The following is a 72089-nucleotide window of genomic DNA, read 5'->3' on the forward strand; positions in this document are numbered from 1 at the left end:
TGAGTGATGGGAGGCAGAGGAAGGTAGAAAAAAATTGAGTCACTTGTCTAAAATTGAAAACAAAAACCAGTAACCAAAACAGTTTGACTTACAAATGTATTGCAGAGTATCCCAGTGACAGAGTCATGTACAAAATGTGAGAGTTAGGCACAAACAGTAACCAAAACAGTTTGACTTACAAATGTATTGCAGAGTATCCCAGTGACAGAGTCATGTACAAAATGTGAGAGTTAGGCACAAACAGTAACCAAAACAGTTTGACTTACAAATGTATTGCAGAGTATCCCAGTGACAGAGTCATGTACAAAATGTGAGAGTTAGGCACAAACAGTAACCAAAACAGTTTGACTTACAAATGTATTGCAGAGTATCCCAGTGACAGAGTCATGTACAAAATGTGAGAGTTAGGCACAAACAGTAACCAAAACAGTTTGACTTACAAATGTATTGCAGACTATCCCAGTGACAGAGTCATGTACAAAATGTGAGAGTTAGGCAGGATCTAGAATGAAGAAAATGGTTGGACTGGACTGGAGCAGAGTGTTATGTGGACGTGTATTATCAAAATCTGAAGACACTGGGTAGGTTTTTACTGTTCTCCCTGCATCCTTATGAGTTTCCTTAAGGTATTCTGATTCTCTACTTCCTGCTAAAACATGATGCTTAGTGACAGCAGGAAACTATCCCTCCATGTAACCCTTTCTGTAGCCCTTGTGACTCATGATATGGCTTGAAAAGGCCTGCATGTATTAGTTCACTTACCCAAATAATTAAATAAACTTTCAGAGACACTTACAAGGGCTGTGGTGTGTGAGCACAGCCATTTCTACAGACAGGCCTAAGATTATTACTGTTAGTAGTACTAAGCATTGTGGGGAACATCAGCAGATTGCTGTGGTTTTATGGAAGTACATTGACTGTAACAAGGTAGGAGAGTTAACCAGGTAAGGAACTCCACCCATTCAGAGCAAGTGCAGGAGATGACTGGAAGCCCATCCAAAAAGAAAGGAAATGAAATGAGATGATATATATAGTGGAAATTAAAACTGTTTCATGCTCTTTTTGGCCTCAGTTCTTTCCCAAACCATTAAGCACAGCTCCATTAACTCATCTGCCCAGTATTTCCTGGCATCTGAGGACAATGGGCATAGGAGATGACAGCTGAGGACTTAACTGAGTCTCAAGATTTTTATCAGGTTTCATGTTTCGGAATAAGCCTTCATCTTGGTAGCATGGTCTGCCTGGTGTTGTCTTTAGCACCTCACAAAGACACTGGGGTATGTACAGGACTTAACTTACAAAGGCAATTTTTTAATGTATTTTATTTGTTTATTTAAAGTTTGTCAACCAACATAGAACACTGGTCCACCTAGACCATATCAGGCTCAGCATGACAGAAATACAACCAAAGAAACAATAAACTTGAATCAATATCAGTGCAACAGTGGTAATGCATGAGTAAACATACAGAGATGTATAAATCAGGATAACATGTAACATAAATGAACATGATTATAAGTAGATATGATACAAGAATTTAGTCAGTAAAATCAGTAAGAAGAGTCTTGCACACTGTCATAACATCACGTAGTATAATGTTATTTATGAAGAAAACAATACAGAAAAACAAAGTATTTATAGTATGTATTATTGCTGGGCATGGGATGTGAAGAGTAAAGCTTGATTCAAATGAGGCGAGCAAGAGAAAGGTGAAAGATAGAGGGGGAGACAGAAAAGAGAGAGAGAGAAAATGCAGTGTGAGTGTGTGTGTGTGTGTGTGTGTGTGTGTGTGTGTGTGTGTGTGTGTGTGTGTGCGTGTGCGTGTGCGTGTGCGTGTGTGTGTGTGTGTGTGTGTGTGTGTGTGTGTGTGTGTGCAGCAACCTCCTAGCCAAGGTCAGGAAATCTGCAGAGAAACAAACAATACTCACACTTTGCATTAATCTTTCTGAGTTGAAAACATGTTTACTGGTAGGCCAGGGTGCAGCCACATGATGAAGCACCAAGCTGATACAAGGACTCAGCAGCCCATCAAACAGGCCACTTATAATATGTATAAGCAAGTTAAGCAGAGCTTGAGAAAGGAAATACGGGAGATGTTGGATCTGGTGGTAACTTAGGAGTCAGCTTACTTCTGTTTTAACATGCCTTATGACAAAATGCAAGCTACTATATAAACATATTGCTTTATTTTCAGTACACAGCAATAGCATATATACCTGATATGTAATCTGAAATAGTCTTATTTCTAGGAAGCCAGGATGGAAAGATGTTTGGGATGGTTGGTAAGGAGCATCACCTAATGAGCCACCACCAAAATGGTCCAAATTGGGCCCCACAATTTGTAAGGCTGACCCTGGCTACAGTGTTCTCCTGTGTGGAATTCTGGAAAAATCGCATGATGTGTATGTGCAGTGTTACAGTGTTTCCCAGTGTGAAACCCTGGAAACAATATATGGGTGCAGCACTGTACTCTGGTGTGGAGGCCAGAAAACAAAGCACATTGTGTGTGTGTGTGTGTGTGTGTGTGTGTGTGTGTGTGTGTGTGTGTGTGTCTAGTCACTGCTGCAGTACTTCCCCTTCTGAAGTCCAGGAAAGACAACACAATATCTGCATTCTGTTGCAGTGTTCCTCTTGAAAAATCCTTGAAACATTCTACAGTGTATATGTTTAACTCATGAAATTCTGGAAAATCTACAAAATACATCTATACTGCAATAATACACCAAGTACTGTATGTGAAATTCTGCAACAAATTGTACCCCATGCCTATACTGCTGTAGGACTCCAAGTGTGAAATTTTGAAGCCAGCAGAAAATCATGTCAGTGTTGTGGAGTAAGCAAAATGAGTAAACCTTGCTTCATTGAATGCACCACAGGACCTTATTGATTTGGCTGTACCACAGAAGCTTGTTGCAGTGAGTACACTGCAGGACCTTGTCACACAGAGTGGACCATAGAATCTTGTTTCAATGAGTACACTATTTGTCACACTAAGATGACCCTAGGATCTTGATGCACTGAGTGCACCTTAGAATCTTGTTGCAGTGAGTACACTGTAGCATTTTGTCACACTGAGTGGACCTAGGATCTTGTTATACAGAGAGGACCATATAACCTTGTTGCAATCTTTACACCACAGAAACTTGTCCCACTGAGTGGAGCCTAGAACATCATTATAACAAGTTGACCAGAGAACCTTGTTGCACTGAATAGGACCTTGTTGCAATTACACTGCAGACTCTTGTTGAAATGCATATGCCAAAGAAATGTATCATTCTTAGTGCACCATAGAGTCTTGTTGCACTGAATGCACCATAGAACCTTGTTGCAATGAATGCAACACAGAAACTTATTGGAATGAATATACAACAGAATCTTTTTGCAATGCATTTGCCAAAGAACTTTGTCATTCTTAGTACACCATAGAACCTTGTTGCACTGAATGCACCTAGAACCTTGTTGCAATGGGTACACTACAGAATCTTGTTGAAATGCTTACATCATAGGTTCATAGGCATGTACTAGGCTAATAGCCCTGGAGCCTTTACAAGCCTAGCCCATAGGATTACCCTGGCATCGTGCCACCCAACCTTAGCTCCTAGTGCATCTGTCGAGTGGAGCCACTGGAGTGATCCCGGGGTGAACTTTCTATTTCCCATCCACTCATCAAGACTTCTCTTGAAGAGGTCCAGTGAGGTGCTCTGCTTGACATGTATGGGAAGTCTGTTCCATAGCAAGGGCAGTCTCTGGGTTATGAACTTGTCCCTCCAGCATGTTCTGTTGATTGTGGTAATGAGGTTGAGGTCTCTGGACCATGTGGTGCGGATGGATTGGGATTTCTTTAAATGTAGCATTTCTAACAGAGCTGGTCACCATAGAACATTGTCACTCTTAGTGCACCATAGAACCTTGTTGCAATGAATGCAACACAGAACCTTGTTGCAATGAATACACTAAAGAATCTTTTTGTAGTGCATAGACCATAGAGCTTTGTCTCTCTCTCTTAGATACCACATAACCTTGTTGTACTGAATGCACCAGCCACATCATGAAGCTGCAGTTTATAAGCATAAGTGATCTATGTAGTGTATGCTGCAAATGAAGAAATGTAGCAAGCAGAGCATTGTATTAACGTTATGTGCCTAATTCAGAGGTATCTGAAATTCATTAAAGAGAGAGTAAAGTTTTATGGCAAATTATGCAGTAGCAAGCTACAGCTTGGAGTATGGATGGCTACAGTTTAGCAGAAGGCAAAACAAGTAAAGGTCTGGAATCCTGCAATATTGTCCTCTTATGGACAAAGGTCATACCCCTCAACTGTGCAGATATTTGCAGAATGTCCAAATTTATACCTTATATTGTTGGTGTGTTCCTCATAAAATCTGCGGTTTTCTGCAAATCACTGAGAACTGAAGTCACTAAATAATGACAGTCATTTGGGTTTCAGACTTTACAGTCTTCAGAAAATGCATATTAAAGCAAGAGATTTTATTGTAGCAATTTTCTAAGTTTATAATAGCAATATTTAAAACTTTTCTCTATTTTTATGCCCTTTTTTTCCACCATTATTTTTGGCATTGTCCAGATTTCTTGTGCTGAGAGGTTGTGAAGTATGAAGGTGGTGTATATACTGGCACTGTTTAAATGCTGGTGACTGAGTACCAGCAAGCTGTTTTTCTCAATGAGAAGTAAGACTACCCTGGACCACATGTATGATATGAACCATAGGAACCTGACTCAAAGAGATCAGACAGGAGGAACCATTCTATTGTAAATGAAAATGTTCACAGCCACTGCGTTCTGACTATCAGAGCATCCCCACATAATATGCAGGGGAACAGTTAAGTAGTATAAGAAAATCTCATGATGACTGCATGGATAACAACTATACCAGCACTGTGTCTTTCCAACTTAAGGAACAAATTATCAGTGACTGGTGAGGTATTTAACACATACAGGGAACCCCACATCCAAAAAGTACCATCACTTGAATTATCAAGTGATGTGCACATCAGATAATGTCACCCTGGAAGTGTACACCATGCTTATACCTGGAAATATTAAATACTTGTGCTAGATGTTTACCCAGAGAAGGGTCCATCACAGACATGTGTTTGGTAAGTATGTCATCTTTCCAGCTATGCACGGCACAGCTGTAGGATAACACATGTATAAGGAACAAAAGCAGGTGACAAAAAAGGGTAAAGATCAATATTGCTGGCAATACGAAGCAAGATGTACTGTATGAGAGAAAGAAAGATGCATATCAGGGTGGATAAAGTTGAAGAACCAACACATATTTGTATTTTGCTTCTAGGTGGCAATGAGTATTTCTTACAGCAATAGCTCATTACACCAGCACAGTACATTTGTAAAGTAGCTGAGAACTACTATGGCTAAGCATATAGCCAGACATGTGCAGCCATGGAGGGGTTTTTGCCTCTTGTAAACTATCTTAGGTATCTAGAGACATAAAGAGAAGATGTGCACTATGATCTGCATAAAGATGGGTTGATGTTTCTTGCCATGCTTCTCTTTATAGTATAGTAATGCATAACAAAATAGCTGAAGCTTAATAACTAGGTAATGTACCACATGGACAGAGAGAGAGAGAGAGAGAGAGAGAGAGAGAGAGAGAGAGAGAGAGAGAGAGAGATGAACAATTATGATACTGCTGAAGGCATGGAACACGATTTTATTCCCATACAAAATGGCTGCCATTTGTGCCACAGCCATAGTAAATATGGCACAGCTAGAGCAGTACCTAAATCTGAACTGACTTTCTTGGAATGATTGTTTTGCTGCACACAGTCCTATCTAACAGCTATAGAGCACTATTTTAGAAACATGTCTGAATTGTAGTAGTAGAGCTAATGGAACCATTTTAATGAGCAGCAAAATTGGGCATTAGAACTAATTTCTGTAATATTTTGCTGTCTCTGCTCTCAGTCTGTTATTGATAGTGCAGTACAATGTAAGCATGCTGTCATTCACAGTTGTATAGTTATTTGTATTTCATGTCTGTATTTACCTGTGGCCTGGATTGTGACTGGGGTCCTTGAAACAGTTCACTTACCTGGTTAACAAACTCAAATAACTATATAACTTGCTCTGCATCTAAATGTACCAAATACATATAAAAAATATCTTACAAACAGAACCATATTATTCCCAGATATTTGGGTATACAGAATATCCATGCACAATTTCATATATAGATAAGTGCCTCAACTCCCGAAGGTGAAATTTAAGTAACTTAATTCTCAATCAACTCTATAAACATATGTAAATTTTGACATTCAAAAAAATATGAATTATTGTCTCTTCTCCCACCTATTTAGGAAGGTAACATTGTCTTTTTATAGCTTTACATATTATTTTGGACTTCACTGGCAACTTCCCTTGAGATAATCTTATAAAAAATTACTAACCACAGAATAATGTACTATTTATGAAAACCAATGAAGTGTGTATGATGTCCATCCAAAGATAAACCTTCCAAAGTACAAGTCTCATAAAATCTAACATAGTTTTTTTTTTTCAATTTCCATTGATATTATTTCATTCCCACACTTCTATACATTTTTAAACCTTGTGTTAATAAACACCATGTCAGCTTACAATAGAATGTTGTTTTATGTTCTTGACCAACAGCCAATGCAGAGAGTAAATACATTAACAACAATCTTTGTCTTAATCGGAATTAGTCAACAGCATCATAATAACTGCAATAAATATTCCTAAAATACCTTTTTTTTTCATATTTCTCCAAAAGGAATATACTCTTCCAAAACAGGTTATTTTACTGAATAAAACTCTTTTCATAAAGTATACCTTTTCGCTAAATGAGAGCTTAAGAGTTCTCCAAAAATTTCTGATTTCTTTTTGTTTAACTAACAACCTACTTTGTTCCTTTACTACTTGTGTGAAAAGGTGCCCAAGTAAAATATTGATATGCCAATAAAATAATCAGAAATGGTTATATTACCTATCAATCCTTTGTGCATATATCACTTATACTTTTGGGCATTTAATTCCAATCCAGTAGGGGGTGAGGATCTGTGCATATATCACTTACACTTTTGGGGATTTAATTCCAATCCAGTAGGGGTTGAGGATGGATGTTTGAATGGATTCAGAAGGACAGTATGAAGTTGCTTAATACCATAGAAGTTTCATTCTTTTCGAACAACCAAAACTGAGTTGGCAGCACAGTCAGTTAAAAGCAGAATACAAATATCAGCCCCAGTCATACAGTTCACCCTGTTAACCTCCCTCCTCATGTAAGCTATCGCTGAACTAGTATGAAGACCATACAACAGAAGAAGTGACATTCCTGGTTCATGCCATTAAGTATCTGTATTGTCTTTCCTAAACATCTATTTATGAAAGGTCTTGGATAAAATTTTCTATAGATATTTCCAGCAAATTTCCAAACCTTAGGGTCAAAATAACATTGTTCAACCACAGCAAACATGTAAAAGTGGATAACATTGTGGACTTTCTTACTGATATCCCAAGAACCCAGATATACAGAAAGATCTGCATTAATTATATCCACAATTTTTCAAAACAAAAACAATAAATCACTAATCCACTTCCCTTTACCAAAACCAATAGTTTCTGGTTCAACTGTGTATTATAAAATCTTATCATATCTGGTCTGTTGAATTCTTACCACTATCTTATATTCAGTATTTGAAAGGGTAAAATGCCGTCAGTTCCACAAATATCAGTTATGCTCTTACTTCCATACAAATCTGATAGGTCCTACTAAATCTTTACCAAAAGTATTTTATAAAATCACTCAGTGAACACTTAAACCCAAAAGGACAACTATGAATTTTCAAAAAATATCATGCAATCTATATGTTAGATAATGCAGACTTGGAGAAGTAGCCAGTCCCTAGGTTGCAATGTATAACTTTGTGACAGCTCCTCTTTACTTCTTGGCCACTAATCAAGGAGCCTCAATCCTCACCACTGACACTGGTGAGAGACCATCATTAAAAACAGGAATAGATTTACACAGAATTTCACATGCAGCTCTCTACATCAAACACAATTTCCCCCAAGAGCACATGCTCCACTGGGACTGGACTCTCTGTCTCTTCAGATCCCAAACAAGACCCACCTGGGAACAGTGTGCCTCAGTTCCAAGTGTCTGACACACACACTTGAACATCTGATTTTTCACTCACATGCACATACACAACACACACACACACACACACACACACACACACACACACACACACACACACACACACACACACACACACACACACACACCTAGTTGGGAAAGGCTGACACAGATTTACCAGCTGTGTCCACTCTCTCCAGATTACAACATAGATTGCTGCTACCAGCCAGATACTCTAAGGGTTTTACAAAGGGTAACCAATTATACTAATATAAATAGTAGAGTGTGACTGATGTAGTAAGGCTTATTGGAGTGACCACAGTGTCACTAAAATAAGCACAAGTACTTTCAAGATGTTAAAAGTATACTCTAAAAGACCAGCCACAATGAAAATTTATAAAAATATTTAATAATGGATAAAAAAATAGAGAACAGGAGTATACTTAATATTTAGTTACAATAAACAACAGAGTTTCAGTCACAGGGAATATAAAAATAACACAGTTACACAGTTGAATAGAATCTCACAGATGCAGAAAAAAGAAAATAATACTAAACTGGAATTATAGATAAACTCACTAAACTAGGTATAAATCCCTATGTACCAAAAGACAGAAAGAAACTACTGACCAAACTGCAGAAGTGTGCAAACAAAATACTCCACAATAAAACCACTGGTATATCGATGCTGTAGAAAATGCTGGTAGTCCACAAAGTAAAGCAAAAAAGTTTATTGTAAGACAATAGAAAGCTGGTAAGCGCTTTCGTCTTCAACAAAAGAACTTCATCAGACAAATTAAAATCAAACACAGAACACATTTTAAAGACTCCCTTTGTGCTTCACATGATAGTAGCCACTCCCCCTAAGTAGCAAAAATTTAAAAGGGCAATACAAACTGTGATGTCAATGACAAAATGTAAAATAAATACATGTTAATAGATATAAAAAATATAGAAAATGTATAAAAAAGATCATCCACTTCACTTTTTTTAAAAGAGCAATGAATAAATATATAAATAAATATATGAATATATAAATAAATAATCATCTGTTTAAAGCTCTCAATTTTAAAAGGGAATTAATGGAGAGGGATTCATTTAAACCTGGCCAGTTGTTCGTATTTAATAACAACTGCCAATATAATTCTCTCTTTTCTAGTAGTGCAGACCATGCACCACCCTTGATATCCATCGTGACACCATCAATAACAAAAAAATTAAAAGTGTGGTCACTGTTCTCTGAGGTATGTTTATACAAAGCATTTGTCTCTTTGCCTGTTCTTATTTCATACAAATGTTCATATATTCTATTTTTAAATTTTCTATCAGTTTTTCCAATATAAAAACAATCACATAGGTTACAGAGGGCACAATAAATAATACGTTCAGAGTTACAGTTATACTTATTTTTGATATGAATCTTAGTGTTGTTGATCATAAATACTGTTCCTTCCTTTATTTGAAAAATGATTCACAGCATGTCCTTTCTCGAAAAAATTTGGGGGAGAATTATGTTGCCCATCCCCACAACAACAACCAATGGAACAGAGGGAGGGGGGGGGGTTGAACAACCACAAGGGTGGAGGGAACTTCCACAACAGGAAATGGTCAAACAGGAAATAAGTTTTATGCTGAACAATACAGTCATTGATAATGTATAAGTAGTTGATAGTGGAGACCATTTTTTACCCACTTGCTGTATTTTAACTAACAGCATGGGTGATTTTAAGGTTTATAATTTTTCAAATCTTGAATTTAATAAAGAACTGCAAACTAGGAGTCATAATTGAAACTCTTAACAATGTGGACATCTTACAAAAGGGCCTCACTGAGACAGATGCCTGGTGTCAAAGCTATGGCCTCAAGCTCAATGCCAAAAAGTGCATTGTCATCCCCTTTGGTAAAAACTCTGCACCCATGAGCTACCACATAGGCGGTAGTCTACTTAACACCAAAAGTGTGATAAAAGACCTTGGTACACAGGTGGACAGTAGTCTCTCCTTTGATAATCACATTGCCACAGAAGTCAGGAAATCCTTCTACATGGCACACCTCATCACAAATGGTTTCTCATCCAGGAAAAAAGAGGTCATTGTTCCCCTCTACTCATCACTTATTAGACATATTGATGAGTACAACGCCACTTTTGGTATGTACCTCACATCTACAACAACTGGAAAGGCTGCACAAATACCTCACAAAGAGGATTACCAGCCTCAAACAGATGACCTACCCAGACCATCTCAAAAATCTCCAGCTTTACTCCATTGCATATCGCCTACTCAGAGGTGATCTCTGCCTAACAGACAAAGCTATGTCATACCCAGAGCTGTTGGACATGCTCCACTTAAAGAAATCCCAATCCTTCCAAGCTACATGGTCTAGGGACCTAAACCTTGTCAACAATATAAACAGAACATGCTGGAGGGATGGATTCCTGTCCCAGAAACTTCCCATACTCTGGAACAAACTACCTATCTATATCAAACAAAGCTCCTCATTAGCACTCTTCAAGAAAAATCTTGATGATTGGATGGGAAATAGGAAATTCACCCTGGGGATCACCTCTGTGGCTCTGCATGACAGGGGCACAGGAAAATTATTTTCTTGGGTGGCAAAAGCCAGGGTACCTTTTTGGTTAGGCTTGTATAGGCCCTAAGGCCAATAGCCTAGTACCTACCTATGAACCTATGAACTAATCTCACTGTATTATTCCTAAATGAACTAAATAGAAACTGTCCCTAGTTAACTTACTTAGTATTGCAAGGCATGATGTATTGCTGAGATGCTCACTTCCACAAGGCATGATGAGATACTATACACTGCCAGAAATAACTAACAACTGACAACTGAACAACTGAACTGTGATAACCCACATAGACCTTTTATATCAGGTTCTAAAGAAAAAACAAAAACAAGCAACAACTGCTGCTACCAGAGTTCCATCCTTCAGCTGGTTATAGAATGACATTACATCTAGTCACCTGACTCTGGCACAGTTCACCTTCAGAACTCTGTTAAGATTCTGTTGCAGAATTTTTAACATAAGCAGCTTTTACAAATACGTTTTTTAATACAAACATCTGTACAAATCAATGTGACAGTCAAATGACATAAGATTATATACAAAGCTTCATCCAGTCACGCTTGCATATACCATACATGCTCTGTCCCACTTCTTCTGGTACAGCTGGCAATACCTCACAACATCACATCGCTGCCCCTTTGAAGACTCAAGCTAATTTTTCAAGTGACACTGGAAAAACATTGCTTAATATTAATGGGCCTGTTTGGGAACACATTAACCTATACCCTGCCTTGAGAATCCATCTGTATTGGCATTGCTGTAATCTGGACTGGCTAATACAGGGGTTCTCCCAAAGCCCTATTAAGCTTTTGGAATGCCTGCTTGCAGGCTGGGGTCCACAGTACCTTATCTGGCCTATTTTCTTTGTTAGGTCTGTGAGGGGAGTGGCTATTGTACTATAATTGGAAACAAACTTTCTATAGTACCCCGCTGTCCCCAAGAATGCCCTCACCTGCTTTTTGGTAACAGGGACAGGCCATGCCTGAATAGCTTCTACTTTGGCAGGTTCTGCCTAATATTACCACTGAATACCCACGCTATGTCATAGGTAAGAGACCTCTACTATACCCACCTGTCACTTACTAGGCTTAATGGTCAGCCCTGCCCTCTCTGCAGTCTTCCCAGGACCTCCCTAACATGCTGAGGCTTCATTATGTTCACATAGTACAATTTATGCTACTGTCTCCTGCCTAGCAGGTTTACCATGACTTTCTTTACCACTTTTAATGGTCTCCCCCAAGCTGCCTGCAGCTTATTGCATCTGACAGGAATGAGCACCATAACCTGCTGTCTCACTGCATACTCTCATGCTACAGCATTCCTGTCATACCAGACCTGTTTCTGCTGTTAGGCGTCTGCCAGGTTCTCCTGGGCCAAACCTATGAGCTCTCTAAGCCTTGTCCTGAGGTTTAGGACATATGCCACGACAGACTCCTTGTGGGATTCACACTCACCCTGCCACTCATCACTAATCAGATCTAAAGGTGCCCTCACTCTATGCCCATACAGCAACTCAAAGGGTGAAAAACCTGTGGATTCCTGGGGCACCTCTCTGTATAAAAACAGTAGATGGAACAAATATTTTGTCTCACTCTTTCCTAAAATGTTCTGGAAATGCCTGTAGCATGGTCTTTATTGTGGAGTTTAACCTCTCCCCAAGACCATTAATCTGGGGATGATAGGGAGTGGTCTTTAGGTGCTTCACCCCACAACCCATCCACAGGCAAGCCAGCAGGTCTGACATAAAATTGGTACCTCTGTCAGTTAATAGTTCTCTAGGGAAACCTACCCTGCTGAAAATATCGAACAAAGCATTCACTACCTTCTCTGCCTCGATGAAGGACAGAGCCCCTGCCTCAAGGTATTTAGTAGCATAATTTACTACCATCAGGTTAAACTCCTTCCCTGTATAACTTTGGGTACTTAGAGGCCCCACAATATCCATAGCTACCCCCTGAAATGGCTCCTCATTCACAGGTAATGGCATCAACGGAGCTTTGACTTTGTCCCCTGGCTTGCCTACCTTTTGGAACAGCTCACAGGTCCTGCAGTACCCTGTTACATCCCTTACAATTCCAGGCCAATAAAAATTCTGCATAATATTACTCTTAGTATGATTTATACCCATATGACCTGCAAAATGAATGTCATGAGCTATGGCTAGAAGTGCCAGACAGTAGGTTCTGGGCACTACAAACTGCTGTATTACCTCACCCTCTAGCCCTCGCTCAGGGGTCCACTCTCTGTACAGTAACCCTTTGTTCCAGAATACAGACTCCCCTTTTCCTTGAGCATCGAGTGCCTCCTTAACTACCTCCCTCAAGCCTCATAAGGTAGTGTTCAAAAGTTGTGCCTGTCTCAACTTTACTTTTGTGACCTTTCCTAGTTCCCCTTCCACAGGAAGCCTAGTATCTTCTGATAATGATGCCTCCCTTTCAGCCTGAGTACTACACTCACCTCTGTCCTTGCAGTCACATTTTCCATGGGAACATAAGTACCTACCAGCAGCTGTGTTTCATTTTCAGGCTCACTGGGTAGCTTCCTCCCTGAAATAACCACATCACCAGCCCCAGCTTCACCCATGGGTTCTGTCTGGGTCCCATGAGGCTACCAGACCTACCTGCCTGTCTCCACACCTGACTGCATGTAACTGCATGCACACACGGTACTACATTATCAAAATTATTCCCTGTTAAGACATCTGCAGAGATATCCTCAAACACGCCTACCTGCTTGTTCCCTTTTCCACCCTTCCGGTCACTTGAACCCAAGCCAAAGGTATTTGGAATGGGGTCCCTCCTAAAGCTTTAACTTGTTTGGACTGCCTAAGCAAGTACTGCTCTTTTTTAACCACTGCAGCCGTCACAGTGGTTATGTCAGAGGCTGTTTCTATCTTAGCAGTGGCCTGTCTTCCATCCACTAAGATGCATGCTGATATTCGCACTTGCTGGCTCCCTCACCTTGCTTCAGTGGATATTTTTATGCCACATGGCCCCTCTAGTTACATTTCAAACATCTAATCACTGATCCTGGCTGTGTACCTGAACTGTTGGCTTCTCCTGTTACTGGTAGACTCTGTTGGAGTGATGCAAGCTGCCTACCATGGGTTCTTGTATATCCATGTGCAGCACTGGGCATCCCCTTCCTATGCATTGATGCCCGGCTTGCCAAGTAATGATCTCCTTTCTCCCCCAGCTGATCTGTAGTTACATTCTCATTCTGCAAACCAGATTCTAATGTCATCAGATAAAGTGCTAAGGGCTTGTGCCCTCAGCAAAAGGTCTGCCAGCCTTTCAAAAGTGGTGACCTGACACCCACTCACCCATCTATGAAAGTAAGTGCTTAACTCAGCAATATACTCACATACACTTTCATCTGTCTTGCATCTATGCTCACAAAAGTTTTTTTCTGTAAGCTTCAGTTGTTAACTTATAACAGTTTAATAAACACTGTGTTACTTTTTCATAATTTAAACAGTCAGTATCAGACAATTTAGAAACAGTAGTTATAGCTTTACCATGGAGTATGGGCGTCAGGACCATACCCAGAGCTCTTGGACAACATCATACTGTTTACATAACATTTCAAATATATGTATAAAACTTTCAAAGTCATCTCCCTCTGCAAATTGCGGAAGAAATTTGCTGACCTTTATTGCTTCTGGAATCCTGTTATTCCCTACCCCGTTACCTCTATGACCCTGATGAAGAGTCAGCATCTCCTTCTCATGATGAAACTGCTTCTCCTTTTCTTCAGCTTCCAAATCCTACAGTCTCTCTTCAATCTCCTTTTCTTCAGCCGCCAAATGTTTGGCCTCCAGTTTAAGTTTCTTTAACTCCAGACATATTTGTAAGGCCTTTGAGGAAAAGGTAAACTATCCTGTTTTCAAAGGCTGCACATCCCCATCACTGGACTAGTTATCTCCCTGGTTGCTGGACTGTGCTGCAGCTGTAATCAAGGCTGAAATCATATCCTTCTTAGTCAGATTAGCATGCACCAGTTCTTTGGCTTTGCATATCTTGGCCAACTGTTTTTTTGCCAGCTTGCTATAATCTTCTGCTGACATCTTTGCCTGCTTTCCCTGACTAAACTGACTAGCAATAAATAAATAAATAACTAAAACCATTGTGAAACTGAAACTCTGATTGTTTAACTTGTGGCTGTTGAGAGTACACACACCTTCAGTGACAACTGCTTATAGGCTATTGAGCTTCAATTAATATCCTACCACTGTAACACCAATATGTGATGGCCCCTCTTTACCCAGGGGGCAGTAATCAAGTAGCCTCAATCCTCACCACTGACACTGGTGAGAGACTGTGACATTTTTAATACAAGGATCTGTACAAATCAATGTGACAGTCAAATAACATAAAATTATATACAAAACTTCAGCCAGCCATGCTGGCATATGCCACACATGCACTGTTCCACTTCTCCTGGTACAGTTGGCAATACCTCACAAAATCACAAACTTATTATAATTTAATGTAATTTTCAGACTTTGGAAGAGCAGCTTCCAGAAACTTCTTTGTGTATTAAGAAGTACCTGACCCCCAAAACATCAATACAGCTTCTTTAAGTAACATTTTATAATCTGTTGTATCTGATATTGGTCTTACACTAATATACCACAATCACCAAAAATATAATTCATATATCATGCAGCTTCTCAGCATGTTTTCCCAGCAAGCGGGAAAATTCCTCCTTCCAACAAGTTTTAGAAATATTTGTTTTCTCAACTAACCTGTAATTCTAAGAATAACTTTTTGGAATATCTCCTATTTGCTCAAAGGCCATAAAATCTTACCTCCATTAAGAATTTATCCTTAACAGACTTCTAACAATCAGAAGAAGACTACAAAGGTCTCATACTAGAAGGATCCTGACATGAGTTTTGCATATTTTCTTTGCCCAGTTCAGGTTTCATAAAACATATGTCAATTTAACCATTCTCTGCTGTGATATCGCCTATAGAGAAACTGCTGTACCACTGCAAAACAAACTCATGATCATAGAAAGCTTTATCAAATCCCAATTACAAAAGAATGTACTTTGCAAAATAATTATTATGCAGAAAATGATCTACAGCAGTCTGAGTACTCCCTTATTACAAGACTACAAGCTGTTCTCAGTTGGCTACATATATGTATATTTTAGTATGTTCATCAAAATTATTAGATCCACACAGAGATCACAGTCAGTCTAGGGATGGTTGCTCCCTTGCTCACCAGGTCCCCGATAAGACTCCCCACTGGTACAGTTATAGGGTCCAGGTCTCAACCTAGCTGGGCACACTAAAACCTCCAGTACCCCCTCTGTCCAGCCAGTGCTTCGTGTCCCTGCCCAAAAAGCTGACAAAACACAGACACACACACTTTGAGAAGAGGTTATGCAACCACACAGACCCTCCTGGGAAAAGGCTGGCACAGGTTCTCCAGCTGTGCTCCTATTACCCAGACCATATGGTTGTAATTCCTGCCACCACCCAGCTAATAATTATCAGCTACTAAAAGGCCCTTAAAAGGGTGTACAATTATTACTGTGCAATGTTATAATCCAATGGTAGTATGACTAGACAGTCAAGGCATAATTTGGAGTGACTTAGACAGTAAAATCTGTAAATATGTAATGTACTTTAGAGGTTAAATTATCTCTACATAAACCAGCCACAGGTAAAGGTTTTAAAATATTTAATAATAAATAATTAAAACACAAGACAAAACTACTACAGTACAATGCTACTCAAGTTCAGAGATCACATAGAAACTTTAAAACAATATTGTAGGAAAGATGTGATTTCAAAGAAAAATACTTAGTATAACTTTCTTCTAAGTTTAACTACTCCTAAGAGAAATCACAGTGCTATAATCCTACTTACATACATAAAGCATAAGCAGTGATGGGTTAGATATCCAAGATCAAAATGCTTCTTAGTCTCTCACTCAACAATAGTTTTTAAACACTAACAAACAGCTCTCTAAGGCCCTTCTAAATTACATCATTTCGACAATTAGTCTGGAGTTCCCAGGTCACAAACTGCATTATTTAGCAAACTAACACCTGCTCAGGAGACTACAACAATGAAAGACATTTCACATATCCACTCTAGCAGAAACCAGAGCAATAAAGCACCTTCCACATGTAAATTCTGGCCCTTAACTTTAACTTTAAAACAATGGGCCTGAAACCTTCATCCAGACTCACTGGAGCCGACTTGTAAAACATCAAAAAGATTCATAATATCTTTTCAATGTCAAAAGACACATTTGAAATGCTTGGCTTGGTTTTCCTTACAGCAGATGGCAATGTTGCAACAACCTTGAAGTTCGCATTTTACAGTGTTTTCTTTCATTTAAAACACAAGCCTATATTTTACATTTATTTATACAATAGATAGAATTATATATCAAATTCTATTTGACTAGTCTGGCAGCCTTCGCCCATCTTCCTCCAATCTTTACAATCTCTATAAGGTTTTAAAACAAGTTATCTCAGTTTCCATATCAGAAGAATCAGAAAGTAAAGAAAAACCTGAAACATTATTAGTAAACTTAGCAAGAAAGTTTAACTCATATAAGCCTCCTTTCAAAGACATATAATTCTATTTTTTCTGGGGGGGGGGCAATAATGTCTCATGGTATATAAAACTCTCTCCTCCATTCCTTATGATAAGCCTTCAGATATAAACCAAACACACTCAAATTATCCATGGACATTTAAATACTATATGTGTGTGTGTATATACACACACACACACACACACATATATATATATATATATATATGTGTGTATATATATATATATATATATATATATATATATATATATATATATATATATATATATATATATATAGAGAGAGAGAGAGAGAGATACACACACACACACACACACACACACACACACACACACACACACACACACACTCACACACACACACACACATATATATATATATATATATATATATATATTAGCTTCTTTAACAATCTCTTTTATCTTAGAAATAATATCAAATGAAGCCCAAACTTCATATTTTAACATACTAAACAAACATTGTAAAACATCATACAGATTAACCATATAAATCATATCACCCACTAAAGCATAAGCAGAACAATAGTATCCCAATTCAAATGTTCTTTAGAAGCATATGTGTGCAATGCTAACAAGAAAATGAATGCAACATGGGAATAATAAATTGCTTAGGGAGCAACCCTGTTTGATATCTTTATTCAGCTTATGCCATTTACCAAACCACCCACTCATAACTGATACTATATATGAATATTTATAAACTGCTTTAATAAAAGTAAGATTATCCAAAATATCTTTCAGAGAACTTAAGTCCTGTAACATACAAGAGTGACTAATACTGTCATTTGCTTTTCCAGTCAATATTAATAATATATCCAAACTCCTGTTTACTAATTAACCTCTGTGAAGTACAACAAAATATTGATCCCCTTTTTTACATTTCACTCCTCCATCATATAATTAACTGCTGTCATTTGATTGTTAAATATAACTATTTATTAAACATATGTAACAAAGTTTGTTTTGCTTTAGTTAACTAAAGAAAAGAAAAAGAAATCCATTCTATGCCATCTAAACCAAGAGAAAAATCATTATTGCATTGTTGCAATGTTTATTCAAATTCTGTTAAATAAATTACAAGAACATCTCTCCTTTGTATATCATGAAAACCTGTTTATAAGATAAACCAGACACAAACTCAAAATTTTACTTTAAATAAACATCTATATCCACTAATTTCCACTCAATCCAGGAACATTCTTCACCAAACTATACAGTAACATAGACATACATTGCCCATCTAAACAAGCCTTCTCACACAATAAAAGAATAACCAGTACATATTTCCGTTTGAAATTATATTTAACCTCAAAAATCTATTTCTAATCTTTGTCTTGGTAATGCAACACAATACTGAACTTCTCATTTAAGCTGTAATTTACATCCATTATCTAAAAGACAATGAATGTTCTGCAAAAATGCTGATTCGGGTACAGCACATTTATCTATGTCTACAAACAATGTGTATTTGAATGCCCTGTCCTCTGGTTACCTTTAAAAGCAGCCTGCTAGTCCAATAAGATGTTTTGATAAGGAAGATAAGATAACAATTGGCATACAGTTATTCATATCTCTAGATCTGCCACCTCTACATAAGGGATGAATAAATTATTTTTTCCAAAGTGTTGGTACATAGCTTTCTGTGATAGATCTACTCACTGCAATAAATATGGGATAAGCTAGGGCATCTGCTACCATTTTTATTTATGGGATAAGCTAAGTCATTTGCTTTCATTTTAGTTACTCAGAAGATAGATTATATGATGCTAATGTGGTGGGTTTTAATGTAAGTTTTCAAGATATGGGTTGGAGTAGGTTGAATGTTGAATGCATTAGGGAAATTATTTTTAGGGGGGGTGGAATTAGGTTAGTAGAGCTGTTGGTGTATTTTATTAGAGAGATTATGGATTGTATAAAGTGTTTGTTAAATTGATTAGCCAGACTTTCTGTTTGGTTCAGAATAAATCTTTTATTAGGGAGGTTACAGATTTTATTTATTTATTTTTATTTTACATTTGTTGACTGGGTTAGTCCAACTGGATATATGTCCATTTTCAGTGGAGGCCCGGGGAGAAAAGCTCCAACAAACAAAATAAACACACTATCATATATAATATGAGACATTTAGAAATATAGTCGAATGTGCAGATAATCATCCTGTACACTGCATTTTGTTACATTTCTGTAAACAGAATCATGATACATTTCAGCTATGGTTAGCCATGCAAATATTTTGCTAACAATATAGTATAAGAGAATACTTTTGTTTTATTTGACTTAAAAAAGTAACAGCTCTTCCAATTAATATTGAAGTCACCAAGCACTATGGTTTCCTGTGGGTAAGTATTAGATAGCCAACTGAGGATATCCTCTAGGGTGCTGGAGTTATTACCTGGGGGAAGATAAACACAGATGATGTAGATGGATTTATGTTTATTTAGTTGTAATTTGGAAGTAAGGATTTCAGCCTTATTTATAGGTGGAGGTTGAGAATCTATAGGTGTCACCTGTAATTCACTTTTGTATAAAATAGCTACTCCCCCACCCTTCTTAGCTTTATGGTCTAGTCTCAGGATATTATAGCCAGGTGGAATAATCTCATTATCTTGTGCTGAGTTCTTGAGCCATGTTTCAGTAAGACATAGGATGTCAAATGAATTTACATCCATGAGTGCATGTAGGTGGGCAGGTTTGTTGTTTATGCTTCCACGGTGGTGGTGCTGCGGTAGCGTTGTCGCCTTACAGTAAGACACTGTCCGGTTCAATTCTCAGCTAGAGCATCTTCTGCGTGGAGACATGTGTGAATGAGTATTCCTTCATTTTAGGTTGTGCATCAGGGCTGGTAACTCGGCATGTAAAAATCAACTACCAATCATTAGCGAACCGGAGTTCCGCTGTGGTGACCCCTAATTAGGAAAAGCCAAAAGACACAAATGTTAAGATGAACTATCAAGAGTGAATTAGAGGGTCTGTCTAGCAATTGTGAATTAACAGGAATTGGGGTGTGGGGCAGTGAAGTAGTGGGAGATGTTGGTCCAGGGCTTGGGTGGATATCACCATCTATTAAGGGGTGAAATTGTACTCTTATCAAAAGTTTTAAGAACCTACTTGTGTACTCCTGGAATTTCCTAGTTCTTGGACTATAGAATTTAATGTGGGTCAGTCTATGATACTTAGATGGTAGGTAGGTAGCTGTGCTGGGTGTAAATGTATTGCTGAGAGGGACTTCAAGTGTTGGTATAGAGGTTTGCCTTATGGAGTTATAAAATACTAGGCAGTAAAGGTATTCATAGAATGTAAGTAAGTAAGGTATAGAAAGGAAATGTAAGAGTAGTATTAAGAGAAGCACCTTTGGGAATGGTGAGCTTGATGAAGGTAGCATAATGAGGTAGTAGTTATAGCTTAGTGAACAGGGAAGGTACCTGTTTAGTTTTGTGTTTAACATAAATGGTAATGGGTTATATCACTTTAAGGAGGTGGGTCATATAAGGGAGTGTGTTAATGAGGGTTTGGTCTAGGGAAGATAAATGTAGAGGTACTGGGGGTGGGTGGGATTTGGGGGCAGGGTAGGGGAGCGGAGTGAGCCCGCAGGGTGAACAGAGCGGGTAGAGCAAGTGAGGGATTAAACCCTAGGAGAACAATCAGTAGAGTGATGACTGCTAAGGTAAGTTTGGAAGAGATGGTTGGGTGGGTTGGTAGCGAAATAAGCAGAGTAAAGTAAAAGGAATAGAGTGGGACAGTATGAGAGATATGTGTAGGGAAAGCTGGAATGCCTGGGAGTTATAAGTTAAGGTAGTAAGATATGTGTTCAAGGAGTCTAGTCAGGGTAGAGGGTGCCACCTACTGGTCAATAGGATATATTGCAATCCTGGCTACTCATAGGGGCTAACAGGGCAAGAAGTAATAGGAGGGAAAAATGGGAGAAAAATATACAGAGATAGTGAGAGGGAAGGGTATGGTAGGTAGGAGAAGAGATGGCATTTGGCTGCTGGCTGTCCTGCCTAGGGAGTGTACACTAACTTACAATTTACTTCCAGATATATGTTTAGGCAAGTCTAATTGAGTACACACAGTATTCTGGTAAACGTACTTTCTTGTTTCCTTGAGGGAAAGAAGCTCAGGGAGAGGTTTTGCACTATTCGTATCCCCCTAGTATTAGGTTAAATAGGATTCTTGATCTTCAGATGGGGCAAGTTCCCAAATTCCTTATACAGTCAACTAGGGTGCAGGTTGTGATTTAACCCTTTTATTCTTGCATGAGGCTTGTTCATTAAAAGTGGTCAGAAAAATATGGTTAAATGCAATGAGAGCATCATCTAGAGGAAGTGTTTTTAGTAAATCCCACTTAATCAATTGTAATGCATTGGAGTTCTCTTTCTGAAATGAGCTAAGATTTCTAATTTGGTTGCACTCATATTGCTTTGGAATATAAATACAGCATCTAACTACCAACATTATAATGTCATTTAAAGCATTAGAGAGAATACCTGAGGAGGTGATGTTATTAGGTGATATGAGGTAAGTATCCAGTGTAGAATAGATGCTCTTTTGGTGCTTTTGCTTTATCTGGTAGGTGTTATTAGTTGAGCAAAACTATATAGGTGTGCAGAGTTTATGGAGTTTGAAGAAGTTATAGATTGTCAATCTATGTTTGAGGCTCTACATATTTTAATTTTGTGAGGAATATTAACAGATATCTAATCTAAGATTTTTTTTCAGTACTGTGTATACTGTTTCCAGGGGGGCATACATGGCAACAATGGGAATGGTCTTGTAAGAGTTTGATTGAATGTAATATATGAGACTCTCAGCATTGTTAAAGTTTGGAGTAGAATGGAGAATGAGAAAAGAGTATTGTATGGTGTTTTTATATGTAATAGTAACACCTTCAGCTTTCTTATGAGTTCTAAAAATATATGTTATTCTGACCACCAAAGTTGTGAGTAAAGTCTTTTATTAAATAAATATATTAGAATCATATGATACAATACCTCCCATTTATTCTGAAGGAACAGTATTCTAGGAGTGTTTTGGAGGTGAAAAGAGTGTCGGATAGAGTGATGTTTATGAAGCTGGAAATTGATGGTGTAATGATGAATGTTGTTAGTGCATATGCTCCACAAGTTGGGTGTGCAATGGATGAGAAAGAAAAAATTTGGAGTAAATTGGATGAAGTGGTGATGACTGTACCCAAGGGTGAGAGAGTGGTGATTGGATCAGGTTTTAATGGGCATGTTGGTGAAGGGAACAAAGGGGATGAGAAAGTGATGGGTAGGTATGGTGTTAAACAAAGGAATGTAGAAGGTCAGATGGTAGTGGATTTTGCAAAAAGGATGGACATGGCTGTGGTGAATACGTATTTTAACAAGAGGGAGGAGCATAGGGTGACATACAAGAGTGGAGGAAGATGCACACAGGTGGATTATATCTTATGTAGGAGGGCCAGTTTGAAGGAGATTGGAGACTGTAAAGTGGTGACCGGGGAAAGTGTAGTTAGACAGCATAGGATGGTGGTTGTAGGATGATGTTGGTGATCAAGAAGAGGAGGAGGAGTGTGAGGGCAGCACCAAGGATCAAATGGTGGAAATTGAAAAAGGGTAATTGTGAGGTGGAGTTCAGGGATGAGTTAAGACAGGCACTGTGTGGCAGTGAAGAGTTACCAAATAGCTGGGTAACTACAGCAGAGCTAGTAAGGGAGACGGCTAGAAAGGTGCTTGGTATGACATCTGGACAGAGGAAGGACAACAAGGAGACATGGTGGTGGAATGAGGAAGAACAAGAGAGTATACAGAGAAAGAGGTTGGCAAAGAAGAAGTGGGATTGTCAGAGTGATGAAGAAAGTAGACAGGAGTATAAGGAGATGAGGTGCATGGCAAAGAGAGAGGTGGCAAAGGCTAAGGATAAGGCATATGAAGAGTTGTATGAAAGGTTGGACACTATGGAGGGAGAAAAGGACCTGTACCGATTGGCTAGACAGAGGGACCGAGCTAGGAAAGATGTGCAGCAGGTAAAGGTGATAAAGGATAATGAGGGAAACATACTCACAAGTGAGGAGAAGGTGTTCAGGAGATGGAAAGAGTACTTTGAGGAGTTGATGAATGAAGAGAATGAGGGGGAGAGAAGGTTGGATGATGTAGGGATAGTGAATCATGAGGTACAATGGATTAGCAAGGAGGAAGTAAGGATAGCTATGAAGAGGATGAAGAATGGAAAGGCTGTTGGCCGAGATGACATACCTGTGGAAGCATGGAGGTGTTTAGGTGAAATGGCAGTGGAGTTTTTAACCAGATTGTTTAAAGAAATCTTGGAAAGTGAGAGGATGCCTGAGGAATGGAGAAAAAGTGTTTTGGTACCGATTTTTAAGAATAAGGGTGATGTGCAGAGCTGTAGTAACTACAGAGGGATTAAATTGATCAGTCACATCATGAAGTTATGGGAAAGAGTAGTGGAAGCTAGGTAAAGAAGAGACGTAATGATTAGTGATCAGCAGTATGGTTTCATGCGGGGAAAGAGCACTACAGATGCGATGTTTGCTCTGAGAGTGTTGTTGAAATACAGAGAATGTCAGAAGGAGTTGCATTGTGTTTTTGTAGACTTAGAGAAAGCATATGACAGGGTGCCTAGAGAAGAGTTGTGGTATTGTATGAGGAAGTCAGGATTGTCAGAGAAGTATGTAAGAGTGGTACAGGATATGTACGAGGGTAGTGTGACAGTGGTGAAGTCTGCTGTGGGAGTGATGGATACGTTTAAGGTGGAGGTGGGGTTACATCAAGGATCAGCTCTGAGCCCTTTCTTATTTGCAATGGTGATGGACAGGTTGACAGACGAGATCAGACAGGAGTCCCCATGGACTATGATGTTTGCAGATGACATTGTGATCTGTAGTGAGAGTAGGTAACAAGTGGAGGAGACCCTGGAGAGATGGAGATATGCTATAGAGAGAAGAGGAATGAAGGTCAGCAGGACTAAGACAGAATATATGTGTGTGAATGAGAGGGAGGACAGAGGAATGGTGAGGATGGAAGGAGTAGAGGTGGTGAAGGTGGATGAGTTTAAATACTTGGGGTCAATAGTTCAGAGTAACAGTGAGTGTGGAAGAGAGGTGAAGAAGAGAGTACAGGCAGGATGGAGTGGAGGAGAAGAGTGTCAGGAGTGATATGTGAGACGAATACCTGTAAGAGTGAAAGGGAAGGTCTACAAGAGGGTAGTCAGACCAGCTATGTTATATGGGTTGGAGACAGTGGCATTGACAAAAAGGCAGGAGTTTGAGCTGGATGTGGCAGAGTTAAAGATGTTAAGATTTGAACTGGGTGTGACAAGGGTGGACAGGATTAGGAATAAGTATATTAGAGTATCAGCCCAGGTTGGAAGGTTTGGAGACAAAGCCAGAGTAACAGTGGGTGTGCAATCATCAGTTACATTGAAATGTTCATTCATTAGTTTGTTGTGAAGGGTGTGTTCCTTTTCAGACTTCTAATTAATCTGTTTATGAATGAGTAAAGGGATGTATGAGATTTATTTTATCATGTGAGTCCAATACCCTTGAAATGATTGGTTTCTTTCTTTTGTTAAATTTAGTTATGTTGTAATTGTTTTATATGGCCTGAAGAAGTGGTGTAATACTATGAAAGTGCTTATCAGTTTTTATATGGCTTGTTTTTATCATATTTATATAATAAAAGACTTTACTCACAGCTTTAGTGGTCCGAATAATATATATTTTTGGCTCGCACAGAGTTTTGCATTTATTCCTGAATTCATACAGTGGTTTTCTGCATTTTTTGGATTCTTATGAGTTCTGTCAGATCTAAGGATGCTATGAACTGGGAGGCACAATTTGCCGATCTTTAGTATCTTGCTTGAACTACATTTAAGTAGCAACTAGAATGTCAGCAGAGTGGTAGCTATACAAGCATGAATTTCTGCTATGTTGTTGCGTACACTTTGAAGGCTGGAATGTTGAACATAAAGACTAGATGAGAGAGGGGAGTTCAGCTGAAGATTTGTTGTGCTTGAGATTGGTGTTTTATGAGAAGGTCCATGTTTAAAATGGAATTTTCTACCTAATTATAAGGCTAATGTGGGATGAGGGGTTGTATAGAGACATTTGTGTCTTACTTTGCATTTAAGGTTTTGCTGGAGTTGTTTCTTGGTATAAATGGATTGTGTTTTAAAGTAATCAAAGCATTGGAACTGGTATAAGGTGGAGAATACACAGTAGTGGAAACTGGTGTTGTTTACTGATGAAGAGGTACAATGCGGCAGATATTGTAGGTATATTTGATGTGATATGATCCCTGATCAATCAGTGATAGTGGTAGTATGGCTAGAAATTGAAGAATAGTCATACAAGGGGATTTAATAAGCCCTACATGGTCATTTTTTTACTGTCTGCTCATCATGGCAGCAGTGAAATTTAGATTCAGTAAGTGCTGTGAGGTGTGTTCCCCCACACAAACAAGGCAAACACCATGGCATGGTAATTACAGCATAAGCAGCTGAACTGCATGCTAATCAGCCAATACAGTGCTTTTCAACAACCTATAAAGCATCGGTGCAGACTCTGTACTAGTTTTTCCTGTGAATTCCAAAACCTTTGGAATACAGACATGGAAAGGCGTCTACATAGACAGAATGTTAGGGGCTGCTGCTGCTTTAATCCACTGAATATTCTACAGGCTGAAGCTAATGCTGCTGCTGCTGCCAATAGGCTTAGGCCAAGAAGGAGAAGAGTTTTCAGGCCTTATTTTACTTATCACAACATACATGATGTGAAAAATGTAGAGTGCTACAGGGTAGACAGGGGCACAATACATAAAATTTATGACCTCTGCTGTCCTCAACTCAGAGCCAGAGCCAGCCGAGGAGAACCTATCCCAGTGGAGATTGAGGTATGTGTAGCCCTTAGAATCTCAGCTGCAGGTAGCTTTCAGAGACCAACAGGGGGCATACTGGGGGTGTCACAGGCATCAGCATCCAGGATCCTCCACCAATTCCAGAATGCTATGCTCCAACATGCCAGTTACCACATATATTTTCCCCACAGTTCTGAGGAGATGGCCAGAAATATGCAGGAGTTGTACCACTACCCTGAAGTACTGGCTGCCATAAATTACACACATAGAGAAATGAAGGCATCTCCCGGGGAACAGAGTAGGGTCTACATAAACAGAAAGGGCTACTACTCTATCAACTGCCATGTCATGTGTAATGCCAATGGAATAATGTTGAACATGTGTGCTGACAACCCTGGCAGTTACCACAACTTACATATCTAGCACCCCCCCCAGGTGAACTAGATGTTTGCTAGGGGTGATATCCCACAGGGTTGTTTACTGAGGGATGCAGGCTATGCACTGGAACCGTGGTTGATGACACCCATCAGAAATGCACACACCCACAGAGGAATGCCATAATGAGGCACATGCTCAAACCAGAAATATTACAGCGTGTATGTTTGAGCTGCTGAAGTCATGGTTCCAATGCCTAGATACATCTGGGGGAGCCTTGCAGTACAATCCATGGACATGTACAGAAATATTCACAGTATGTGCCATGCTACACAACATAATCCTGAGGAAACAGCTTCTGCAGGATCAGCAAGGGGAAGGGGCACACATCCCACCATGGTTACCACAGCCACAGGCAGATGAGGAGTCAGGGGGAACCACCAGCTGCTGTGGGTATAGGCAGACATAGGCGTGCTCAGTATGCCCTTCCATTGGCTAAGAGAGAGAATGCATAGCACAATCACTCATCACCTAGGGGCCTAAAACCTTCCTACTACTCATATATATATATATATATATATATATATATATATATATATATATATATATATATATACATACATATATATATATATATATAGTAACATTGATGGCAGGCAACTCGCACAACCTTCTCCTCCTCATCTATTGGCTGTGTACTGCTTGCATCAGAGTCAGCCCTGAACTAAAACTGTAGCAACTGCTGCATTTACAAGGTAAGTCCTGAACCTGGAGTACATTGTTTAATAATATGAATGCGTGGCATATCCTTGTATTTCATTACTTGGTCTGGTAAGGAAGTAAAAGGTGAGAGATTTGTACAGAAAGTACCTTAGCATATGACAGCAGAGACTTTTTTGATTTATATGTGTCCATTACAAAATAGTAGGCCTCAGGCATTAAAGACTCACACAGTCATACCTCTCAAAAGTACTGATTATCACTGTATGCCCTCAGTTTAGCACCATATGTTTGTACTGGAAAATCATTAAAGAGCAAAGTTAGAAAGTAATGCTACACATTGCAGTTACTTACTTTACAACCACCACAGGATCATTCACTATAAAGTTGGGAAATGTTGATGCTTCGAAGCAGGAGTAAGAGCAACATCATCACAGTTAACAGTAACACAGGGAGTAGTGGTACTTTTACCCTTTTATATGTGCATTTAGCTACACTTTCAACAAGAACTTGTCTGACAACTCCAACCTAAGCTAATAACTCTAGCAATCTTCAATCCCCCCCCCCCAAAAAAAAGAAATGTGACACAGAAGAAAATTCTTGATTTCAATTGTTTTACTATATAACAGTATTCAACATTTCAGATACCAAAGTCTACCTGGAAGCTCCTCCTGGGATATGCTTCCTGTTGCTGAAGCTGTTGCTCAAACATTCAGCACATGCTGTACTGCACTCACTTGGAAGCTGTCTAGATCCCTGATATTGGCTAGGAACTCTTCATTGGTTGTTAGTGGTGGTTCCCTTGCAGGCCCTTCTCCAGAAGCCATCTGGCCATGGCCAATTATAGCTATTCTCCTCAGTGCAGATGTGATTATGTCAGTGGCCATGAAGTGCACCTGCTCATATATCCTACTGTGGCCACCCATGGCATTCACATCAGCTACTATCTGATGCCATATTTGCTGTCTATGTGCCATATCTCCCCATCTCCTTTCCAGCAGAAAAGCACCATGTTGCCTAAAGGTATCTAAAATCACCTGGTTCTCAGCATCAGTGAATGGGGGGGTCTCTGAGGATTGAAACACCTGGGTGGCATACTCCTATATGTCCTGAAAGACAACAGAAGGATAATACCCATAAGTATCACATAACTATAAAATAACTGCCTACAAAACAAACAGAAAAGGTAGCTACTCATTATTACCCATTTGAGAAATACAAAACAGTCTAGAGGTGTGAAATATGAGAAACAGGCAGGATGCAATGCAAGGACAGTGATAAGAGCAACATACCCTTGTTTGTGCCATAACATTAACTCACCTTTGTTCTCCCCCCAAAAGAACAGTGTACCCTTGTTTGTGCCATAGCATTAACTCACCCTTGCTCCCCCCAAAAAAACAGGAAAATGACACATTTTGCTAACAAACTATCTTTGAACTGCTAAAAGTGCTATCAAAGGAACTGCGCCTGAAACATTTGTGCATATTTATCACATAACATTCTATTTTCATGTATTGTTAATTATGTGCACCTCTGAAATGGCTTGAAAAACATGCCCATGTCATCAGTACACTTCTAGCCAATGCATACAGATAAAAGTGTTAAAGCCTTTGCTTCAGAATTTTCTTAAATACATTTTAGCATATGCAGTATGTAAATGACAAAATGGAAGCATGGGTTCTGAAGTTCAGTACTCCTCTCTATAGATATATCCTGAAGAAATAGCATTTGTGCAGTCTTCCCACCACAGAGAAGTCTCCTCATCATCAGTTTGCCTAGCTATATGGTTGCCTTTTTATATGGTGTAGATTTAGGGCTGTTAGCACAGTGAAGATGGAAAGGAAATGTGAACTCATTAGAACCGCTGAATCCCAAATATTTGGATCCATGTAGGAGATATAAACATAGTACTGTGGTGGTGGTGCTGTGGTAGCATTGTCGCCTCACAGTTAGACGTTGCACTTTTGATTCTCAGTTAGAGCGCCTTCTGTGTGTCAACATGTGTGAATGGGCATTCCTTAGTTGAAGGTTGTGCGTTAGGCCTGGCAAGCCAGCATGTAACAATCTACTGCCAATCATTAGCGGACCGGAGTTCCGCTGTGGCGACCCCTAACCGTGAAAAGCCGAAAGAAAAGAGAGAGTAGGAGATATAAACATAGTGCAAGCACTCCCTCTGTGTTTGTTTTTAATGGATTGCATCTGTGAATGATTACTGGTTGGGAGAAGGAAAACACAACAGCATTGCAGGCTGCCTTACTTCCACTGGATGTGTCAGGTTAGATCTACAAAGTGTTAGATATAAGATTGGAAATGTAAGTACGCAGCACACAGTTCAGATGTTTTATTCCTTAACATCCAACCTGCCCTTCATTTGTTTCCAACTGCATATATTATTTTCAATTAACATCCTCACACATTTTAAGACCAATGATATATAATGGCTTACACAGTGCATACCTCAGATTCTTGGTCAGACAACTGAAGAATGACCAACAATCACAGAAATGTAAGACAGAGTTGTATATTTGCAAGCAATAATCATAGCAGGTTATGTGATCATTAGGTGCAGTACATTCAAGAATAATAAATGTACAAAACCAGTTGTATGGTTTGATATCACTGTAGATACTGTTGCAGTTGGTTGTGTACAGACTGAGTTCAATTATTTGCTGCAAAGATGTTTGTGTGGTAAAAAGGGGTAGGGCACCCATCTTATGTTCTGAAAGTGCATTGGAGTCAGAGTTCAAGATGTATGTAGACATATCTCATGTCAGCCATCATTTTCTTGTGTGTGTCATATATTGATTTTCCTCATTTTATCTACTTGTCCCCTTTTTCTTTGAGTTTCCTTTTCCTTTTCTGTCTTTGTTTGCCTTATTTTTTTTCTGGGGGGGCAGTATTTGCATGTTGAGGTTAATAGCACAATCATGGGAATGGAGAAATGAATGCTGGGCTTGACTATACTTATCTCATTTGCATGAAGCACAGCAGTGCACAAACTGGGCAACTGAACCCCACAGGATGCAGACAAGACCCAGACAGCCAAAAAGAGAAACTGGATGCATTCAATTAATACAATTGGGCATTGCGCAAACCCACTAAGCCGTGCTGCTCAGCAGTTAACAGTGTGACCTTAAGAATGATTAGTAAAATAGATAATGTCATGTAACTAGTCCTGTGACAGCAGGTGCAACTATAGGACTGGAGAGCTGATTGTCCTGGACTCTAGTACAGGGTGTGCAACCTTTGTTTTACTATTGTGAGATTGCAGTTTATAGCAGTGAACTGCAACATAGACAAGTGGTTTTTCAACCTTCTTGTGGCAATAGGTGTAAGTGTAGGACTGCCATACATATAGCTCTGCATTTAAATATAGCATATTCTTTACATTTTTACTGTTGTTCCACTTCCCATTATAGTCACTCTCACTTATAGCACTTGATTTAGTGGAGCTGATATGAATTATATTAATGAGGGCTGAGGCACTAGTATTGTGTCAGTGATTTATGTATATATCTATGTGTTATCACATATGCAACTGTGGGTATACTATCTATTATATTCCTGTAAGTATATTTCTGCTATCTGGACTGGCATGGCTTTCACATTTACCTAGCACACATACACAACTGCCTGTATATCCAATAACTTTGAAATTGCAACTGCAAGTAGGTAATGCCACTGTTGTGCTCCACTTACCATCATACAAACATGGTGCTCCGGAGTGCTCACTGCCAAAGCACCATGTTTCCATGATGATAAGTGGAGCACAACAATTTCAAACATGGTGTGCACTCCCAGTAAATGCAATAACTGGAACTGGTGGGAAAGCATCAGCCTCCATTGCTCTAGAGCCTTGGCAGACATAGCAGGGATTTGTGTGGAAAGTATCAGGTTTAGGGCACAGAGATGGGATGTCCTAGTTGAGAACCACAGTTTCAGGCTTCTGCAGGGGGACTATTCTGGGTTCCAGTATAAGTCAGAAGCTTGGAATAGTTTTGCCCAGGCTGTAACGAGTGGCACTGGTATCCCGTGCACTCGTGACCAATGTAAGCATCATTGCAATGATTTAGGAAGAAGGATATACTCGACTACTGGATTGGGGAATTTAAGACTGACACCTGTGTGAGTATTGACTACAGAGAGTACCTGTAAGACTTGAAAGCTGAATATAGGCAAAACTGGTATTCATAATGGTATTTGGTTCTGCTGTGTTTTTTCCACAACTACCCATTATTGTGAGGTTCATGTCCAAACTCATTGGGCTAGATTGCAAAGGATAAGAGAAGCAAGTGGTATGTATGCAGCAGAAGAGAAGAGTTATTGTAGCATTAAAAGGTAAAGATAGCTTTTTTATATATTTTATAGAGTTGCATCAAATTGAGCATGCATATCTTAACTGTAAAAGCAAGTATGCATGCATTAGTCTGTAGCACAAACTGAGAGCACAATATTAGACTTTAGTCTGAGATTGTGGGTTCAAATACCACACTTCCCAACTATACAGTACTGTTAATTCTTCAATAATACTTAAATTTAAATTAACACCTCTGTACTGGAGGCACAAATGTCCTGCTGTAAACTGTAATCTGTATAACTGGAACATGCATATGTGCAATATATGCATATGTCTAGGATTACTTGCTGCAATCTATAGTATAGTGTACATCTGTTCGGTGGTGGTAGTCTTAAATATAAAAGTTAAGAAAATAGAGTCAAATAATTGTATTAAGGCATTGTATGTCACATATGACGGTATTATCTAATCTCTTTTTTTCATTCACCCCAAACCTTATTTCTCTTTTTTTATTTGATTTTTATTTTACTTCTTATTATTTATATTGAAATATTTTTTGTTTCATGATTTTATGATTCTTTATTTTATTTTTATGTTAATTTTATTGTAAAATTAATTTTGATTTTATTTTATTTGTATTTTATTTTATTTTTTTTACTTTTGAAATTTTATTATGTGTCGTCAAAATGTGTCCATGTCATCCATGTGTAGCACATTACCAAATGCTCTACAGCATAGTGGGGTAGGACTGCCCCACAGTATTCACCTGCCCCCCCATCGGCTCCAGCATCATTGTCCAGTATATCTGGGAGCCAACTTAGCAGCACCGCCCCTGAAGTACCTGCCACCTCAGATAGTCCTGCCCCGGTGGCTGCTCCAATGGTTCCTTCCAGGAGCAGTGGCAGAGGTGGTGATTTTATCACCCACACCGAGTCATCAGGGATAGTGCGTAAGGGGGTCTATATTATATAAGCGAATGCATTGAATTGCGAACACTATATAATTGACCAACAATCCCTGAAAACCCAAAATGTTGCACACACAGATCAGCGATTTTTTTCCCCAGGGGAAAAAAATTGCTGATCCGTAAAAAAAAAAAAAAAAAAAAAAAACACATAGGTGCCCCCCACACCCCCTACTTAAATATACTAACTCTGAGATCGCACCACAGTGGAGGAAATGGCAAAGTCCCAAAAATGGCCTAGTGATTTTTTTCCCTAGGAAAAAAAATCACTGTTCCGTCTTTTTGGTATTTTGCCATTTTGCTTAATGACATTCAACTAAACAGCATTCGCACTTAATTGCATTCACTAAAATAATAGGGACCCACGTAGGGTTATGTGATGCACTGTTGGTGCACTCCTACATTAGCTGGAGAGGCTTCTCTCTCTCATTTTACATAGTACCAGAAGAAGGATAAGACATCAAACACTCCAGAAAGTGGTGGAATGAGATACAAGTGATGACAGTCCAGTGGGTGATGACTCAGTTCTCACTGTCACCCAGCTTGATGACCATGGGTTCTGGATATCCCCACCCTCACCCCAATCATGGTGTCCCCCAAACATTTGTATCCATCACTGGTATCTTGTCTTGTTTGTCTTGTCCATCTGCAATTGCTTCCTCAGTTACCCAATTTACCTGACCCAGGTATTCCTACATCCCTTCCCTAACATTTCTCTCTCTCTCTCGCTCTCAAAAAAAAAAAAAAGGCATAAAATTGCCCCATACATAGCTCTTCATTTTGCACACGTCTTCTTGACACATTTGATTTGGTCAGTTGGCTATACAACATGATTGTATTGTGGTCACCCTTCTTTCTGGAGGTCACAGCCCAAATTCAGTTAATATTTTCCACATATGTTCACTTTACACTGTTAAAGAAATGGATAGGTATGGTTCTTCTATCTCCCTCCTGTACTTTCCTGCCCTGCTTTTCCTTTGCTCTTCCCCCTGCTTGCTCCCAATTTCACCACTGTCCTATCTACCCATTTCATCTGTTTAAGCCATTTGGGCAAAAAGGTGCACACCGAGCACCAATGGGCAGCAACGGGGAATGGTGGCAATGTATTTACACATATTTAAAAGTATTAGATATAGTGGCAATGTATTTAAAAGTATTAGATACACCTGTGTTCAAACCCAGTACCAAACAGCCCCAAAAGGAATGTATCAATGCATTAACGTATGCTGCCACAGAGTCAGTTAAGCAGCAGGTGTATTTCATACACTCAGTACTAAAACTCAGACTTTAGCAATGCACCTTGCTTTTGCACACTGCTTAGCTATGCGTAAACATGTGTATTACACATGCATATGCACTTTGTTAACCATCATGCAAACTCTCTGCTCACTGCATATGGAAATGTGCATATTATGCTGTATTACTGCTGTTTACTGTCCATTCCTTGTGTTATGACATGAAATTACATGTGTAAACATTAAAAACTGAGGACTCTATCTAACAATATGTCACATATTTACAATACATCCATCTGTTGCCACCCCTAAAGCACTGCAACCCTGATGTCTCAGTACTTTTTCCACACACATATATCAACCACAGTTCAAAATGTTGTGTGTTATGCAATGCATGTCAATTTAATAACATGCAGAACTACAACTGTTGACCCATAGGCCTAAAAACACTTATCTGCAGTGCTAGGGAAGGAATCAGCATGGGCCCCATCCACAAGGACATAGGTGACCTTCAACACACTTGTTCTTGTCAAGGGTAGATTTTGATTATTGGATATTGTGGACTTCTTGGATACTGATCCCACACACCTGGATGAGGAATAACAGGACATATCATCTATGTTGAATTATCCAAGGCCTTTGACACTATTCCCCATTCATGTCTCATAGTGAAGATCTCCCATGTGGGAATTAAGCCATACAGTAGTACAGAGATAGGCAACTGGCACACTGACATTACACACACACTCAAAGTTGGGGACTGCACCACCACCAGTAACCAGTTGCCATTAGAGTACCACAAGGATCTGTGCTGAACCCTCAACTGTTTTGCAAACTACTTCCCTGAATTGCAGGCAATGGTAGACCAAATTTGCAGATGACTGGTAACCAGATCCACTAATATAGAGCTCCCAATGATAGTAACATATTACAGAAGGGGCTGTCACACAAAAATGATTGGTGCCAAACTCACAGACTAAACCTTAAAGGGAAAAATGGTTCATTTTTCCCCTTTTGCAATGAAGTACCCCTGCTAATTGTGATATACATACCACGCCTCTAAGCTCAAAAACAGTGTTGTGAGACTTGGGAACACATGTAGATAGCAATCTTCACTTTTATTACTATGTGTCCATAGTGGTGACACACACATTCTACATTGCTGACATCATACATATAGACATCACATCCGAGACCAGGGTGGTCATACCCCTGCTGTACTCTACCCTTATCAGATCACTAATTGAGTACAATGCTCCCTCCTGTCTGTACCTCACCAGACATCTGTAGCAATTGGAGAAAACACAAGGTTGCACCTGGGAGACTGTAGGGCCGCCAAACGTGACACACATGGAAAAGACTGAAACACCTGTCAGTGTACTCAGTATCATGCAAGCTGCTGAGACGTGATCTATGCTTGCCCTACAGAGCAGTGTCAGAACTGTCCTACTGGAAATGCTACATGTCTGCAAATGAAATGGGATGAGAATAACTTGGCTTAGGGTTCTCAACCTAGCCTGTGACATAAACAGAACATTCTAGGGAGACAAGATATATCCCCTAATGACTTACACTGCTCTGTAATAGGCTCCTGCTGCATATGAATCAGTGTTCCTCAATGACCCTGTTCACGTGCAACCTTGACTACTGGTTGGGTGATTGTAAAGTGACCTATGGTGTGGCAGCTATGTCCTTCATGGACAGGGCAGTTGGTGCCTCTCACAAAATCAGTCTGCTAACAATGACAATCAAACTATGCTCAATAAGGGTACTTGTATTTTTACACAGCTAGGCTTCTAAACACCATAGGGCCATTTGGCTAGTAGCCTTCTATGTACATATGAAGCTATGAGCCTATGCATGTCTCCCAACATTTTGTCTCCCACATGGCCTGCTGATGTCATCTACTATAAGTTCATCTGCAGTCTTGTAAAATTCAGACTTGTGCCATGGCACTTCCATAACATATTGTGTTCTGTAGTCTGTGTACATAGGTAGGGGTTCTGTTCTCACTGCAGTCACCTCTGTGTGTCTGTCTGTGTCTAGCCAGAAGAGCAGAAGTGGGTATCCTACAGTTACTGCTCCAATCTCATGGATTGACAGTATTTTGATGCTTGTGCATGCCTACACATCCATTTTATGCAGGTCTCCCAACATCTTCTCTCCAACATGCACTGCTGATAACATCCACTATAAGCTGGCCTACAGCCTTTCAAAAATCAGACTTGTGCCATGGTGCCTGCTTAAAGTAGTGTGTTTTGTAGTCTGTGTACTTAAAAAGGTAGGGGTTCTGTTCTCACTGCAGTCAAGTGTATGTGTGTGTGTGTGTGCATTTGTGTGTGTGTGTGTGTGTGTGTGTGTGTGTGTGTGTCTGTGTGTGTGTGTGTGTGTGTGTGTGTGTGTGTGTGTGTGTGTGTGTGTGTATGTGTGCGCATGCACACGCATGTGTAGCCAGAAAAGCAGAAGTGTGTATCCCACAGTTACCATTCCAATCCCATTAACTGACAGTATTTTGATACTTTCACATGCCTACAGATCCATTTCATGCAGGCCTCCCAACTTCTTCACTCCAAAATGCACTGCTGTCATCCACTATAAGTTGGCCTCCAGCCATATACATGCTATGACGCTTGGGTAAAGTACTGAGTTCTGTAGCCTGTGTACTTAGATAGGTAGGGGTTCTGTTCTCACTGTAGTCAATTGTGTGGATGTGTTTGTGTAGCCAGAAGAGCAAAAGTGTGTGTCTTGCAGTTATCCTTCCAATCCCATGAATTGACAGTATTTTGATACTTGCACATGTCTACAAATCCATTTCATGCAGGCCTCCCAACTTCTTCTCTCCAACATGCACTGCTGTCATCCACTATAAGTTGACTTGCAGCCATGGAAAAAGACTTGTGCCATGGCACTTCTATAAAGTACTGAGTTCTGTAGTCAGTGTACTTTGATAGGTAGGGGTGCAGTTCTCATTGCAGTCAACTGGGTGTGTTTGTCTCTACACAGAAGTGTGTATCTCACAGTTATGGCTCCAGTACCAAGAATTGTCAGTATTTTGATTCTTGCATATAGCTGCACATCCATTTCATGCAGCCCACCCAACATCTTGTCCCCACATGGCCTGCTGATGTCATCAGCTACAAGTTCACCTGCAATCTTGTAAAGATCAAACTTGTACCATGGTGCTTGTATAAAGTACTTTCTGTATCAGATAGGTAGGGTTTCTTTTCTCACTGCAGTTAGGTGTGTGTGTGTGTGTGTGTGTGTGTGTGTGTGTGTGTGTGTGTGTGTGTGTGTGTGTGTGTGTGTGTGTGTGTGTGTGTGTGTGTGTGTGTGTGTTTGTGTGATGCTTGACATTATGGAGAGTATTTTACATCAGCATGTGGGATATTGTTATATTCTCCTCAATAGGCGCTGCTGATGTCATCAGCTATAAAGTGTTGTGTGAGACACTCCAAGTCAGATTTGAGCTGTGGTGCTTGTGTAAAGTACTGTGTTCTATAATCTTTATACTTAGATAGGTAGGGGTTCTAGCCACACTGCAGTCAACTGTGTGTGTGTGTGTGTGTGTGTGTGTGTGTGTGTGTGTGTGTGTGTGTGTGTGTGTGTGTTGCTTGACATTATAGAGAGCATTTTACACCAGCATGTGAGACACTGCTATATTTTCCTCAATAGACACTGTAGATGTCATCAGCTATATAAGATTTTTGGATATGTAGTACTTCCACCAGGCAGTGTCAGAGACCAGCTCGGAGGCCATTCAGAAGTCACTTCATGCTATACAATAAAGATTACAGAGACATGGCTTTTAATCTATACACATACATCATGGCATGGTTTGTAGGTCCTTTATTATCTTGGTGAGAATGCCCTGTGGTCTCGCCAGCTGCTACATGTGGCTGGTGAGGTACATAAAAAAGAGAGCATTATACCCTATTAGTGTTGTGATGAGGTTTGACTACACTGCTGTCACACAGTCCTAATATCTCAATATGATGGCGTGACTTATGATGTGCACAACACAGGCTTTCAATACCAGAGTGGACAGTTGGTAGTCAAATTTCAGAATGCTATCTACAAGTGTTCCCAATGCTTCCATCACTGGGTTTCTGCATAGAAGGACTGTTGTCAATGTTGTGATTAACATGGAATTCCAGTTTTCAGATGGACAGCATTATAAACACACATTTCTGCATTTATTTATAGATTGTGTGCCTTTGTCACCATTCAATTGTGTGTGTTAACTCCTGTACTATGTTATCACAATTGATGAACTCAATGATTGCACATAATATGCAAAAATCAGCAAACTTGGTACACCAAAGGCCATATACTTTAGCCTGAACTGTCGAGAAATAGGGCTCAAACTGTGAAGGCCCAAGCACAGATCCCTGGGGTTTTCCAATGGTGACAGCTCTGCTGGTACAGGTTGATTCACTAACTTTCACATGTGTTCTGTCAGTGAGCCAATTGGTTACCAATAAACTAATGTAAGGGTTAATCCCCAGCTTGGAGATTTTTCAATTATGCCTATGTGGTGGACTGCGTCAAAACCCTAGGCCAGATCACAATAGGCATGTGCACTGTCTTACCTTCATCCAGGCCTATCACATGGAATCAATGGACTGTGATAACATCACAGCTCACCTATGACATGACTCACCACATACACCTTCCTGATATGGTTGAATTCACAGTTCAATTCACCCTCCACACCATCTATGTTCCCATACATGGGTGTACATCAACACACATCCACCTGAGCTGGGGTAACAGCATCTGATGCATATATGTATAGATACATCCTGGCTGTCCTCTACTGTGAGGTAGACCAACATGTCATCATGGACCTCTTCTACATGTACACTAGTAATATTGCAGCTGTGTGAAACAGACCTATATGAGTTGTTAATGCTACATCAACATAGCTCTCAACCTCTTAGCACAAGCAATCTGGACAAAGCCAAAAATAATGGGGGGACAAAGCCTGTCTTATAAACTTAGAAAATTGCCAAAATAAAAAGGTATTGTGTTAGCATGCATTTTCTGAAGAATTTGAAGTCTGAAACTGAAATGACTGCCATTATTTAGTAAATTCAGTCCTCACTAATTTGCCACAAAAATGCAGAAAATCACAAATTTTATGAGGAAAAGACCAAAAATATGAGGCAAAATTCTGGACATTCTGCAAAAAGCTGTACAGTTCAGAGGTATATACATCAAGTCCGTTACAGCTGATAGATGTCCTCAAAGAGGTCATCAAGGGCATGCATGATGACAACAGTGTCATCTTGTATAACTTGGCCAGGTCAAGGGATTTGACACAAATCCACAGTGAGGTATTCAATCAACACTGTCATATGTGGCCATAAACAGCTATATCACCAAATGAGTAGACCAGTGTATAACATATGTGACACCTCACTATGTTGAAATGTGTGATGTGACCTATATGCCAGGTCCAGTGATCTGGTAGGTACATCAGGGGTGTCTGCTAGGTTCTCTCCTTCCCATTAGTTAAGTGATGAACATCACTGATGACACCCATGCTGTGTCCAAACAGCTGCCTGAAGGACTACAGAATTTGGGCAATCATTGACTCCAGCTGTGATATTAGTATAATACAGACAGTATAAACACATACCAAAAACTGCTGTCACAGCCATGACAACACATACATTGACAAGAAACATGGAGTGATTTGTTTAATCAGGAAACAAACACACCACCCAAGTATAATGTGGACATCATACCCTATAATCAGACCAATAGGTATATGACCCCATGTCATGGGGTAAATGGTAAGTGGTACATCCATCAGCATGTGGTCATGGTGCTGACTACTTCCTTGAATAAGTACATATACATCAGAGGCCATAATACCTTCATAGTTCACAGCCTTCATCACACCAATGACTGTGTATAATGTACCCTTCTTCATGTACCTCCCTACACATCTTCCAGTGATGTGTAGCTGAAGTGTATCACCTTGGTCACAGTACACTGTCACACAGCTTATTAGCCATACCTAGGTATTCTTTCTGTGGAATATACATGACTGTCTTATGTTGCAGAACACCAGTCAAGTTGTTACACCAGATGCATGTATGCTACCTGTTCTACTTATGCACATACTACATGCAGAGGTGTCTAACAACATTAATGGCATGTACATCATTTGTGAGAGTGTAGATTGTGCCATATATATGCCATGCACACAAGGCAACTGTATTGCACATACTATTGCATGCAAGTATAGCAGTGTCCCTTCTAACACCTCCTGCAGATATTAAAGTGCCAGGACAGTGTGAATGTTACCCTCATAGAATGTGGATGTATCATAATAGTTGTTCAAGTGTGTTTGTGCAGGCTCATCTGTTATCACTGTACATCACATATGTTATGTCGGAGGTATGGGATTAGTGGTGGTATTATTCTGATATCGTCCATGATTGTGGTTGGTTCTTGTAATGTTTTCCATAATCCTTTAGCTGTGGCCACCTTGCTGGAGACCTCTGCTGAGAGTACATTCATATTCAGGCATATCAGTTTGTCCAGCTTCACAGTATGCACCCTACCCCAATTGTATGTCAGATCCCTGATATATATCATCTGCATTATTCATGTAAGGATGCTTATCTTACACAGACATCTTTCCCATTGTTATGCCACCTTGCATGACAGTCATAGACAACACATTTTCACTGTATGGTTCGTGCAGTACTATTTAGATATGTGCTTGGTGTTCCTGCTACGACCATCTTCCACTGGCATGGCCTCCTCTGCTGTACATGAGGGAGTTTCACCTGTCCTCTTTCCCTGTGTTAATTTCTACAGTTCATCTGTGTGTCCCTATTCAATACACACACTTCCTCTGAGTGATCATTTTACATTACAGTCCATGTCCTGTTGCAGATCATTAATACAACTTTAGTACAGAATGCCAGGAATGGGATATCACAATACTATTCACTGTATGTACACTGTCCTTTTCTGTGTTTGGACCATATACTTCACATTCATATATTTCAACTGTCCAGATATTCCCAGGATGTCCAGATGTTTTCTTTATCAAATTTGTGGCTTTCTGCCATATCACTGGGTTTATCTCTGGAATGGTGTGACTCAATATCACATACATTTGACTGCATATCTCTCAACTCTCCTGATTTGTGCAGAATGTCCAGTTTTTGTCTCATATTTGTGATCTTTTCTTCATAACATTTTTCTTTTTTGGCAAATCATTGGCATGTCATTGCATTCCTTCCACTGCAGGCTCTGGCTCACCCTTTACCCTCCCCTTCCCTCCTCACTCAATCTCTCAGACCTGTTATAACATGCTTAACCACCTCACATCATCTCAACTCCAAATACATATCCAACTGACTACACCTAACTTCCTCTCACTACCACATATACTACTCACTCAGTCACCTCTCTTACTCCTCTATCTTCCCCTTCTGTCCCACTAGCCCTTCTAGCTTGTTCCACCTTTGTGTGGAGCTTCTGCTTTATATCTGTTTGAGTTTAGTGCAATATTTGTATATAAGATTTAGGTATATGAGTTTAGAACAGTATCCGTTTGAGCTTAGTACTACCTGTATATACATCCTAACTTTATTCCTAGCCTCTTGCTAGATATTGGTATATCTGTTCATTACTATGTTTCATATTGTATGTATAGCTAATGTTTGCTGCAGTATGTATTATTTGTTATTGTATGTATATGCAATTGTTCTTCATGTACTCTGCTGCTCAGTTATTGTTCTGTGGAACTTTTCTCCCCGGGCCTCCATTGAAAAAGGACTTGTGTCAAGCTGGGCATTTCCCGGTAAACAAATGTAAATAAATAATAAATAATTGCAGAGTGAAGTCAGAAATTGATGACTGACATTTGAGTTTCAAACTTCATGCTCTTCAGAAAGTTCATGCTAATGTACAACCTATTATTCTATCAACTTTCTAAGTTTTGAAGTGTAGTATTAAAAATCTGTCTCTATTTTTGGGCCTTTGTCCTCCCATTACATATGCATTGTCCACAGATCTTGCTCAAAAAAGATGACTGGTATGTTTGAGTTTCATTCTACCACATTTCTGTGTGACATCTATGGCAAATATGTCCTTATTTCTGGTTAAATGTCCCCCACATTATGTTGGCCTTTATGGAGACATGTTGCACTAACAGATTCACAGCTAACTGTGAAGTCCTGGTGATCATTGTGGAATTCTGTACAAATCTACAGACTGTAGGTGCTCTGCTTTAAACAGAATTGTATCCCTGTTCACTTGCATGGTCTCCTGGCTGTCAACACTGTTGCCAGGTATGAAACCTAACTTAGGCATGCCGCAGTCATTAATAGGCATTGTGCACTACTGCTCGCGGAGCACTGTTGAGCAAACATGTAAACTCCATGTAGATTCTGTGCAAAGCCTACACACAGTTTATTGAATCCTGGAGATAGTATTATCATGCTTATTGGATTAAGGAAAGCAGTATAAGTACAGAAGACGGAAAATAACCTAAGGATAAAGGTTTGGAGGATTATGAAAAGTAGCTCTGTGGTTGGTAGCTAGGTAGGTAACAGGAGGTTGCGGCAAAGTATTCGAGATAAGCCCAATTAATTCTAAGTTACTATAAAGAGCAGAGGAGGGGTGTAAGTCCATTTTTTTCTGAGAAGATAAAGATTTGAGTATGCTACGATTTTTTTAGAAATAGATAGGGAGTAGTAAATTATGATGGTGCATTATGAAAAGCTAAGGAGGGAGGAGTTTAATCAGTGTTGGGACTTAAGACAGGCATTTAAGGGTAGGAGTTACGCTATTGTTATGGAGAGAGGATCAGATGTGTTTCATTAGGATGGGTTTTGTCTAAAGATAAAACTAGATTAAGTGGAGCGGGTGTAATCAGGGGTTAAGGTAGGGAGCAAAGTGAACCAAAGTGTAGCAAGGGCAAAGTGGGGCCAACCCAGACTGGATATCAAGGTATTCAGACAAGATTCAATCAGTGTATTAGCCCAAGCAAGTAAGCAGTGTGAAACTACGTATACTTGACTAGAATGTTACCAAAAGGGCTTCCCCAGGGAAACAGTAGTTATAACCTTTCAGGAGAAAGTTTTAGAACAAATCACAATAATATAACTACTGTGAGTAAAATACTAGGATTCCTGGTTAAGGGGTGTGGACTACTCCACCTGAGAGAATTCAGCCACTAAGTGCAATAAAACTTAATTCAGGTATAGTTAAAACAGCACAACATGCATTACAGACATAATTTTTGGTCATGAAGTTCATATTGCAGCTTTTTGTCTAGTTTCAGCGAATACTTCAAGTTTCTGTTTTCATCTATTTATTTTTATGTTGAGCAATGTGCATTTGCATAATCAACCCCCCCCCCGGAATATGCCTCAATTTTAGAGGAATAACATCATTACCTGCTTTCTACAGTCTTTATTTTTTCCTTCTGAAAGGCAGAAAAGTTAATATACTGAAGACAACTGACAACATTGGTTTGATTATTAAGCCATTCAGTAATTGCTAATTGTCTACATGCTGCCTTTAAACTATTACTATTAAAACTGTATTTTCATTTCTTAATGCTATTACATCTCTAAAATTCCCTTTTCTTACCCATACATAAATGGAAAAAAAACACCTTCCTCAGCCTTCTCCACTTCTCCCATTAAAATTGCTTTTCTATATTCATTTTAGTCACTGGAATGCAAGTTACGTTTTTCCAAATATTAAATTCTGAAAAACATAACTCAAAAAACATAAAAAAAAAATCAGGGAACAAACTCCTCTGTACCCCACCCCCTAAGTTATATAATATATATACATATATAGACATGTATATATATATATATATATATATATATATATATATATATATATATATATATATATATACATATATATATATATATATATATATATATATATACATGTATACACATATGTGTGTCTGTGTGTGTATATATATATATATATATATATATATATTATATATATATATATATATATATATATATATATATATAGCAACTCACCTATCGCAAGACAGCAGAGAAAAAGGGAAACATCCCTGCCAGTTCAAACAGTTTCTACACTGTGGTAATGCAAGCTATGATATTCAATATTTGACAAAAAGACCAGCAATCACACATGCCTTGGGGAAGTGTAGGAATGCCGTTTTCCTTGCCCTCACAATTCTCTTCTGCAATAGACTGTTCAAAACTCTGAAAAGCTCATTTTAATTAAAACAAAAGGCATGTTATGCATCACTTTTACCACTTCTATTCAAATAATTTATTTCTTTACTAACCCATTAATGGTAGTAAGTTCAGTATGCAAATCTAACTGTACTAAAGAAGGAACATTTTTGGTAAGTTTAAATGATGACTTAATATGGCACTCTGTCCACTAATATCCTGTACTCACCAAAACTACAGTTCATACATTCTCATTCCATGTTAAAGAGCTTTTTCTTTACATCAGGTGCATACTTTATCAGAATATTGTTTTACCCAATGGTCTACACTATTGCAGATATAACAAGTGACAAGTTGATCCCCTGTATTCAGTGATATCTCTCAACCATTAATTGTAATCACATTAAGCTTATGACAGAACTCAAGAGTTTACAGTTTGAAAGTCTGCAGATATTCCCAACACCCTATGATGTTATTGTGATTTATCCATTATTTTCCTAATGAAATAAACTGTTTCACCACATATCTTAAAATACCATGACCGTCACCTTCTGTTATAGTTTCAGTCTTAAAAAATACTTATAGTGGTTTTTGTTCATTGTAGTTTATCAAAGTAGTCAGTATAATAATGCACAATTTTCAAATGGTAAGTTATAATTTGATTATTTCAGGACATGAATTCAAGCTCAAATATGTTGCAACATAAAATCCTAAAGGAATGGTCAGTTTATTCCCAAAATAGTACCTGTTGCAAGCAATAGTTTATGTTCCAACATACCTAATACATATCCCTTTACTTCTTTCCTAGATTGTGGTACTTCATGGAAAATGAAGTATAAGTGGTACATTCCATTATAAAAATTTATATTTTATCACTTCTAAAATTATTACAGTCATCGTCATCATTATCAGCACCCTTTTGCCATTTTCTGCATGGGGTCAGGGTGTCCTGTCAACTGTCACCACCTCTCTTGATTCAATATCGCTTTTCTACATTCTTCAATAGTCGTGCCTGTTGCAAATCTTCAGTTATGCAATCCATTAATCCATCTCTTTGTTGGTTGTCTTCATTCGCTCTTGATTTTTTCCTGTCTCTCACAATTCTTCTTCAGCAAAACCTCTGCTTTCCCGCCCAAGAGTCCAAACCACTGTAATCTATTCTCATATACCTTCTCTGCAATTGGAGCTACTTTGGCTTCTGTTCTGATGTCATCATTTCTTTGCCTGTAACACAGCGTGTATCCTACCACATGTGTCAGACACTTCATCTCCATTACCTCTAACTTCCTTAACCGTTCTACCTTCTGTACCATACAGAAGTACTGATCGCTCCACTATTTTGTACTCCTTACTTTTCAGCTTCATTCTTCTCACTTCCTAGAAACGCTACCAAACTCAAGAACTATTGGCTGTAGCTCTATCAGTGTAATAATGCTGTACAGTCTGTGTTTCAGAAGTATTCACAATAGACATCTGCATTCTGCCAGCAAGCCCAAGAGTTTCAGTCTTACCTCTGTCTATACTGTCAGCCCTTATCCAAGCAGAGAGTGTCTTGTCAATCCACAACATCCATCAATTACTTCAGTGTTGCAGTAAGTAATCTACTGTCTGTAAATATAATCTACTGCACAGATTCTGAAGAATTAGAATCAAGCATATCCACACTTTTTACATAACAGATCACTCTACTAGTCATGTCTGCATGGAATCCTCTATTTTTCTGACAGAACAACAAGAAGGTGGTTCTGAGCCATTTAAATAAACTTTTAGGCACCTAAAAGTTTATTTAAATGGCTCAGAACCACCTTCTTGTTGTTCTGATGAAGTCTGTTTTACCAGATGAAAGCGCTTAACCTGGAACTGTTGGCGGATTTATTGTACTGTATTTGGCAATAAAAATATTTTATTGGTTCGAGCCGAGGAGTTCAGTATTTAGCTTTCAATTACCAGGCTGTTGGTGTTTTGGAATTCTTACATTGTTGGTTGTGTGGGTTTACATGTTTCTGACAGGAAATACATTTTCCCACTGTCCAAGCTAAATTTCATCTAATCAGTAAAATACTACCTCTGGTTTCCCATGAAGAAAGATGAGGCTTAGTATGACTCACATCTTTAACAAAGGTAAATAAATAAATTTTAACAGTTGTCAATTTCAGTTAGTGTATAAAATGTATATTTTAATTTCCAACAGCATTTTACTGTCTTTACAATAAACCATTTAACTTTTACATATTTATTCATTCATTTATTTTAATTTATCTAATTTATCTATTTACAATTGATAATGGATAGGTGCAGTAGTCTAAGGACCCTTTTCAGGCATGGCCCAGGCTGCTATGACTAACAGAAAAATAAAGATAACAATTTACAGTAGAATGTCATATAATGAACTAAATGATCGTGTGCACTTATGAGACAGCCAATCTTTTTGTAATTCCATAGAAGAAAATAGGGAATAAGTAATATACAGGAGGACAACAGGTAAAGAAAAAAATAATAGAAGAATGTACAGTTAATGTAGAGAGAAATCAGTGAAGGTGAGCTATAATGAGAGCTAGACAGAGAGCATGCTTATGAGCTTGAAAATTAGAATTCATCTTCCCAATAAAAATATATTAAACTCTGTAACATCTTGATGAAAACCTTCCACTAAGAAGAAATTACTCCCTACTGAATTCTGATGTATTTTAATATTGAGAATGTAGAAAATTATTACTGGACTCTATATGCATTTGTTTGGTTGTAGACAGAATTTAGTCTGTTATAGCCATGCCATACAGATTTGGTCTGCATTGTTTGCTTCACTCACATGTGCTTGATATAACTAGGTTATGTTATTATTTTAACTGGTTATGACTAAGTTGATACATCTTCATTTCAGTAGTTAATGTAGTAAACTGCCTTTTTAATGTACCCTAGGACTCTGGGCACCAGGGTGAACAATTAGAAACTAAGGGTTAGTTTCCTGTCAGGGGCCAGGATTCACCAAGTTATGGATGCACCGAAGTCATTGCACCAGAGGTAGCACTATGATTGAGTCATAGTTTACGTAAGTGTAAAACACCTGAGATGTACCCCCTAGACTATATGAAGAGTCAGTGTCGAGTCCACTCTGGTAAGGCCAGACCACAAAACAGCCTCCTTCAAAATAAAAATGAGTTGTGTAACCCAGCAAACCCTGTAACAGTTACAAATCACTCTAAGGTAAACTACATTTTATTAAGTGACAACCTGTCAACATTTCAAGCCCCTCCAAATCTAAATAATACAGCAGCCTATGCAGAATTATTCACAAAAGCTCTACAACAATGTCAATAATTGCATAGAGGTTGCTGTGCCTATCAGAAGTAAGCCTAAAACTAACTCTGAAAAAACACCACTGGTGGAACCAAAATTAAACAGGTTGTACAAAAGGTCATAGCCAAAATTAGGAAGAGTGATACTAAAAACTGAATAGGTTCATAGGTCCATAGGTAGGTACTAGGCTATTGGCCCAAGGGCCTATGTAAGCCTAGGGTTCCCTGGCTTACGCCACCCAAGAAAGTTATTTTCTTGTGCCACTGTCGAGCAGAGACACAGAAGTGATCCCTGGGTTGTATTTCCTATTTCCCATCCACTCATCAAGATTTTTCTTGAAGAGTGCTAATAAAGAACTTTGCTTGACATGGATGGGTAGCCTGTTTCAGAGTATGGGAAGTCTCTGGGACAGGAATCTATCCCTTTAGCATGTCCTCTTTATTGTGATGACAAGGTTTAGGTCCCTAGAGCATGTAGCTTGGAGGGATTGGGATTTCTTTAGGTGTAGCATGTCCAACAGCTCTGGGTTTGACATAGCTTTATATGTCAGACAGAGATCACCTTGGAGTAGGTGATATGCTATGGAGTAAAGCTGGAGTTTTTTGAGGCGGACAGTGTAGGGCATTTGTTTGAAGCCAGTAATCCTCTTTGTGAGGTACTTCTGTGGCCTTTCCAGCTGCTGCAGATGTCTTGTGAGGTACATTCCAAAAGGGGCGTTGTACTCTATAATGGGTCTAATGAGTGTCAAGTAGAGGGGAACAATGACCTCTTTTTTCCTGGATGAGAACCCTTTTATGATGAGGTGTGCCACATAGAAGGACTTCCTGACTAGTGTGGCGATGTGACTATCAAAGGAGAGACTACTGTCCACCTGGGTCCCAAGGTCTCTTATCACACATTTGGTGTTAAGTAGATTGCTGCCTATGTGGTAGTTCATGGGTACAGAGTTTTTACCAAAGGGGATGACACTGCACTTTTTGTCATTGAGCTTGAGGCCATGGCTCTGACACTAGGCATCTGTCTCAGCGAGGCCATTCTGTAGGATGTTCACATCATTTGGTGACTTGACTATGGCTCCTAGTTTGCAGTCATCTGCAAACTTCATTAGCCAGAGGCCTTCTGTGTTAGCCTGTACTTCAGAGAAGTAGATACCAAACAGGAGAGGTCCCAGGACGGAACCCTGTGGTACTCCACTTGTCACTGCTTTGAGGTCAGATTTGGAGTCTGCAACTTTTACAGTGTGGGTTCTGTCATTAAGCCAGTTGGCAACCCATCTTGTGACATAGGGATTTATACCTAGTTTAGTGAGTTTTGCTATAATTCCAGAATGGGGGATGGTGTTGAAAGCCTTGGCGAGGTCAAGATAGGCTGTGTGAACCACCTTACCCTCATCTATGGCTTTGGTGACTGCCTCAAAGAAGTTGATCAGGTTCAGGAGGCATGATCTGCCTTTCACAAACCCGAACTGGGTGGGATCCAGAGTTTGGAGGTTACCAATGTCTTTGTTTATGAGTTCCATGGCCTTGCAGACCAGGCTCGTCAGGCTAATAGGTTGATAGTTCCTGGGATCAGTGGCGGCTCCCCCTTTGTGGAGTGGGATAACTGTTGCTGTGCGCCATTCAGTGGGCACAAAGCCTGATGCGAGGCTATTATTGAACATGGTGCTTAGGTTGGGAGCCAGTTCGTTCTGAAGTTCATGTAAAACGCAGCCTGGGATGTTGTCCAGTCCCATAGATGCTGTATTTTTGGCTTTAGAGAGTGCAGCTTTTACCTGCGTAGTTGTGATTACAGGTACTCTGCATTCTTCCTGTATAGATATGGGCCCTTTAGGGGGTGGGGGGGTAAAGTTAGCACTGAACCTATCTGCCAGGATGTTGGCAATATCAGTTGGTTCTGTAATTTCTGTGCCATTGTGCTGTAACTCAGAGCAGATCTGGGTGTTGCCACCGAGATTCTTGACATAGCTATAGAATGCTTTGTGGTTGTCCTTAGAATTAGTGGTGATTTTGTTTTTGTAGCTAGCTTTGGAGGATCTTATAAGGGATCTCAGCTTCTTACTGAGGCTGGCCAGGGAGCTCCTCCACTCATGGGATTTTACTCTCTTTTGCAACAGTTTCTTCCTTCTGTTGTACAGTTTCTTTATGGCAGGGGCATTATTGTATATGAATAGACAATTTAGAGGACTAATTAAGTTCAACAAAGCAAAATTTGAGTTAGAGATACCACCCCAGGCCAAGAACAACCATAATGCCTTTATATATGTCTGAAACCTCAAAGGCAGTACACAACAGTGTAACAAACTGATGATAACTGGAGATATGTTCATGGAACCAGGAGATAAAGCAAATATTTTGGTTGGCAAATTCAGCTCCAGTTTTACCCCTCTCTCATCCCAAGCCCCCCCCGCCCAAGTAAATGCCATCTAAAATAATCCTTCCAACTATCAGTAGTGAACAGATCTTAGATACGCTCTCTAAGGCCAAGAATACAGCTTTGATGGGCCCCAATAATATCCCAGGTTTGCCTCCTAAATAGCCTGAAATACCACCTTTCAGAGCCCCTGCTGTTTCTGTTCAAATATAGCCTCTGTGCAGGCTATGTGTCACATTAATGAAAGACTGCAACAGTCATCCCTCTGCACAAGGATGGACCAACGACACATCCTGGGAACTGCAGATTCATTAGTCTGACTAGTCTTATATGTAAACCCATGGAAAAAATATCATTGAAATGATTAACAATGACATAGGAAACGTTCAGGTACTGGACTCCATCCAGTTTGGTTTTGTAAAAGGCAGGTCATGCCTACTGATCCTAGTGCAATTCTTTGAGAAGGTCACCAAGGCAATGGATGAGGGCAAAAGGGTGCATACTGCCTACCTTGGCCTAGCTAAGGCATTTGATACAATACCCCTCTCATGCATTGCAAACAAACTCATAGAATTAGGCACAAACCCAAATTTGTATTGCTGGATAGCCAGCTGGTTCACAGGCAGGACCTAGGAAGTTAGGTTTTAAGAGACCACCTGACAAAGAGGTCAGTCACCAGTGGCATCCCACAGGGCTTCGTGCTGGGTCCGCTCCTCTTTGGCTTCTATTTTTCACAATTCAAGACCAATGTCAAGGGCCTCTAGCTTACAAAGTTTTCTGATGATTGCAAACTGAGAGCAATCATAGCACCCCCCCCCCCCCCCGGTGCTAACATTTGACAGGAAGGTCTAACAGAGGCAAATGAGAGGTGACAAGGCCACAGCTTAAAACTCAATGCCAAGAAATGCATAGTATATTTTCGGAAGTTGGCCACTCAGGGAAACTACCTCACTGATAAAAGACCTCTAAAAGTAGATACAGTAATCAGGGATTTGGGGACTCATGTAGATAGTAGCCTGTCTTTCAACCAACATGCATCTAAGGTTGTAAGAAAATCATTCTGCATCACTCAAATTCTAAGTAAGGACATGCCATCTAGGTTCTGGAATGTTATTGTGCCACTGTGCTCAGCCATTATCAGATCCATCACTGAGTATAACATCCCTTTCTGTATGTTCCTGACCATGCACATGCAACAACTAGAATGTCCACAAAAGTTCTTCACAAAAAGAATACAGGACATAAAAACAATGTCCTATTTGCTCCTCAAAGACCTGTCTCTGTACTCTATTTCCTACAGACTGCTGAGAGATGATTTATGCCTGGCATACAAGGCATCATTGGATTCCACTGTGATGGATCTTTGGCATTTCTGCAAAATGAAAAGCACTAGAAATATTAAATCTAAGGATGTAAACTTTGCCAGCGACTTAAATAGGACATATTGGAGGGACAGGTATGTATCCCTATTCTCTAGAACAGGCTTCCCATCGGTGTGAAGCAGAGGCATTTTCTTACCCTACTGAAGAACAATCTGGACCAACACAAAGTAAATCAGACATTCACTCCTGGTCTGACACCTATCTCTCTGATAGGCAGATGCAGCTATTAAGTCATGCCCAAACTAATACACCACTTAAAATAACCTGTAAGGCACAATAACTTGCAGAATATACTTGGGTTGCATGGTTGGGCTTATAAAGGCCCTAGTGGTCATTAGCCTAGTATGCAACTATGTACCTAGGTACACTTTTATAAATCATGGGAGTCAAACCCAGGCAAGACAATACAAGCTCGTAGTAGTCCACTGCTTTAACACACCACAATATACTGAGCATTACTTTGTTGCTTGATAGGTATTTTATACCTTTCTTCATCCCTGCTGTCTCAGATCTGAACATATGTTTTGATTTAGCACTATTTAATGTGCAGCATGATTTTAAATCATGCAACAAAACAGTTTGATCCTGCCTAAACTATTATAACTTCCTGGATAAGGGCTGAAACTCTTATAAATGAATTATCTTTTTCTCAGTCTTGTAAGTGCTAAATATGTGAGTCAAAACCTGTGCCAGATGTTTCTTACAGTTGTAGCACATTAAGCAATAGTAGTGCTTACACATGGTTTTGTGATTTGTTTAATTCTCATGTTATTCAAGCCAAATCCTGTGTGAAAACATGGACCTCAGATTTGGTAAGGGGTCTTCATGGCATCAAAGATTTCAGTAACAGGACCATGAAATGACTAAACATTCTTAGTCTACATTAAAGCACATTTTCTATTAGCTGGCTCGGATAATCAGTTTGTTACCCCTCCCTTAAGTATGGTACCCTTTTTTCTTTCCTTTTTTTAAAATATGCATTGCATGTGTATGTAAATATTTTATGCATATATGAATCAATATATGTCAACTGGGAGTCTGGGTCTTTTCTAAAAACGCCAAGTTCAACTAAGATACAGAAAAAGACAATAACAAAATTTCAATATCAAAAACAAAATCAGAAATAGAAATCAATTATCAATACAAATGGGGTGCACAATTAATAAAGCATTTAAATTACAAGATGTTTGCATAAAATAACAAATTTCATCGAGCCAGTCTCACAAATAAACAAATTTTTCCTGCTGACCAGGACCAGAAATTAACATTGTGGTGATATGATATAGGTAGCTATTTACAGGTAGCTGAGAATGGATGGTAGAAGGTGATAAAGCATTGCGCATAATGGAAGGCATTAAATATGAAACTTTCGAAGAAAACTGATATTAGCTTAAAACAAATGATATAAACAATTAAAAGTGGGAGAACGAGCTAAGTGCACTGATTTGTAAAGTAAAAGAAACTGGTGGGGAGAGCTGATGGTTCAATACAATGCCTGACTCATTAGATACATTGAAAGAGGACATTTTTATCTGAAAGATTTAAGAACAGACAGATAATATTAATGTTCAGAGGCTGAATGAGAGATCCTATGTCCCACATGAGAGCTGAAGTGCCATCTAAAAGAGTATTTGGATTTGGGAGGGGTAACTAAATTAGTACGTGAATGTACTAGGAAAAAGGAACTACTGGAGTAGCTGATAAAAACTTCAGAGTAAGCCAAGGATATTCAAGTAAAAGAGCCACCAGCAGACAGTAGTCATGCAAGTATATAGCTTACAGCAGCTGGGAAGGAAGAGAAATCAATAAAAGCAGCTATGAAGGACTTTAGAGGGGCGTGCGTTATGAGTAACAAGGTCATGATTTATTAAGGCCTAGTTGGAAGCTGATGTCAAAGAAAAGGAGTGTACAAGCTTTCAATAGAAATGAGGAATGGTGTTCTTAGTATAAGTTAAAGGGGCGCAAGATAAATAAGGGAATAATTAGGAATTCCAACTTGGTTAAATAAAAATGTAAAGTGATAAATTAAAGCTAAAAAGACAGCTTACTGGATGTGGAAAACTGGATATTGTGATAGAGGAATCTATGTATATGTAATAAGTAACAAAAAGGGAAAAAGCAATCATCTAAGGCATGTTTTGAGAAATAACTGGGGGAGCACATTTTAGATGTACCATTGACTGAAGTAGGGAAGGAAGGAAGGAGTAATTTAGATAAAATTAAAAATGTGTAAAAGATATAATGAATGAGCGTGAATAAGTTACAATACTGACTAAATATTTTTATTCATCTCTTCACTAATGATTAGGAGGTCAAAGTAACATGAAGGATCAGTGAAAGTGCTAAATGAGTTTAACTGTACCATGTCTGGTTTAACTGACAGGATTGTTTTGCGGTCTGTACATTCACATGATTTAGGTATGCTGCTAGTCACATGAATGCTGTCTGTATATGTGCCACCTGCTTTTAGCATACCTTGTCTATCTGGATATACATATATAGATCAAAACAAAACATTTTATCTGCATTCTGCTGTATTGAAATTTATTTTTTCTAGTTCTCTTTCTACCAGCTGACTATCATGCTTTCTCTTAATATACCCAAGCCCATCAGTTCCCTGGTGGTGAGGAAACCCCAGATGTGCTAAGGCAGGAGCCATCCAGAGGTGCCACCATTCAGATAGCCATTGGGGAATTCCTGCTGCTGCTGGCAACCTGACAATGACAGGATTATTTGGAGTCTCTAACACCACCTCCTGGCCAGGTGGATGTGCTACCTACATCACCAGAGGGACTCACAGTCCCCTCCCACATGAGTGCCCTTCCCATGAATTCACTGAAGAGGGTTACCAAGAGCGCAGGTAAGCAGTGTGCTCAGCCCTAGGATGGCTAGGGATTTTGGAAGTGGGTGTCCTGCTCTGCTTTAGCTTCCTACCCAGGATGAACATATTAATCCTCCTGCTCCAGTGCCATCAAGGGCTTGTATCTTTAATCGAACTTGTGTTGCCTGGACACCAGTTAGGCCTTTATCTTTATATGTCACCAGCACTGTCTATATTGGCACTTATTTACCTAGAATTTCTTATTTATATGCTTAGACCTCTTCACTATGACTGTGCTGTTTTCCCTCTATAGTTTGTATTCATGGTTTAAAACTGTAATATACTTTGGAGGGTTATCATGCTAGGCCTGGAGCATAAATGCCTTATACACAATTGTAGTACTCAGTTAAGAAGCAACGGAAGGAGGTGGAGAGGGAGATGGTTGTGCTAAAAGTGAAGAAATCACAGACAGACGAAGATTCAAAATAATCAGTTACATTTATTAGTAATCAGTATCAGTAGATGATTGGTCAATGTAGAAGTGCCTTAGGAGTTGGATGGGTGGAGGGGTGCAACAGATGTGGTGTGTTAATAGTAAAAATCTACAGACCTCCATGCCTGTTAGCCTCACATCATTGCAGGGGAAGTAATGACAAAGGACTAAAGAAAAAATATGTACCTGACCCAGAAAAGTTGTCAGACAAACATCATTCATTGTTGAAAGTATATAATAAAGGGAATTAACAGAGTACTTCAAGGTGACTTGAATTATTTGCATTTTAACAAGGCTTTTTTACTTTTGTTATACACAAGAAACCACTAGAAAAATTGCATGGATTAGAAATAGAACGCGTAATGATGAGATGGAGTTCAGCATGGTTAATAGGTAGAAACAACTGAGTGTTGGTGAGAGGAATGTTGTCAGTGCTAATCAATGTCTTGGAGTGTTACATGTATCAGTAAAAGGTCATGTTCCCTTTAGTGTACTTCTGAAATATTAAATGGAATTAAGAATACAATTAAGCTTTGCAGATGACACAAAGACAGGTGCATTTGTGGTGGATGGAAGGCTGGGTATTAAAACTGGCTTGAAAAGTTTAAGAAAGTGATCAGAGTTAAGGCAGCCAAGATTCACTGCTGACAAATGTCCTCATTCTTGATGTGATAGAAATCTTCATATCCATTTTCTGCTCTGTTAACATCATTCCCACTTCTCCGATCTGGTATTAGGTATCAATGTTGCTTTAGTCTAAGTGCAGTGTTTTGCATTTGTTTACACTGAATCTTAGCTTCCACCTTTCTTTCCTTTTGTCCAACCTTTCTGAATCCTTTAGAGTCTTCCCCACCACCCTTCACTGCTGTACCTATTTTGTTTCATCAGTAATACAATTAAATTTGTTCTCTTTTTCCTCAGGTATGCCTTAGACAAACACAATGAAGACTATTAGACTCAACAGTATTCATGCTACTCCACTACATACTTCCATAATTCCTGACATCATATCTGTCATCGCAACCCTTTGTGTCCTGGCATTCAACTATGCAACTATTATATTCCTCAGTATTATTCCTATCGGCATTTGAATTACTCCAAGCCATTCCAGCTTTCCTTTCAAGTTGCTAAGTGGCACAGTGTCAAAACTCTTGCTGTTAGTCAGGTAGACTACATCTACTGACACTCCCCTTCAAGTTCAACAGTAACCTGGTCATAAAACTAACCCAGCTTTGACCGACAGCTCCTTTTGACCATGAACTCATGCTGGATGCTGTTCTGGAGATTTTTCTCATCTAGAAGTGCAACCAGCATCAACCTTCCACACAAGATTCTTTCAGATCTTGCCATGCAATCAGGAGCGGCCTTAGGTCAACTGGTGCCCTAGGCAAAAGAGCTCCACGGCACCCCCCCACACACACACACACACACCACCCGGTGTCTCCATCCTGGTCTACCTACACCAAATAAATACTGGAAAAGTGCCTCTGCTAGAGCGGCACCCTAGGCAGCCATCTAGTTGGCCTATGCCTAAGGCCGGCTATGCATGCAATTACCGTTAAGCTATCAGGACTGAAATCGCCTGGAATTTTCTGTATAAAGGTACTATAATCACTGTTTTTCAGTTCTGTGGCACTTTCCTAGCCAGTGATCTGTTGACATCTCCATGAGGGAGTCTGTTATCCCACTAGCTTTATTTCTGAGGACTTCAGAAGGCAGCCAGTTTGGTCATTGTTCTTTGTGCTCCCTAACAGCAACCAGTTATGTTTGAATTTCCTCGCTCTCTATCCTAACTCCTTTCCACTTGTATCCTACCTATGAATGATTGATGCAACATTTGTTGACTCTGTAAGTGAACTGGATCAAGGGCCTATTTCAGGTTGACCTGGGCCAAGGAGACAAATTCAGTACACAGATAGAGCATATTAATATATTATATAGCATCAGTACAGTTGCACATCATACATTGCAATACAACAGCAATAGCATGACATGGGAAACAGTGGATGATTTCTATATTCTCAATAACAACACACTGCATAAAGTATGCAGAGTGGTGCATAATGCATTACTTAAGTCAATAAAACAATAAATAAATCAAGTAGGAACAATATCATGAGATTGAAAATTCCTACACTTGTAAACATACATAATATATGAAAGTTACAGTAACCAGAACATGAAATACATCAGTCCTGATGTAGCAGAATTAGCACCATTATGCAAAACAAAAAGGTTAAAACAGTAAAAACGTAACTAGTACTCATAAAAGTATGTGTGAGTTATCTGACTGTATTATGGAGCCTAAGTTTATGTAGTTTTTTTATTCACTTTGTAAAGACCAAAACAAAGCAGACATTCATTGTTTCAGTTTTGTCTTCTGTGTTTTTCCTCCCATCTTTGCTCTTCTTGGCCATAGCTGTCCTTCCCTCCATTCCTTCCTCCTTCTTTCTGCTATGTACCTTAAGATCTCTTCCTTCCCTTCCTGGTTCCTTCTGATAACATCCTTTCAACTTTAGCCTTTGCTGTTTACTATATTTGTTGCCTTTTTACTAATTCCTTGCTCTGGGCTTTCTCCAACTTCCCACTCCTATGCTATGCATTTTTGCCCATGTATACTGCCTAAACACTTATCTCCTGTTTTGCTTTTATCCTGCTCCCACCCCTCTTCCATTTAAGTTTAAAGGTACAATCACTGAGATGTTCTCTTTCAACTCAGCCCTAATTACCACTGCCCCTTTTGGACTATGTATTCAAATTTACCAGGCATGACATATCAGGTCATAACTTAACAAAAGCACACCTGTGCAACTTTCAGTACCAACTGCTACACATCCAGACTATGTAAAATTTTCAAATATCTAGCCAGCGGTCCTGAACATTCACTTTATTAATGGTCACTACAATGTATCTTCTTATGCTTTATATTTTTCATGAGCTTTGTTTGCATTAAGTATTCTGGAAATTCATTAGAATAGTATTCTGGAAATTCATTGAACACTGCGGTGGTGGTGCTGCGATAGCATTGTCACCTCACATTAAGATGTTGTCCTGTTCGGTTCTCAGCTAAAGCGTCTTCTGTGTGGAGGCATGTGTGAATGGGCATACCTTTGTTGAAGGTTGTATGTCAGGGCTGGCAACTCGGTACGTAAAAATCTATTGCCAATCATTAGTGGACCGAAGTTCCGCTATGGCGACCCTTAACCGGGAAAAAGCCGAAAGATGCAACAACAACAACATTCTGGAAATTCATTGCATATATAGTCTCACCTTTGATAGTCACATTGCCACAGTAGTCAGGAAGTCCTTCTACGTGGCACACTTCATCATAAAAGGGTTCTCATCCAGGAAAAAAAGAGGTCATTGTTCCCCTCTGCTCGTCACTCATTAGACCCATTATAGAGTACAATGCCCCCTTTGGAATGTACCTCACAAGACATCTGCAGCAGTTGGAAAGGCCACAGAAATACCTCACAAAGAGGATTACTGGCCTCAAACAAATGCCCTACACTGACCGCCTCAAAAAACTCCAGCTTTACTCTGTAGCATATCACCTACTCCGAGGTGATCTCTGCCTAACATATAAAGCTATGTCTAACCCAGACCTGTTGGACATGCTACACCTAAAGAAATCCCAATCCCTCCAAGCTACACGCTCTAGGGACCTAAACCTTGTCACCACAATAAACAGGACACGCTGGAGGGATAGATTCCTGTCCCAGAGACTTCCTATACTCTGGAACAAGCTACCCATCTATGTCAAGCAAAGTTCTTCATTAGCACTCTTCAAGAAAAATCTTGATGACTGGATGGGAAATAGGAAATACACCCCGGGGATCACTTCTGTGTCTCTGCTGGACAGTGGCACAGGAAAATAACTTTCTTGGATGGCATAAGCTATGGAACCTTGCTGCCTAGGCTTACATAGGCCCTTGGGCCAATAGCCTAGTACCTACCTATGAACCTATGAACCTATGAGCAGAAAGGTTCTGCTGTGCAGTAAAGTGTAAGATATTGCTGCAGAGTGTACAACATTCTCCAGCTATCTGCCAACACCCCAGTGATGCATCAGTTTATGAGATATATTCCTCATACCTGAATATTTTATTTATAGAACACTTCTCAGGGGGTGTCATTTTCAGCTTCTGTTTCTGCAGAACAGTGGCAATAACAACTGTAATCTGCATCATGGTATGTTGATATGTCTTATGCATCTCTGAGATACAGGAGTGATGGTCATGATTATGCCGCCTTTTCTAAGGCATTACATTCATCATTTGGATAGTAGAGAAGTCCACCTTTATCAAATTAACTCATCAGGTGATCTGGCTGTTAATCTTCACCACTAAACAGGGGTTCACCATATTTGCACATTGATACACCAGTGACCTGCAGATTATGTCAGAGAACTTATGGTGCTGGAGAGAACTAGTCTGGAATAAAATACCACAAGGATTTTGAAAGTCTTATATCTATACTTATACACCTATTTGGATATGCAAGTGTGATATGTAGAATCATGTTACTGTGGAGGTCAGTTGTTTTACAGAGACTTGCATTTGTCTTATTTTATATAGTGCTTAATTAGCCTGGAAGAAAAATCTGCCTGTTAGCACAGATGCTTCAGTGGGCATATGGTTACTGTATTCTTGGCCTACATATGCATCAACATTTCCCATATCCATACTGTTCTGATGACTATTTGTCATATAATGTTATGTGAGAATTACCAGAGACATGTTAAGCATATATGTTAAAAGGTTAGGAAAGGGTCTCTATACAGAAGGTGTCAGAACACGTTTCAATACGCAGTATTGTTTGAAATACAACCTTTATTTGTGGTTATTTTGGATTCAATTATTTCTGAATCGGTATTACTGAACTACTTTCAGCAATAAATAGATACTTCTTTTGCTGAGAGCATGTCGAGTTTAGACCACCTAACTCGCACCTTCAACATATTTAATTAATCACATGACATTTGGGAAAGGGTAACCCCAATTAACTCTGAAACTGATTTTTGTTGTTGTTGTTGTTGTTATTGTAGTTATTGCAGTAATGACACTCACTCAAAGTCACATGACAGACTGTCTCCCATGTGGTTCTGATGTGGATGCAGATATGTACCTCTCAGTCTGGGTAATATAGTCATATATGCAGAAGTCTCCATCTGCATTTTCCTATCAATTGTGTGAATGAGCTATACATGCTTTATTATTATCATATTGCTAGCACTGGCATATGTAGGTGAGGATATTCAGGAAAAAAAAGCTCAATATAACCTTAAAGCAATAAACAGCACAACGAGGACAGTGGAACAAAGCATGACAAGGATTAAGCATGCATGAGTGTTGGCATAACATGGTCATGCGAAGGACACTGTTGCATAATGAAGCTATGTAAATGTAATTAAAATCTGTAACTGTTTATATGAACCAACCATTCAATGACCAATCACATGACCCAAGGAAGACAGCATGCAGGTGATGTGCCCTACAATGTGCGCATTTACACAAGCATTGAAATGCATCAGAGCTGCTACATGAGTATGGTAGGCAGCTGGCACTAAGGCACAACAACAAAATGCCAAATGGTTTTATTATATAAACAGGAAGGAAATAGGGAAATGAGAGAGGAATGGGGAAAGAGCTAGCAGAGAAACATAAGGAAAAACAGGAAGGGAAGAGTGGTATGGGAGTGCAGGATGAAGGGTGTATTTTGTGGGAGACATATGACTGTTTCTTGTTTTTCTGAAGAATCGTAGAGGGTGAAGGTAACATGGAGAAAGTGTGGGTAGCAGGGAGAATATTGGAAAGGAAACAGAGGCAGACAAACATAAAAACACAGAACACAGACAAATACTGACAGTGAAAGTGCTTACACATAAGGGGAGCAAAACTGGAGAGATGTAGATTGACAAAGTATGGACAACTGATGATGGTGGAAACTGCAATATAATTAGTGGACAGGAAGTGACATAGAAAAGATGGGAAACACAATGATGGGTGATGGAAGATGGGGAAAGCCTGCCAAACTGAGTACAGAGGGAGCCCACCAAGAATTCAGTGACTTCTGTGGTTGGAATCATGGGTGGGATCTGTCTTGGGTGGTCTTATCATTGGGTATGGCTGGTTGGCTAGCAGGCTGTTTCACTCTATAAGCCATATAAGAAGACATTCCATGGTGCTACTGTGGGCACTGAACCACTGGTCAACCTAGAGTATCATGAGACAGTGCACCTTGTACCAGGTAGCCCTAGTGGATCCCTCTGCAGAACACTTAGATAAGGTGTGTTCACTCCCTCCTGCGAAGTGGCACCAGAGGCTACCAGTAAGCCTTTTGAGTTACCCTCTGCAGGTCTCCCTGCAGACAGGCAGTCATGCATAATGCTGTTGAACGCATAGATCAGCACAGAGGCTGGTGCAGAATTTGGTGGGTCAGTTTTTACCTTTGCCTTTTACATGGCTGACCCATTAGAAAAAGAATATAGATGGAGAAAAGCAAAATAAACACACAAAATAATAATAAAAAAAAATCAATACTAGGACACTGCAAAAAAAACTCTTTAGTTATGTGGTGTACATTTTATTTAAACATCTAGCTAAATTAAAAAAAATACAAAAAAAGTATAAACATGCAATGAAAGGAGACCAAGCTACATGTAGTATAGTTTATTAAAATGTTACATTACTGTCAGCAGTACACTACACTAAACAACTACCAGGAGAGACTGGAATCTCTACCAGACATGGAGCTGTAATCAGCACAATGTATCCCTGACAGCATAAGGCAATTACATCTATGGGTGCTTGGCTGCTGTACAGTGACAGTGTAAGAAGAGAATGCTTGCAATAAAAGGGTGGCTGTTCCTTCATGACATCTTTTTTTCACTGGGGGAGAACATCTGAGTGGCACTTTTTAAGAACACTTTTGTTTATGCTAGCACTGCTCACAAGACTGGGAGATGACAATAGTATTGCACACTCCTGTGGAAGGTTGGTGCCAGGCTTTATAAAACAGGCCCCTACGGTCTCCCAGCAGGTGCTTCTAATGATCCCTATGTGTCAGGTATGAAAGGGATCTTCTGCTACCAGCAGTACCAGATGGGAGCCTTGCCAGAGTCTGTGCATGTAGGCACTGTTTTCACTTACTAGATCAATTCCAGGAGAAAATAAGATACATGAGGTGTACAGACACATTGTAGACATTGAGTGACTCACAATTAATGGGTTGTAGGGTAGTCCAGTGCCCATTAACATTAGCACAGTACATGTGGTTAGTAGCATAATTTAAAAGTAGTATTAGCATGACCAGCACTACTTGATATCCCAGCTATGAATGGGCACTACAGGGAGCAGGATACTGTGATTCCCATTAACAATGGCTTGATGCACATTGCCATTAGCATGATGCAAAGTGGCAGTAACATGGCCATACTTTACAGGATATGACACCCTATGTGACTTCCCAGCCCATGAATAAGCTGGAATGAGCCCCATAATAAAGACTAGAAGTGAGAACACATTGTATAACTGGTTTGATTCAGGAGTGATCATAAATCATTGGCATTATAACTGCTATGAGCCATAGTTAACCTCAATAAGAACAATGGTTGCTATTTTGTGGGAGGTGTTGTTACAACAATCAATGTATGGAATCAGAATATAATGGGTATCAGAGTGTACTGCCATATGGGCAAACTGACAGCAGCCAGAACAACTGATAGTAGACCTCAAGACTGCAGTGACCACACAAGGAATCACAAAAGCAACAGACACTGTCATTCGGTATTGGAGTGTGTATGTGGCATAACAGTGCACAGGACATGACAAGGGCCTGACAGGCTAGGGACTAGGGTTCCCATGACAAGACACAGGGCATAGGCATGGCAGAATGCCATTTTGTTTTGGGGGGATTCAGCCTTACAGAGCACATGAGGGCAGGCAAGATTGCTTGCATTCCTGTTGGGGGGGCTCCAACTGACAAAAAATGAAGAACATAGGCAGGTTTAGTCACTGCCATGTACTTTAAGCAGTGTGACACTGTGTAATATGTGCACACACAGCATGACATACTACAGTAGATGTTGAGCCTTCCGTATATCAGGCATGAATAGCTTTATCAGCTATATGTCCAGTGGACAGCAACAATGCACAACATGCTAACAGCAGCAACACTATAGCACAGTGCAGATCATACTTCTCAACCTCTTAGCACAAAACCTCTGCACAGAGCATTAATGGGAGGACAAAGTCCCCAAAAAAGGAGAGATTTTAAATACTGCTCTTGCAAACTTCAAAAGTTGCTGCAATAACATGTTTTGTGCTTGCATGCATTTTCTGATGGACATGAAGTCTAAAACTCAAATGCCTGTCATTATTTTGGGACTTCAGTCCTTAGTGATAGCTATAATAAAAGTTTTTGTCTCAGTATGCATTTTCTGAAAGCTATAATATCAGAAACCCAAATGACTGTCATTATTTTGTGACTTCACTTCTCAATGATTTGCCAGAAAACCACAGATTTTATGAGAACACAAGGAAAAATGTGAGGTAAAAATCTGGACAGACTGTAAAAATCTGTGTAATATGTGCACACACAGCATGACATACTACAGTAGATGTTGAGCCTTCCGTATATCAGGCATGAATAGCTTTATCAGCTATATGTCCAGTGGACAGCAACAATGCACAACATGCTAACAGCAGCAACACTATAGCACAGTGCAGATCATACTTCTCAACCTCTTAGCACAAAACCTCTGCACAGAGCATTAATGGGAGGACAAAGTCCCCAAAAAAGGAGATATTTTAAATACTGCTCTTGCAAACTTCAAAAGTTGCTGCAATAACATGTTTTGTGCTTGCATGCATTTTCTGAAGGACATGAAGTCTAAAACTCAAATGCCTGTCATTATTTTGGGACTTCAGTCCTTAGTGATAGCTATAATAAAAGTTTTTGTCTCAGTATGCATTTTCTGAAAGCTATAATATCAGAAACCCAAATGACTGTCATTATTTAGTGACTTCACTTCTCAATGATTTGCCAGAAAACCACAGATTTTATGAGAACACAAGGAAATATTGTGAGGTAAAAATCTGGACAGACTGTAAAAATCTGTGTAATATGTGCACACACAGCATGACATACTACAGTAGATGTTGAGCCTTCCGTATATCAGGCATGAATAGCTTTATCAGCTATATGTCCAGTGGACAGCAACAATGCACAACATGCTAACAGCAGCAACACTATAGCACAGTGCAGATCATACTTCTCAACCTCTTAGCACAAAACCTCTGCACAGAGCATTAATGGGAGGACAAAGTCCCCAAAAAAGAAGAGACTTTAAATACTGCTCTTGCAAACTTCAAAAGTTGCTGCAATAACATGTTTTGTGCTTGCATGCATTTTCTGAAGGACATGAAGTCTAAAACTCAAATGCCTGTCATTATTTTGGGACTTCAGTCCTTAGTGATAGCTATAATAAAAGTTTTTGTCTCAGTATGCATTTTCTGAAAGCTATAATATTAGAAACCCAAATGACTGTCATTATTTAGTGACTTCACTTCTCAATGATTTGCCAGAAAACCACAGATTTTATGAGAACACAAGGAAAAAATGTGAGGTAAAAATCTGGATAGACTGTAAAAATCTGCACAGTTGAGAGGTATGGTGCAGAATGTTTACATTATTTCAGTGTACAGGCCCGTCACCACTTAAGGGTGCTAGACATAGCACAGAAGGAGTTGTCAGCTGGCATGCATATCCACACTGATCCACATGTGTAACCTATAATTGTACATGTTCTGCCTGAGTCCAGGAAAAACAGCAAGGGGGCCTGGCAGGGTTCCTCTAAATGTTTCCAATGTGGATAGGATGCCTTCAACCCTGAAACTGCCTTTGCCTTGTCACATCTTATATTTGTGGAACAGATGCACCTTATTGCCTGTGACAGCTCCATGATGCATTGTGCCTGCAGCCATTTCCTCCCGATAGCTCCCCCTCCTCCTCTGCTGCTGCCTGAACTATGTAAGGCAGTGCTATGGTCTTCTATCCTGAAAATATTTAGTCAACACTATGTCTTGAAGCATGGTATTATCATGAAGCCCTGGTTTGTTGGTATGTTGTCTTTATCATCCTCTACCAAACTGCTTGTCATTTGTTTACTTTGTTGTACTTCCATTCCTTATGGCACCTCTCCTTTTGTGCCTTAACACATCCCTCTTTGTCTACTTTAGTGCACCTCCATTCTTGCTATGTCTGTGCTTGAAATATCCTAATCTTGAAGTTCCTATGTCCTTCATGGTGCCTGAGTTGTGAATTGTGATTCCCATCAGTTTATCCAACATCACAGTACATTTTGCTAACTATTATGGTGGTATGTTAGTTATGTCATTATGGTTAGAAAAAGAATAATAACATTTTTAACATATTATAAATATGTATCATTGTTTTAAACAACTAAGCTCTTGCAGCATTCAATATTATGGTATCGTTTTTCAGCAATTTCAGAGAAGGCCAAGGATAACAGATTATTTGGTCATGTATAGCAAAGCAGAAGGCAATTTGGTAAAGCAGACTTGAGTGAGACAGGAAAGAGACAGGAGGAGATGATGACATCCAGCCAAGAGATGGATAGATTGTGTAAGAGAAGACCCGAGACAGGTGGGCATGATTATTGAAGAAGGAAGGAGAGTGTCTGTGAATGCAGAGAAGCAGCAGTGGTTGATGTGACACCAAAACCCGTGTAAATATGAGAAAACGAAGTTACTGCTGCTGCTGATGATGATGATGATTTTGCAACTCTTATTGTTACAAGGCCTTCTTCAGCTACCTCAGGAAATTCAGAAGTAGTACTCAGTTCTGCTATGAACTTATCTCAATTGATGCGTCCAACTCTGACCCAGAAGCTACAGTTAATAGCCTTGCTGATAAACTTAGCTCCAATTTTACACCTTAAATACAACTCATTTCCCCTACAATTTCTCCTTGGGAGTACCACTCTTGGGTCCCCCCAGTTTGGCCTTTACTTCTCAGAGGAAAAATCAGGCATCCAAGTTCTATGGATAACCATATTTATGGAAGGTTGTAAATTGGGTGCTATTGCCACCTCACGACATGATATCAAATTCTCCTGCAAGTCCAAGATCAGACCCATACTTGGTGCATTAATCATGGACTTAACCTAAATGATCAGTATTTATTGTGTATTTAATGTATATCTGTCTATTTAAATTGATTTTATATGGACTTTATGACCTGAAGTATGCTGCAGTTAGGAGACAAGTTAATACTAATACATCCTTGAGATGTTACTTAATATACTGTACATTTTGAACATCTAATGCAGATATTAGCATCAAACATCAAGGACCATATTTAGGAAAATAATGCAACTTTATCCTGACAGGACTGCTTTAGAACAAGTTTTGAATTCTGGGTAGTAACGGAGACTTGTGACACAATAATGTAAGAAGAGCAGACCCATGGCAAGAATCAAAGATTCCACCGGCTTAGCACCAGAAAAAATACATGGATATCATACACTCTTACCTCACTGTGTGTAGGTCAGCTAAATAATCAGTATGTTGTGCCTTACAACAGATTTTGCTTTGGTCTCCTTGTAGCTGAGTGCTATTTTTTATCTTCCCTCAATAACACTTAGTAGCAACAACTTGCACATGCAAATTATTATATGAATAAAAGTATTGGTCTTATTTGGTATACACGTATCAATGAACCATCATTTTTATTATATATATTATAGTTACAATATCCTGTCACTGGTGTGTCTCTTAAAATAGACCTATTATTAAAGATCTGGGTACCCACAATGACAACGAGTTCTCTTTTGACCACCATGTCTCAGCTGTGGGTAGAGTTGGAAAGTCCTTCTCATTCAACCTATCTAGTGTGGCATGTCTTCTAGGCTCAATAAATAATAAATAATAAATAATAAATATCACCCACAGGGTTGAATACTCCAAAAACAATCCAAAATGAGTAGAAATGCAACAAACCAACAGGCCAAGTAAAATCCAAACTCTTTAATAAAATCTCTTCATAAGTGCTTTCGGGACAAGCCCTTCTTCAGATGAACATACTAAATCAACAAAAACTAACAATATTTAATTAGGGTTGAGACAAAATTGAAGAAAGTACTTACACTGTTTCCTAGGATTTTAAAGGATACAGCACAATTATTGTCAACTCTGTATGAATCGCTGCAAGGAATTAGCTGTTTTGACTGTTTGCTAGTCACGTTAGATGTCAATAACCTATTCACGGTGATATCCAATCAATATGGGATGCGAGCTGTTGAAGCTATATTAATGCAAACTAAGGTATTTGACACATCTATTACTTCCAGAATTTGTCAGCTACTGAATATTGTATTAGTAAATAATATTTTTGTTCCAAGATACCATTTATCGGCAGATACAGTGTGTTGCCATGGGCACACCCTGTGCCAACACAAATGCTAATTTAGTTCTTGCGTTTTGGGAGGATGAAAATATTTTTAAGAAAGATCATATATGGCAAACAGAGATAATACAATACTTAAGGTTTGTGGATGATGTGTTTTTATTATGGAAAGGCATCACAAGAGAGTTAGAATCATTTATAGAATACTTAGAGAACATCACTGATTTTTTAAGATTCAGTGTCAACATCTCAGAAACTTATATAGACTTTCTTGATGTCTGTTTAATTAAGGATCAGGATGGCAAGCTACAAACCATACTATATAGAAAGGACTGCTGGAAAATGCTTTATTAACATTTGATAGCATGCATCCTAGATGTACTTCTGGAAACATAGTTAAGAGTCAGACACATAGGATATCGCGGTTATGTACCAATGATGACAACTTTGATTTTGAGGTGGAAAAGTTAAGTGACAATTTATATAAGAGAGGGTATAAGAAGGAAGTCATACAACACAAAATAGCTACCAGCATAAAAATGAGACAGGATAAAGTGAAACTCTGGTACTCCAGAAGGAATAATTCTACTTTGACTCATAATGCTGGTACCACTGGGTTGAAGAACTCAGTGCGGAAGATATTCATATACAGTAATAACATAAGTGGCATATGTGACATAATCCAGCACAACTGGAAAATTCTTTCATATGTTCATAGGTTCATAGGTAGATACAAGGCTATTGGCCCTAGGGCCTATACAAGCCCAGCCAAAAAGGTACCCTGGCTTTTATCACCCAAGAAAATGATTTTCCTGTGCCACTGTTACAGAGGTGATCCCCGGAGTAAATTTCCTATTTCCCATCCAGTCATCAAGATTTTTCTTGAAGAGTGCTAATGAGGAGCTTTGTTTGATAAAGATAGGTAGTTTATTCCAAAATATGGGAAGTCTCTGCGATATGAATCTATCCCTCTGGCATGTTCTGTTTATTGTGGTGACAAGGTTTAGGTCCCTAGAGCGTGTAGCTCAGAAGGATTGGGATTTCTTTAAGTGGAGCATGTCCAGCAGCTCTGGGTTTGACATAGCTTTGTATGTTAGGTAGAGATCGCCTCTGAGTAGGTGATATGTGATGGAGTAAAGCTGGAGTTTTTTGAGATGGTCTGCGTAGGACATCTGTTTGAGGCTGGTAATCCTCTTTGTGAGGTATTTCTGCGGCCTTTCCAGTTGTTGTAGATGTCTTGTGAGGTACATACCAAAAGGGGCTTTGTACTCTATAATGGGTCTAATGAGTGATAAGTAGAGGGGAACAATGGCCTCTTTTTTTCTGGATGAGAAACCTTTTGTGATGAGGTGTGCCACGTAGAAGGATTTCCTGACCACTGTGGCGATGTGATTATCAAAGGAGAGACTACTGTCCACCTGTGTCCCAAGGTCTCTTATCACACTTTCTGTGTTAAGTATAATACCGCCTATGTTGTAATTCATGGGTACAGAGTTTTTACCAAAGGGGATGACAATGCACTTTTTAGCATTGAGCTTGAGGCCATGACTTTGACACCAGGCATCTGTCTCAGTGAGGCCCTTTTGTAGGATGTCCACATTGTTAGGGGTTTCGATTATGGCTCCCAGTTTGCAGTCATCTGCGAACTTCATTAGCCAAAGACCTTCTGTGTTAGCCTGTACTTCAGAGAAGTAGATACCAAACAGGAGAGGACCCAGGACTGAACCCTGTGGTACTCCACTTGTCACTGGTCTGAAGTCGGATTTGGAGTCTGCTACTTTCACAGTGTGGATTCTGTTAGTGAGCCAGTTGGCAACCCATCTTCAATTGTAGCAGCTAGACCTAGTTTTACATTTAGGCATAATCAAAATCTAAAGGATATGTTATGCCATGAACATATACCTCTCCGTGAGTTGAGGTTATCTGTTACCAGGCAAAGCACTTTTCCTTGCAGAAGCTGTAAGGCTTGTTCATCAATTAATAGCCAAAATAGATTTGAACATCCTGTTACCAAGAAGAATTGTCTTTGATTTGCATGCAGATTGTCAGACCACAAATATTGTTTATTTAGCTCTATGCAGAAACTGTACAAGTTTCTATGTTGGAAAGACTAATTGCAAACTAAAAGACAGAATTTTGAAACATATGTCTTCTGTACGATTGAAAGATATACATAATGCTCTATACCAACACACTGAATGTAATCTGGCACATAGTTTTTCTTTTATGGTGATACAAAAGGTCTTTCTGAATGCTAGGGGTAGAGATGTAGTAAATAAAACTGAATATAATGAAATGAGATGGATTTTAGAACTGGGAGCTGATCGGCCCCCAGATATAAATGGAAATGTCCCTTTAAAACCAGATCTTAAAATACAGAGGGTAAAATACTGATGCATGATTGGATAATTGGAAATTTAAATCTGTTTAAATATTGTTCGTTTTTATTGATTTTGTATGTTCATCTGAAGAAGGGCTTGTCCCGAAAGTACTTATGAAAAGATTTTATTAAAGAGGTTGGATTTTACTTGGCCTGTTGGTTTGTTGCTCTTTACATTTTTACTCATTTTGGATTGTTTTTGGAGTATTCAACATTGTGGGTGATATTTATTATTTATTGACTGTTTGGAGCTGTTATTTTATATCACTCACACATGGCTGAGGGTACTGGAGAAGTTATAGAGTTGGATTATGTTCCTTCTAAGAAAGCTGATCAAATACTGACAGACAGAATGAAGAAATGCATGTTTCCCGGCTCTAATCTGCTGTTGAATACAGGTATACAATCTACAGAATGTGATGCTATACCAGGTACTTCCATGGGTTGTAAAGAAGATGTATTTAATGAGTAGCTAACTACTTTTGAGAAATATTTGCGTAAAATAAAACAACTTCAATGGCAGTGGTTTTATTTTGAGGCATGTATTCAGCATAAAGTTGTGCCAAGAGATCTTCGGATTTTATGCATGCTGACACAAGGAAAAGCCTATCCTGAGTTGCTAGCATTATGGCAGTGTCTTAATACTGAGACAGGCTTCTCCTATATGAAGCTTCTGATTGATTTTTTTTCTCCCCTCACAAAGAAAGATTGAGGGATGATGTTCAAACTCTACAGTTAAACTTGGTTAATTATTTTAAAGAAAAATGCTTCATGAATCGTGTGGATGATGTCATTTTTGCTATAAATAGCTCACCTGACCTAATTAGCAAAGTGTAATAAATAAAACAAATGTAGCATATCTGTATCTCTGAATAGTTCATTTTAGTGCCCTTCTGAATTAATTTCTTTTGCTGTAACTACCACAGATGTGACATACAAACTAGTTAATCTTTCTGAGGCCTCAGAATCTTAGTACTTGTTTTGAAAATATATATTTTAACCATGCAGGACTACATTGAACACTATAAGCAATTCTGATCAGTTTATCTCCTGTTGCATTGCTTGAAATGCTATGGTTTGCTATTACTTTGTTATTAATTCCACTTGAGATTATAGTACTCAGCTATAGCTAAATCCTACTTTTTCTTCTTTTTAAGTACAACAAATTTCAAATAAACATGGTCTTCCGAGGCTGATTTCCCTTAAATGTGCATTTACTAAATGTGCACGTGCATTGGATGTTTTCATTAAAACCAGTCAGTATGTTTCTTACTACCAACAGCACATCAGGATATTTTCTCTGAGTTTTTGGTAATTGAATAGATAGTTAATGAATCTGGGTTGGATGTACACAGACTCTTGGACACGGGTTCAAATTTAAGTGCCACAGGTGTATGCAGAGAAGAAAACTGCAGTTTGTTTTGATGTTTAACATCTCATAGTAACCATAACATGGAGTCAGTTTTTGGTTGAAATGAGAAATGTATGACATAGAGTAATAGTAATTTGATATCACAGTACTAGGCTACAAAACTAACAATAAAGCATTAGTATTTTAGGGCCTAGAGCTTGAGGACAGCAACTAGAATATCAAGCATACAAACAGTTAGGAGGATATGAGTCAAAAGTTACATGAAAAGTAGAACAGAATTATGTGGTGTTCCCGTTTCAGCAATTAACATAATATTTCTTTCCATAGGTCCTTCATATAGAGTGAGCCATGTGCTGACACTGCTAATTAGAGGTAGTGCTTGAAGCCTTGTTATGAGAAACTCTGTTCAGGATTTACAATGACAATGCAGTTTCGCAGAAGTGTGATGATATTTGGCCACATGGCCATTCCCACAAGTACTGGTGTGTCATCACTGGCTAACACCACCGCAACCCATTTGCTGGGTCATATCTCTGCAAATGGTGACTTGCTGCCAACATGCAGATAGAACACAATGGACTACTGTGTCATTAGGAAGGCATAGTGGGCTGCACCTTGCAACTATTTGTGACAGAGATGTCTGGTCATAAACAGCTGTCCTGGCCACATACTTCCCTGAACTGCACTGCAGGAGCATCTCTCATGCTTCACCCTTGTAATGTTGACAAAGTCACACTTCAACAATAATGTGAGTTACTATGCTCTAAACTTGCTAGCCTCTGTGGTATTATATGTAGCTCTTTGTAATAAACTACTGTAGGTCTATAAATATTGTAGTTTGATAAATTTCTGCATGCCCTACCTTTGAGCTTGGGTCATTGCTGAAAAGGGTCAACAGATCAGCACACATAGTTATGAAATAGTAATTAATAAATAAATGAATAAGTAAAGCACAACTGAACTACTATGTGTTTTCTCACAGAGGTAATAAGGAATGGAATGGAGACATGCATGGTACATATATTACCAAATGCCAAGAGTGCTACTTATTGTTCCTAGATGTGCAGTAATAGCCACATGATGCTTTCTCTCAAGTGGGTAATGTATAATAATAATTATGTACTAGTAATGTATTTTAACATATAATAGTTCCCTTTCCATTTTAACTAATTTTGTGTCGGGTTCTAATAGTTTTAAACGTGTGAAAGATTGAATGATATTTTTATGGTAGTCATTTAAGGGATTATTCTTGAAACACTATGAGCTGTTATGTAATTCCATTTGCAAATAGTGCTTACAGTGTTCTTTGTATAAATCACATTTTTGATCTGAGTTAAGCAGGCAAATTCAGTACCATAGATCAGGGATGATAGTATTCATTGATGGTAGATAGATAATGAAAAACTGAACTCATATTATAAAGCTTAACTGAATTTTGGACATTTGTTGAAAATAATGTAAACAAGTTTTTTTTTTTTGTCATGTTTCATCAGGTTTTTAGTGGAGCCATCATGCTTGCAGCTTCTGTTGTGAAAGTTTTTATTTTCAAAATTTATTTTTATT

The sequence above is a fragment of the Protopterus annectens genome, chromosome 12.part0 (assembly GCF_019279795.1).
Source record: "Protopterus annectens isolate FY-2018-M chromosome 12.part0, PAN1.0, whole genome shotgun sequence".
Taxonomy (NCBI): Eukaryota; Metazoa; Chordata; order Ceratodontiformes; family Protopteridae; genus Protopterus; species Protopterus annectens.